Source organism: Panulirus ornatus, chromosome 35 (assembly GCF_036320965.1).
Source record: "Panulirus ornatus isolate Po-2019 chromosome 35, ASM3632096v1, whole genome shotgun sequence".
Taxonomy (NCBI): Eukaryota; Metazoa; Arthropoda; class Malacostraca; order Decapoda; family Palinuridae; genus Panulirus; species Panulirus ornatus.
In genome coordinates this window covers 11852319-11915686 of record NC_092258.1, presented here as the reverse complement: position 1 = coordinate 11915686, position 63368 = coordinate 11852319, and the positions used below count along the sequence as shown (strand labels likewise).

Below are 63368 nucleotides of genomic sequence, written 5' to 3'. Positions count from 1 at the left end.
ATAAAATGTTCTTAGGTTGTCAAAAATAGTTTTCTTTTACAGATGCTTAATTTTGAAGGGTAACTCCTCAGGACAAACCCAACCCCCCTCACCAACGAACACGCTGGTGTTATACACGAAAAATATACCTTACATTAGTACAATTAGGAAATAATTATCTTCATTTTGAAAATAGTTACGATGATCTTAAATAGTAGAGAAAACGACATAAAGCTAGAAGACGAAAAATCTAGAGTAAATGACCGATAATAAGAGGTTTAAAATCGGTTGTACTGTAGACATATAACTAGACTATTTCTGTGATGAGTAATGTCAGATGACAGGAGTAGATCTTCAAGGTCGAGATCTTCACTACAGGTGGTGTGTGTGTGTGTGGTTCCTTTCTATTTGTGGAAAGTTTGAATTGGCTAATTACTTTCAAGGTTCTCACTAAATCTGTCATTCACTTAATGCGTACCTAAGTGAATGGTGTACAACGAATTGTCCTTGAGAATTCACTTCAATTAGGCTATTTCTCTAAACACAGATTACTTTATGTTCTACTTATGTCCATATAGACTAAAAACTCGAGGTCAATGAAACAGTGAAAGAAGAATTTGAAGCCTTAGACATCTAAGGACGAATTCCAAAACCTAGACACACAGAGGAGTCATAAGAGCGGTGGGTAACCCGGTTATAGTCAATATTGCCGAGCGCTTCTAATACAAACATTGCTTTCTCGATCCTTTCCAACCAGTCTCAGAAAACGTCAACTGAAAACCGAAGATAACATAAACTACTGGAGTATTTATTGTACACACATAACCACACGAGGAGTAACCGTGACAATTCCTCTTCCTTTCCACCTACAGCGAAGCTGTGGAATACCCCCCACACACACACACACCCCTAACCTCGACCTTCCTTTATCTTTCCTACTTTCTACAAGAGTCGCAGCGCTATATCTTAACTATGTCTATATTTACATCTATCAATCTATCTACCAATCTATCTATCTATATAGAAAAATAGATAGATAGATAGATAGATAGATAGATTGTTGACTTTTCGTAGCGCTACCTCGCGCATGCGCGGAGGGAGGGGGATGTTATCTCATGTGTGGTGGGGTGGCGACGTGAATGGATGAAGGCAGGAAGTATATGTACATGCGTATGTATGTATATCTCTGTGTATGTATATGTATGTATACGTTGAAATGTATAGGTATGCATATGTGCGTGTGTGGGCGTTTATGTATATGCATGCGCATGTGGGTGGGTTGGGCCATTCTTTCGTCTGTTTCCTTGCGCTACCCCGCTAACGCGGGAGACAGCGACTAAGTCTAATGACATGGCGTATTGGTTATTTTCTATATCTTCGCCGTTTCCCACTATAGCGCTACGGTAATGCCTTGAACAAACCGAGAACGATCTCGTTCGCCCACATCAGCTCTCTCATTGTAATCCAATGAGGGAAAAGTCCCCTATCCCCAATCAGGCACTACAAACCTTCCGTGGTTTTCTTCTGACTACTTAAATACGTCCAGGTTCAGCTCAGTAATAGTATGTCGTCCCCTGTATATCACATTGCTGCAATTCGCTCTTTCCCAATCACGCATCACACCCTACTGCATGTTCATATCCCGATATCTCCAGCACCTCGATTTTCTATCTTTACCAATTCCTTCTACTTCTAACACAATGGTCACATTCTACTCACTCATCACAGCTGCATACTGTTTTTTAAATATGATATCTGCAACACAAACTCTAACTTAACTAAACACCGTGTCTTAAACATATCTTCGCTACACAGTGTCCTAAATATATAATGTATCAAATGAACATACAATATCTTACCTACATACACGCTACATAGTTTATCCTAAATACATGATGTATCTACATGTAATGAGTATATATCTTACCTACATATACGCTACATAGTTTATCCTAAATATATGATGTATCTATATGTAATGAGTGTATAATATCTTAACTACATATACACTACGTAGTTTATCCTAAATATATGATGTATCTATATCTAATGAGTGTATAATATCTTAACTACATATACGCTACGTAGTTTATCCTAAAAATATGATGTATCTATATCTAATGAGTGTATAATATCTTAACTACATATACGCTGCATAGTTTATCCTAAATATATGAAGTATCTATATCTAATGAGTATATAATATCTTAACTATATATACGCTACATAGTTTATCCTAATATATGATGTATCTATATCTAATGAGTGTATAATATCTTAACTACATATACGCTACATAGTTTATCCTAAATATATGATGTATCTATATCTAATGAGTGTATAATATCTTACTACATATACGCTATATAGTTTATCGTAAATATATGACGTATCTATATCTAATGAGTGTATAATATCTTAACTACATATACGCTACATAGTTTATCCTAAATATATGATTTATCTATATCTAATGAGTATGTAATATCTTAACTACATATACGCTACATAGTTTATCCTAAATATATGATGTATCTATATCTAATGAGTGTATAATATCTTAACTACATATACGCTACATAGTTTATCCTAATATATGATGTATCTATATCTAATGAGTGTATAATATCTTAACTACATATACGCTACATAGTTTATCCTAAATATATGATGTATCTATATCTAATGAGCGTATAATATCTTACTACATATACGCTATATAGTTTATCGTAAATATATGACGGATCTATATCTAATGAGTGTATATCTTAACTACATATACGCTACATAGTTTATCCTAAATATATGATGTATCTAATGAACATAAAATATCTTAACTACATATACTTAAACACTTACGAAATCAACCACACAGAATAACATAACTGTATGCTGCATCGTAATTACATAACACAAATGGAGTTTCTATATTGTATCCTAACTCCGTATCATATCATATATAGACCATATCTTAACTACATGCTATATCTTAACAATATCTTTATACTATATACACTCTTACCAAGTATTCTATATTATCACATCTCGGCAGCAGAAGGAAATGACCTCTTCCTGACACCAGTAAATATTAAAGGCTTGAGATAGTGCGCGCAAAATGGAATTGAAAACCATTGTATCATTCTTGGCGGTAACTTTGATGATTGTCGGGTGTTACTTTCAAATGTAGATTCTCACACCCAAGCTGTCGGAGCTTTCTGAAAAAGCCACCAAACTACACAGTCAGCTTGAGGGCCAATGTTTCTGGTTTAACATCATGAGAAAACGTCAGCCACGGTTCATGACAACTTTGGAATACCTCCGCACCCTGTGGGAGGACGTGCCTATTGTGGGTCCTGTGGTTTCCTACATTAAGCTAACCGGCCATCTGAAGGAACTGGAGCAGTCCCGGGAACAGTGCATCACATATAACCAGGTCATTCTCGATCGCCTGTCCTTCGGGATTCGCCTGATGGCATTGTTGCTACTGTTGGTCACAACGGCGTACATGGACTGGCATTTTGAGACACCTAAGAAGGAAATAGAGGTACCTGGGAAGAAGAAGAAGAAAGAAAAGCTTCACGCAGACAAAGTTAATAGTTAGGCAGGGAATGACAAAAGAAAGTAGGACATCACCGAGAAGGAGTCAAAGAAAGGTGTAGATCAAATGTTACGTGAAGAAAGGAAGGAAATCACAAAGAAGGAGTCAAAGAAAGGTGTAGATCAAACCTTGCGTGAAGGAAAGAAGGAAATCACAGAGAAGGAGTCAAAGAAAGGTGTAGATCAAACGTTACGTGAAGGAAATAAGGAAATCACCAAGAAGGAGTCAAAGAAAGGTGTAGATCAAACGTTACGTGAAGAAAGGAAGAAAATCACCATGAAGGAACCAGGGAAATGTGTAGATCAAACGTTACGTCAAGGAAATAAGGAAATCACCAAGAAGGAGTCAAAGAAAGGTGTAGATCAAACGTTACGTGAAGAAAGGAAGAAAATCACCATGAAGGAACCAGGGAAATGTGTAGATCAAACGTTACGTGAAGGAAAGAAGGAAATGACCAAGAAGGAGTCAAAGAAAGGTGTAGATCAAACGTTACGTGAAGAAAGGAAGGAAATCACCAAGAAGGAGTCAAAGAAAGGTGTAGATCAAACGTTACGTGAAGGAATGAAAGACATCACCAAGAAGGAGTCAAAGAAAGGTGTAGATCAAACGTTACGTGAAGAAAGGAAGGAAATCAACATGAAGGAACCAGGGAAATGTGTAGATCAAACGTTACGTGAAGGAAAGAAGGAAATGACCAAGAAGGAGTCAAAGAAAGGTGATCAAATGTTACGTGAAGAAAGGAAAGACATCACCAAGAAGGAACCAAAGAAAGGTGTAGATCAAACGTTACGTGAAGGAAAGAAGGAAATCACCAAGAAGGAGTCAAAGAAAGGTGTAGATCAAATGTTACGTGAAGAAAGGAAGGAAATCACCAAGAAGGAGTCAAAGAAAGGTGTAGATCAAACGTTACGTGAAGAAAGGAAGGAAATCACCAAGAAGGAGTCAAAGAAAGGTGTAGATCAAACGTTACGTGAAGGAATGAAAGACATCACCAAGAAGGAGTCAAAGAAAGGTGTAGATCAAACGTTACGTGAAGAAAGGAAGGAAATCACCAAGAAGGAGTCAAAGAAAGGTGTAGATCAAACGTTACGTGAAGGAATGAAAGACATCACCAAGAAGGAGTCAAAGAAAGGTGTAGATCAAACGTTACGTGAAGAAAGGAAGGAAATCACCAAGAAGGAGTCAAAGAAAGGTGTAGATCAAACGTTACGTGAAGGAATGAAAGACATCACCAAGAAGGAGTCAAAGAAAGGTGTAGATCAAACGTTACGTGAAGAAAGGAAGGAAATCAACATGAAGGAACCAGGGAAATGTGTAGATCAAACGTTACGTGAAGGAAAGAAGGAAATGACCAAGAAGGAGTCAAAGAAAGGTGATCAAATGTTACGTGAAGAAAGGAAAGACATCACCAAGAAGGAACCAAAGAAAGGTGTAGATCAAACGTTACGTGAAGAAAGGAAAGACATCACAAAGAAGGAACCAAAGAAAGGTGTAGATCAAACGTTACGTGGAATGAAAGACATCACCAAGAAGGAGGCAGAAAAAGGTGTAGATCAAACCATACCTGAAAGAAGGAAGGATATCACTAAGAAGGAACCAGGGAAATGTGTAGATCAAACCTTACGTGAAGGAATGAAAGCCATCACCAAGAAGGAGTCAGAGAAAGATGATCAAACCTTGCGTGAAGTAAAGAGGGACATCACTAGGAAGGAACCACAGAGAGCTGTAGATCAAACCTTAGGTGAAAGGAGGAAGGACATCAAGGAGGCAGAGAAAGGTGTGGGTCAACACTTACGTCAATCATCTGTTCCACAATTCAGAAATCCATTTAGGAACCCGCCATACAGCAGGAGGTTCCGCGAACTATACGATAAGAGAGTTCACCTGCCAGTGTGGGGTTTTCGGGACGAATTCTTGAAGCTCCTCAATCATCACCAGACTATAATATTTACCGGCGAGACTGGCTCAGGAAAGACAACGCAAGTGCCATAGTGGTGTGCTGACTTCGTCCGTTCCAGAGGCAATAAGAGAGTGGCCTGCACTCTCCCAAGGCGGATGGCAGCAATATCGGTGGCTAAACGCGTAGCACTGGAAATGGACGTTACAGTCGGATAGGAGGTTGGCTATTCCGTGCGCTTTGAGGATGTCTCCAGTCGTAGGACCGTCCTCAAATTCATGACCGACGGAATCCTGAATAGTGAAGCAACCAGGGATCCCATGCTTTCAAATTACCAGGTGATTTTGCTGGACGAGGCACACGAGCGATCCATAGAAACTGACCTCTTGCTTGGAATACTAAAGGAAATTATGAAGAAAAGGAGCGACCTCAGAGTCATAGTCATGTCCGCAAGTATTAATGCAGAGAAATTCTCAAAGTACTTTCACAACGCCCCTCTCCTCAATGTCCCTGGCCGATCTTATCCTGTAGAAATCCATCATTCTACAAATAAAGTCAAGGATTATCTCGACACCTCCGTCAGCACAGTCCTCAACTTGCACAAGAGTGAACCGGCAGGTGACATTTTGCTCTTCCTCACAGGGTAGGAGGAAATCGAGGAAGCATGTAGTCGCATTACCCAACAGATCGAGACTCTTGGTGACCGTGTGGGAGAACTGCTGTGTATCCCCCTCTACTCCACACTTCCTATGCAACTACAACACCGCGTCTATGAACCCTCACCACCAGATAAACACAATGGCGCCATCGGACGCAAAGTCGTCGTCTCAACTAATATGGCAGAGACATCCCTAACTATTGATGGCATAGTTTACGTTATAGACAGCGGCTTGTGCAAAGTCAAACACTTCGATCCTAACAGCCGCGTCGAGTCCTTGAACGTCTCACCCATCACTAAGGCCTCAGCCACCCAGCGCGCTGGACGTGCTGGCAGGACTAAACCCGGAAAGTGCTATCGTCTCTACACGGAAGAACAGTTCCAGCGAATGGACGAGAATCCCCTTCCTGAAATCCTTAGGGCAAACATTGATGCCATTGTTCTCAAGGTGAAGAAAATGGGTATGGGTGACTTACTGGACGACAGGTTAATGGACCCACCACCTCCTGCAACAGTCGCCAAGTCCCTAGAACTCCTTCGAATCCTTGGAGCAATAGACACCAATGGTGACTTAACCAAACTTGGATACCTCATGACAGAATTGCCGCTTGATCCCCAGCTGGCCAAGATGTTGGTCACATCTCCTGATTTCAAGTGCTCCACTGAGATCTTAACCATCTGTGCCATGCTTTCCGTCCCACAATGTTTTGTGCGACCTAACGTAAAGAAAGAATTGGCAGACCAGATGAAGAGCCAATTTGTTCACAAATATGGAGACCACCTGACCTTACTGAACCTTTACAACGCCTTCATTAAGAACGGCAGGAGAAATAAGTGGTGCTGGGAAAACTTCGTCAACTATAAGTCCCTGAACGAGGCACATAAGATTCGTCGGCAATTGTCAGCCATCATGCGACGTGTAGGGATTCCGCTCATTTCTTCCGATTTCACTGCAAACCCACGACAGGAAGACATAAGGCAAGCCCTAATATCTGGCTTCTTTATGCAAGTCGCTCACTCAGAAGGTTTCGGCAATTACTTTATTCTTCGAGACCTACAAATGGTTAAAATTCACGCCTCAACTGCTCTCGACCGTAAACCCGAATGGCTTATTTACCACGAGTCCGTTCAAACATTTAAGAACTACATACGAACTGTAACCAAAGTCGAACCAGAGTGGCTAATGAGTATAGCTCCAAACTTTTACATGGACAGCTGTCCACCGTGTTATCCTCGCAGTTTATTGAAGAAGGTCATGTTAGAAATGCAAACTGCAGAGCAGAGTAAGTGTCTCCCGGGAACCACAGAAGCAGGTGAGACTACTGACCAAGAGTGGTGATCTGTTAATAATATTCATGTGTGAACGCTCCCACACCAAAGGGATGATACCACAGTAATAAGAAATTCCACCTTTCACAAGTACAACTGACGCGTCTCAAAGTCGGACGGGGAATTGATTGCATGTGAGTGATTAGCTTGTTTCTCTATTTTCTCATTTGTCTACTTTCGCGTAATTCATTATTATCATCTTTCGTAACTTAAATTTATTCATTCCATTTAACTAAAGTTATAATGAACCTTTTACATTGAACGCCACATAGTTTATCCTAAATATATGATGTATCTAATGAACATAAAATATCTTAACCATATATACTTTAAACACTTACGAAATCAACCACACAGAATAACATAACTGTATGCTGCATCGTGATAACATAACACAAATGGAGTTTCTATACTGTATCCTAACTACGTATCGTATCATATATAGACCATATCTTAACTACATGCTATATCTTAACAATATCTTTATACTATATACACTCTTACCAAGTATTCTATATTATCACATCTCGGCAGCAGAGGGAAATGACCTCTTCCTGACACCAGTAAATATTAAAGGCTTGAGATAGTGCGCGCAAAATGGAATTGAAAACCATTGTATCATTCTTGGCGGTAACTTTGATGATTGTCGGGTGTTACTTTCAAATGTAGATTCTCACACCCAAGCTGTCGGAGCTTTCTGAAAAAGCCACCAAACTACACAGTCAGCTTGAGGGCCAATGTTTCTGGTTTAACATCATGAGAAAACGTCAGCCACGGTTCATGACAACTTTGGAATACCTCCGCACCCTGTGGGAGGACGTGCCTATTGTGGGTCCTGTGGTTTCCTACATTAAGCTAACCGGCCATCTGAAGGAACTGGAGCAGTCCCGGGAACAGTGCATCACATATAACCAGGTCATTCTCGATCGCCTGTCCTTCGGGATTCGCCTGATGGCATTGTTGCTACTGTTGGTCACAACGGCGTACATGGACTGGCATTTTGAGACACCTAAGAAGGAAATAGAGGTACCTGGGAAGAAGAAGAAGAAAGAAAAGCTTCACGCAGACAAAGTTAATAGTTAGGCAGGGAATGACAAAAGAAAGTAGGACATCACCGAGAAGGAGTCAAAGAAAGGTGTAGATCAAATGTTACGTGAAGAAAGGAAGGAAATCACAAAGAAGGAGTCAAAGAAAGGTGTAGATCAAACCTTGCGTGAAGGAAAGAAGGAAATCACAGAGAAGGAGTCAAAGAAAGGTGTAGATCAAACGTTACGTGAAGGAAATAAGGAAATCACCAAGAAGGAGTCAAAGAAAGGTGTAGATCAAACGTTACGTGAAGAAAGGAAAGACATCACCAAGAAGGAGTCAAAGAAAGGTGTAGATCAAACGTTACGTGAAGGAAAGAAGGAAATGACCAAGAAGGAGTCAAAGAAAGGTGTAGATCAAACGTTACGTGAAGAAAGGAAGGAAATCACAAAGAAGGAGTCAAAGAAAGGTGTAGATCAAACGTTACGTGAAGAAAGGAAGGAAATCACCAAGAAGGAGTCAAAGAAAGGTGTAGATCAAACGTTACGTGAAGGAATGAAAGACATCACCAAGAAGGAGTCAAAGAAAGGTGTAGATCAAACGTTACGTGAAGAAAGGAAGGAAATCACCAAGAAGGAGTCAAAGAAAGGTGTAGATCAAACGTTACGTGAAGAAAGGAAGGAAATCACCAAGAAGGAGTCAAAGAAAGGTGTAGATCAAACGTTACGTGAAGGAATGAAAGACATCACCAAGAAGGAGTCAAAGAAAGGTGTAGATCAAACGTTACGTGAAGAAAGGAAGGAAATCAACATGAAGGAACCAGGGCAATGTGTAGATCAAACGTTACGTGAAGGAAAGAAGGAAATGACCAAGAAGGAGTCAAAGAAAGGTGATCAAATGTTACGTGAAGAAAGGAAAGACATCACCAAGAAGGAACCAAAGAAAGGTGTAGATCAAACGTTACGTGAAGAAAGGAAAGACATCACCAAGAAGGAGTCAAAGAAAGGTGTAGATCAAACGTTACGTGAAGAAAGGAAGGAAATCACCAAGAAGGAGTCAAAGAAAGGTGTAGATCAAACGTTACGTGAAGAAAGGAAGGAAATCAACATGAAGGAACCAGGGAAATGTGTAGATCAAACGTTACGTGAAGGAATGAAAGACATCACCAAGAAGGAGTCAAAGAAAGGTGTAGATCAAACGTTACGTGAAGAAAGGAAGGAAATCACCAAGAAGGAGTCAAAGAAAGGTGTAGATCAAACGTTACGTGAAGCAATGAAAGACATCACCAAGAAGGAGTCAAAGAAAGGTGTAGATCAAACGTTACGTGAAGAAAGGAAGGAAATCACCAAGAAGGAGTCAAAGAAAGGTGTAGATCAAACGTTACGTGAAGGAATGTTAGACATCACCAAGAAGGAGTCAAAGAAAGGTGTAGATCAAACGTTACGTGAAGAAAGGAAGGAAATCAACATGAAGGAACCAGGGAAATGTGTAGATCAAACGTTACGTGAAGGAAAGAAGGAAATGACCAAGAAGGAGTCAAAGAAAGGTGATCAAATGTTACGTGAAGAAAGGAAAGACATCACCAAGAAGGAACCAAAGAAAGGTGTAGATCAAACGTTACGTGAAGAAAGGAAAGACATCACCAAGAAGGAACCAAAGAAAGGTGTAGATCAAACGTTACGTGAAGGAATGAAAGACATCACCAAGAAGGAGGCAGAAAAAGGTGTAGATCAAACCATACCTGAAAGAAGGAAGGATATCACTAAGAAGGAACCAGGGAAATGTGTAGATCAAACCTTACGTGAAGGAATGAAAGCCATCACCAAGAAGGAGTCAGAGAAAGATGATCAAACCTTGCGTGAAGTAAAGAGGGACATCACTAGGAAGGAACCACAGAGAGCTGTAGATCAAACCTTAGGTGAAAGGAGGAAGGACATCAAGGAGGCAGAGAAAGGTGTGGGTCAACACTTACGTCAATCATCTGTTCCACAATTCAGAAATCCATTTAGGAACCCGCCATACAGCAGGAGGTTCCGCGAACTATACGATAAGAGAGTTCACCTGCCAGTGTGGGGTTTTCGGGACGAATTCTTGAAGCTCCTCAATCATCACCAGACTATAATATTTACCGGCGAGACTGGCTCAGGAAAGACAACGCAAGTGCCATAGTGGTGTGCTGACTTCGTCCGTTCCAGAGGCAATAAGAGAGTGGCCTGCACTCTCCCAAGGCGGATGGCAGCAATATCGGTGGCTAAACGCGTAGCACTGGAAATGGACGTTACAGTCGGATAGGAGGTTGGCTATTCCGTGCGCTTTGAGGATGTCTCCAGTCGTAGGACCGTCCTCAAATTCATGACCGACGGAATCCTGAATAGTGAAGCAACCAGGGATCCCATGCTTTCCAATTACCAGGTGATTTTGCTCGACGAGGCACACGAGCGATCCATAGAAACTGACCTCTTGCTTGGAATACTAAAGGAAATTATGAAGAAAAGGAGCGACCTCAGAGTCATAGTCATGTCCGCAAGTATTAATGCAGAGAAATTCTCAAAGTACTTTCACAACGCCCCTCTCCTCAATGTCCCTGGCCGATCTTATCCTGTAGAAATCCATCATTCTACAAATAAAGTCAAGGATTATCTCGACACCTCCGTCAGCACAGTCCTCAACTTGCACAAGAGTGAACCGGCAGGTGACATTTTGCTCTTCCTCACAGGGCAGGAGGAAATCGAGGAAGCATGTAGTCGCATTACCCACCAGATCGAGACTCTTGGTGACCGTGTGGGAGAACTGCTGTGTATCCCCCTCTACTCCACACTTCCTATGCACCTACAACACCGCGTCTATGAACCCTCACCACCAGATAAACACAATGGCGCCATCGGACGCAAAGTCGTCGTCTCAACTAATATGGCAGAGACATCCCTAACTATTGATGGCATAGTTTACGTTATAGACAGCGGCTTGTGCAAAGTCAAACACTTCGATCCTAACAGCCGCGTCGAGTCCTTGAACGTCTCACCCATCACTAAGGCCTCAGCCACCCAGCGCGCTGGACGTGCTGGCAGGACTAAACCCGGAAAGTGCTATCGTCTCTACACGGAAGAACAGTTCCAGCGAATGGACGAGAATCCCCTTCCTGAAATCCTTAGGGCAAACATTGATGCCATTGTTCTCAAGGTGAAGAAAATGGGTATGGGTGACTTACTGGACGACAGGTTAATGGACCCACCACCTCCTGCAACAGTCGCCAAGTCCCTAGAACTCCTTCGAATCCTTGGAGCAATAGACACCAATGGTGACTTAACCAAACTTGGATACCTCATGACAGAATTGCCGCTTGATCCCCAGCTGGCCAAGATGTTGGTCACATCTCCTGATTTCAAGTGCTCCACTGAGATCTTAACCATCTGTGCCATGCTTTCCGTCCCACAATGTTTTGTGCGACCTAACGTAAAGAAAGAATTGGCAGACCAGATGAAGAGCCAATTTGTTCACAAATATGGAGACCACCTGACCTTACTGAACCTTTACAACGCCTTCATTAAGAACGGCAGGAGAAATAAGTGGTGCTGGGAAAACTTCGTCAACTATAAGTCCCTGAACGAGGCACATAAGATTCGTCGGCAATTGTCAGCCATCATGCGACGTGTAGGGATTCCGCTCATTTCTTCCGATTTCACTGCAAACCCACGACAGGAAGACATAAGGCAAGCCCTAATATCTGGCTTCTTTATGCAAGTCGCTCACTCAGAAGGTTTCGGCAATTACTTTATTCTTCGAGACCTACAAATGGTTAAAATTCACGCCTCAACTGCTCTCGACCGTAAACCCGAATGGCTTATTTACCACGAGTCCGTTCAAACATTTAAGAACTACATACGAACTGTAACCAAAGTCGAACCAGAGTGGCTAATGAGTATAGCTCCAAACTTTTACATGGACAGCTGTCCACCGTGTTATCCTCGCAGTTTATTGAAGAAGGTCATGTTAGAAATGCAAACTGCAGAGCAGAGTAAGTGTCTCCCGGGAACCACAGAAGCAGGTGAGACTACTGACCAAGAGTGGTGATCTGTTAATAATATTCATGTGTGAACGCTCCCACACCAAAGGGATGATACCACAGTAATAAGAAATTCCACCTTTCACAAGTACAACTGACGCGTCTCAAAGTCGGACGGGGAATTGATTGCATGTGAGTGATTAGCTTGTTTCTCTACTTTCTCATTTGTCTACTTTCGCGTAATTCATTATTATCATCTTTCGTATCTTAGATTTATTCATTCCATTTAACTAAAGTTATAATGAACCTTTTACATTGAACGCCACATAGTTTATCCTAAATATATGATGTATCTAATGAACATAAAATATCTTAACCATATATACTTTAAACACTTACGAAATCAACCACACAGAATAACATAACTGTATGCTGCATCGTGATAACATAACACAAATGGAGTTTCTATATTGTATCCTAACTACGTATCATATCATATATAGACCATATCTTAACTACATGCTATATCTTGGAAAGAGGGGCGAGTATGCAGTCTTTCGGGGATGAGAGTGCCTGGGATGTGAATCAGTTGTTGTTCGCCGATGAACAGCACTGTTGGCTGATTCGAATGAGAAACTGCAGAAGTTGGTGACTGAGTTTGGAAAAATGTGTGAACGAAGTTGAGAATAAATGTGAATAAGAGCAAGGTTATTAGGTTCAGCAGGTTGAGGGACAAGTTAACTGGGACGTGAGTTTGAGCAGAGAAAAATTCGAGGAAGTGAAGTGTCTTAGATATCAGGGAGTGGACTTAGCAGCGAATGGAACCATGAAAGTGGAAGTGACTCATAGGGTGTGGGAGGGGATAAAGGTTCTGGTAGCGATGAAGAATGTGTGGATGGAGAGAATGTTATCTCGGAGAGTGTGGTTAAGTGGTGCAAAAGAGGGTAAGACGGTGTGTTGAAATGGTGTGGACATATAGAATGAATGAAAGGTTGACAAAGCGGATATATGTGTCAGAGGTGGAGGGAACTAGGAGAAGCGGGAGACCAAATTGGAGGAGGAAGGATAGTGAAAAAGATTTTGAGCGATCGGGGCCTGAACATGTAGGAGGATGAGAGGCGTGCAATGAACAGAGTGAACTGGAACGATGTGGTATACCAGGATCAAAGGAGTGAACCATGGCATGTGGAACTTCTCGGGTAAACCATTAGAGACAGTATGAACGAATGTGGCCTTTTGTCTGTTTTCCTGGCGCTACCTCGCTGACGCAGGGGGTGGCGGTGCTGTTTCCTGTGAGGCAGGATGGCGCCGGGAATGGATGAAGGCAAGAAAGTATGAATATGTACATGTATGCATTTGTATATCTTTGTGTTTGTGGATGTATATATATATATATATATATATATATATATATATATATATATATATATATATATATATATATATATATATATATATATATATATATATGTATTTGTTGAAAGATCCTACCAGTCTGCCCATGTTTTACAGGAGATGCAATGCTAAGCATACCATTGTTTTGCTCGATCGTGTCCACGCTTTTGAATAACTTCTGCTTCTAGGCACTCTCTCTCTCTCTCTCTCTCTCTCTCTCTCTCTCTCTCTCTCTCTCTCTCTCTCTCTCTCTCTTTGATAACCCGCCTGCTCTTGTTCCAGTCTACGAGACGGTCGTGTGCTGGTCAGGGTGAGTTAACACCTGCCTTGTCTCTGCTTGTCTGATCACCATACATGTCTGTGTGATCACGTCATCTCATAGGTAAGTCCCCAAGGTGTCTCCCCTACGTACACGCTCCTACAAGCACTACTGCAAGGGGAAATGTCCACCGACGACGCTGTTGTCCTTCGTCAGGTGATTTCCCCGGGTGTCGTGCTTGCCTGGCAGACTGACGTTGCTCGCCTTGCATACGCGTTGAGAGAGATGGTGGTGGCCTTGTCCACCAAAGACCCTTAGGGTCTTCGGTGTGTACTGTCGGGGATGTGGCTCTTCTTACACCTTCGCGTGGCTCTTCAGGGCAGCCCAGGATGCTCGTCACCTTCTTAGATATCAAGTTTAAAGATAATCTTTTTTCCTTGTCTCTTGGCCTTTCTTTTTTTTTTTACCACATTAATATCCATGTTTCTGATTTCCTAGATGTAGTTTCGAAGGGTTTGTGGCTGATTGTACTCGTTTATATTTATTTCTGTTCTTGGGTTAGGTTGTTACACATCTGCTGCTGTTGTACGGTCAGGTTGTTACACATCTGCTGCTGTTGTACGGTCAGGTTGTCACACATCTGCTGCTGTTGTAGGGTCAGGTTGTCACACATCTGCTGCTGTTGTTGCTTCAAATGCTACATCAGGGTGTCAGACATCACCTGGGTGTGTGGTACCCCACCTTGGCGAGGTTCCCCTTGCCACCAGGTCCAATCACTGCCTCCCTCCCTCCTCACCCTCCGATACTCTTGGCTTCCGTTCGTCCCTCACGTCTGACACCAGTCGTAACACTGCTCCTCTTCGCCTTGGGATGTGGGAGTCGATATGAACAGCCATACGTCACTAAGGCAACACTGGCTGGCCTTCATCCGCAAGACGGTAGGAGAGAACATCAACAAGAGACAGCAGGAGTGAAAGTAGGATGAGACGGTACGAGACAGCAAGAGAAAACAATGGTGACAGCAGAAGTGACAGCTGGCGGAGACAGCTAAAGGGAACAGCAGTAGGAGACACCAGGAATGACAGAAGAAAGAGACAGTAAGGGCGGAGGAAGTAAGAGACAGCAGGAGGTTGACAGCGAGAAGAGACGGAAGCAGGTTACAGCAGCGGAGGGAGACAGGACTGCTCAAGTAGCTCATATGAATGCAAATCGGGAGCAAAGTAGCGGGAAAGGAACCTTAAAGACCCATGTGAAATATTCCTAAAGCGATTCCTTCACTATGGCTCGACACCTCGATAATAGAGTAAGTTCCGAACTTGATTTTTTTCTTCCTTTACGAGGTGAGCTGGAGGAAAATATTACCATGAGTACTGGGGGATACATCATCACTAGGTCAGCTGGGGGAATACATTGTAGGTGTATTGGGGGATACATTACGAGGTAGGCTGGATGTATACATCACCATGAGACTTAGGGGAATACATTACGAAGCAGGCTAAGGAATACATTATCAGGTAGGCTGGGGGAATACATTACGAAGCAGGCTAGGGAATACATTATCAGGTAGGCTGGGGAATACATTGTGAGGTAGGCTGGGAGAAGCAGGCTAGGGAATACATTATCAGGTAGGCTGGGAGAATACATCACGAGGTAGGCTGGGAGAATACATCACGAGGTAGGCTGGGAGAATACATCACGAAGTAGGCTGGGAGAATACATCACGAGGTAGGCTGGGATAATACATCACGAGGTAGGCTGGGAGAATACATCACGAGGTAGGCTGGGAGAATACATTACGAGGTAGGCTGGGAGAATACATTACAAGGTAGGCTGGGAGAATACATCTCGTCTCTATCAAGTTGTGACGTCTGGAAAACCTTCAACACATCTCTCCACCTTCCTGGCCTTCGTCTTCTGGCTCTGCACTCCAGGAGGAACTTGCAGTCAAAGATTCCCCTCCTCCAGCACTGACGTCTGACGTCGCTACATCTGTGCTGTAGATCATATCATAAAACTTTCATAAGCTCCTCGATGGCTTGACTCCTCCCACATCTGAATGATTTTCATCAACTCCAGTTAGAATCATCTCCCTCTTCCTCCTCCTCTTCCTCCTCCTCCTTCCATCATTTGCATTCCTTGTTTCTGTGATATTTGGTGCCTCTTCCTCCTCCTCCTTCCATCATGTGCATTCCTTGTTTCTGTGATATTTGGTGCCTCTTCCTCCTCCTCCTTCCATCATTTGCATTCCTTGTTACTGTGATATTTGGTGCCTCTTCCTCCTCCTCTTCCTCCTCCTCCTTCCATCATTTGCATTCCTTGTTACTGTAATATTTGGTGCCTCTTCTTCCTCCTCTTCCTCCTCCTCCTTCCATCATTTGCATTCCTTGTTTCTGTGATATTTGGTGCCTCTTCCTCCTCCTCCTTCCATCATTTGCATTCCTTGTTTCTGTAATATTTGGTGCCTCCTCTTCCTCCTCCTCCTTCCATCATTTGCATTCATTGTTACTATGATATTTGGTGAGGTGTTGTCCACAGCTTTCTCAGCCAGTGTGAGGTTCGTCTGGTGTTGGTTCCCTTGTGGTCGCCTCAGACCCATAGATTCAGGCTTTAGCACTTAATCAAGCAAGCAAATAGCGGACTATGAGCCAAGGCAAGGAAATTTAGACCAGCCCTTCAGTTCAGGGTAGACTAAACCTTTCACCACACACACACACACACACACACACACACACACACACACACACATACACGCACGCACACACTGTCAAGCAATGTATTTTTTTTTCATTTGATTTCTAGATCAAATCATCTTCAAAGCGAGAAAGGTACAGTGTTAGCTCACCGGGAAGCTCTCTCCAGAAGACATCATGACAACATCATGTTTATAACCGTTCCCAAGGAACGTCACGTGACAGCCGATGAAGAAGAGGAGGTGGTGTCTGTCTGTGTCCTCGCTGCGCAGCTGTCTGTGTCCTCGCTGCGCAGCTGTCTGTGTCCTCGCTGCGCAGCTGTCTGTGTCCTCGCTGCGCAGCTGTCTGTCTCCTCGCTGCGCAGGCGTCAACTGACCTTCTTGGTCCCGAGGGGCGGATGGGAGGGAGGAGTTTGGGTGGGTGGTTTAAACCCGGTGATAACACCGCCCTGGTCGTGGGCTGCGCTTACGAGAGAGAGAGAGAGAGAGAGAGAGAGAGAGAGAGAGAGAGAGAGAGAGAGAGAGAGAGAGAGAGAGAGAATGACTGTCATTTACACAAGTTTGAATAGTTTGCTGTGGTGAGTCAGGGCAGCGAGAGGTACCTCGAGGCTTCAAAGCAAGCAGACAGAAATGGGCTGAATGTCATCAGGAGACTCTGACTGTGAAAGTGACAGTGGAATAAGGACACAGCGCCACGCACGGCAAGGCTGGGGGTCGTGCAGTTTTATTCTCTCGTGTTGCGCACAGTCCTGATCTCTATGAGGGAGGATCGAGGGAGAGAGAGTTGAATTGCACCCATTAACCACTCCACCCCTCCCACTCTCTCTCTCCTTCCTAGTGTGTGTGTGTGTCTGTGTGTGAGAGAGAGAGAGAGAGAGAGAGAGAGAGAGAGAGAGAGAGAGAGAGAGAGAGTTGCAGGAGAAACAGAAGAAGAACTTGGCTTTTGTTCATAACAAAAGCAGCAAGTATAATGTCTGTTTCAGTAACGATATATATGTATATATATATATATATATATATATATATATATATATATATATATATATATATATATATATATATATATATATATATATATATTCCTATGAGTCCACGGGGAAAATGAAACACGAAAAGTTCCCGTGGACTCATAGAAATATCTTGATCACGCGCAAAATTGTGATCCTTTCCAATATATATATATATATATATATATATATATATATATATACGATATCTTACAGTCTGTTGGTAATGCATGCGTCTTTTGACGATCCATATTGATGTCTGCATTTCAATTGGTCAGTCACAGGATGAGAGGCGGACCCGCAACACACGACCACCACCACCACCTGCACCTCAGCACTCTGGCCTGGAGTGACTTGATACATCCCATGAATAAGTTAAGAGCCAGATGAAGGAAGACACCAGGCCAGCTGGCCACTCCCTGATCACCCGTCTCTCTTGAGGCATGATTATCCCCAGTCATACTCGCCACAGTGAGGATCTGCTATCATACGCTTTTGGAATGAGGTGGTCCGATCATACATGGACGTCTCTGACACACACACACACACACACACACAGATACACACACACACACACACACAGGAATATGAGTGTAACAAAGACTTGGAAATCGAAATCGACCCAAACCTGTTGCCACAGTCCCACATTTGGAATATCATAAAGGAGGCAAACCAACTTCTGATAGATATCACAACTGTATTCAAGTCTATAAATTAAAGGAAGTATTTAAGTCAGCTGTTGTTCATATTCAATACTTTGGCCCTAAACTAGAAATATACGTCTCAGTTCTGCCTGACCACACCTCATCAAACTGGTACACTGGGTCCAGGGGGGAAGGCAGCAGAGATGGCACTTGAATTACGAGGGCTGAGTTACAGGGGAAAGGCAACAGGACTTAAATCTGGCCAACAGAGAAGAGAGGTGTGTCAGGCGCGATTTGATCAAAGGCTTCGAGTTTGTAAACCAGGTTGAAGACGCTGATTGTGAACGGTGGTCGAAATGGCGAATAGTATGAAGAAAAAAAAAAAAAAAAAAATATATATATATATATATATATATATATATATATATATATATATATATATATATATATATATATATATATATATATATATATATAGGGTGACATGATGGGCGTAAGTGGGATAAAGCGAACTGAAACAATGTGGTACACGGGGTATAAAATGCTATCACTGGACTTAACTAAGGTATATGAAGCAGCTAGGGGAAACCACAGTAAGGTCTGTGGGCCTGGTTGTGGATAGGGAGCTGAGGTTTGGTTGCATTGCACATGACAAGCTAGAGGATGACTGGGTTCGAACGAGACCTTTTCTCTATCTGACTCCCTCCCTGACATGCATAATGCACAGAGGCCAAAGCCCATCAGCCACAACCACGCCCCACGGGTCGTTGCGTGGTTTTTTACAAGACCACATCATAAGGCCTGGTTCAGCATGCTGACAGCACGGCGTCCCCCGCTCACCACATGGTTCCAATCTAATCTATCTCATGCACGCCTCTCATTCCCCCCTGCATGTTAAGACCATAATACCTTAGAACCTCTTTCCCTCCTGTCTCTATCCATATACTTCCTCCTTCTTCCCTTTGCTTCCTCCACCTCTGAAGCGAGGGTCCTCTCTCGTCAATCTTTCTTCAATCATCCTCTCCAAATGTCCAAACCATTCAGTAGGCCTTTGGTCACCTCCCTTAACCAGCCTTCATCGAATCATAGACGCCATGAGATAAAGTGTCTTACTTCGGTAGCTTTCAGGTGACAAGTTTGACACACGCAGATACTAGGGTCAGTATGGTCAATATACTGGACACAAATTAGACTTAACTACCTGCTAGCAAAGAGCTCATTGTGGCTTGACACGTTCCATGAAGGTGACACTCCCGGAAACACGAATCCCATTTACCGTAATGATGGTCTTTTGTTTTTGCTCCTTTGTGCGCGTGCGTTCCGAGGTATACGTTAACTGGGACCTGAAGACCTGTCACTAGTCTGCCACAGTGTCAGCCAAAGGTAGCCAGAGTGAATACTAGGAGTGTCAGCAAGGCGTCAGGAATCACCTTCACGGCAGAGAACCAAGTGGGTGCTGACGATCGGTTGATGGCGGCCTTCCCCTGGTCCTGGCGCTGATCCGGAGATCCCGGGTTCGACCCCGAGCACTGCCTACTGTTCCACTAGTGGTGATAAGCCCCACGGGGCATGGTCTTGTGCCACCTGTAGCTCGTCACAGCTCTGTTGGCCACGAAAGGCCACGTTAGACTCTCGGAAGTGATATGAGTGGACCTTGTCTCTCGTTCTTAACACATACATACGACGAGAACCACCACCTGACGGAGGGTCACGTCGAATTACCCGTCATACACACATACACACGACGAGAACCACCACCTGACGGAGGATCACTTCGAACTACCCATCAGACACACATACACACAGTGAGAACCATCACCTGACGGAGGATCACCTCGAACTACCCATTAAACACACATACACACGGTGAGAACCACCACCTGACGGAGGGTCACGTCGAACTACCCATCATACACACATACACACGACGAGAACCACCACCTGACGAAGGATCACCTCGAACTACCCATCAGACACACATTCACATGGTGATAACCACCACCTGACGGAGGGTCACGTCGAACTACCCATCATACACACATACACACGACGAGAACCACCACCTGACGGAGGATCACCTCGAACTACCCATCATACTCGTGTGACCGATTCTGTTCCAGGAAGGATGCGTCGACCAGCACGCACACCCAGCCAGCCAGGCAGCCCAGGGCCTCAGTGCTCTCCCATCCCTGGTCGAGCGAGGGCGTCCGTCCCCAGCCACCCCTGTGGTACTGGTCGTCCTGGCGCTGGTGCTAGTAGGCTCTTGGCGGCTCCTGGACTCTGTCACAAACTCGAACAGGTTCTGAAAAGCCAAATGGAAATCACACATACAAGTGGCCCTGGAACATATACATTCCAGCGAACCCGCAACCACCTTACATACCACGACACACTCCAAGGACATGATGAACATGCCACTGGAGTCCATAGGATCAACGGTGTTTGACTGGATGGAAATGTAACCGTCCAATTCGCCTGAAGGATTAAGACTCATAGTTGCACTAACTTTCGAAGTCGCATTAACTTACGAAGGCCATATGTAAGCAATTATGTACAGTCCTGGAAACTGCTGGGGTTATACAGACAAATGATGAGGGTGGAACCAACATGACAACATAAGTTACCAAGAGCCCCAATGGGGTTCATTCTGTGAGTGATGAGGCAAATGGAACGCGGTAGTTTATTAAGGTAAATGTAATTGTGTTGGGCACAACGTGCACTCGAGTTATCTTGGAGAGATAGCATTTATCTGGAGTTACAGAGATACTGAGAGAAATGGATATTGTGTATTAAGATATCATTACGATACATGATTCACCTGTAGTGATCTGTGTATATTTATGGAGGGGAAATTAAAGGTAATATCTATAGACCAGACACTAGGAGTGTTAGATAAGGGTGGCCAGAGTGAACACTGGAAGTGTCAGCTAAGGGAAGCTAGAGTGAACACTGGGAGTGTCAGCCAAGGGCAGCCAGAGTGAACACTGGGAGTGTCAGCCAAGGGCAGCCAGAGTGAACACTGGGAGTGTCAGACAAGGGAAGCTACAGTGAACATTGGGAGTGTCAGACAAGGGAAGCCAGAGTGAACACTGGGAGTGTCAGACAAGGGAAGCTACAGTGAACATTGGGAGTGTCAGACAAGGGAAGCTAGAGTGAACACTGGGAGTGTCAGACAAGGGAAGCTACAGTGAACACTGGGAGTGTCAGACAAGAGCAGCCTGAGTGAACACTGGAGGTGTCAGCGAGAGGCTTTTGAAATGAACAGCCAAGGGCATTTAGGGTGAACAGTGAGAGTGGCAGCCAGAGTGAACAGTGAGAGTGGCAGCCAGACTGAACTTTGAGAGTGGCAACCAGAGTGAACAGCGAGAGTGTCAGCCAGAGTGAACACTAAGTGTCAGCCATGAGAGCCAGTGTCAGCTGGTATGGTTGCTGTATCCTGCTGATGATGGCGCATGACCCTGGCCAAGGTAAGTACAGCTTCTCTCTCTCTCTCTCTCTCTCTCTCTCTCTCTCTCTCTCTCTCTCTCTCTCTCTCTCTCTCTCTCTCTCTCTCTCTCTCAAAACATCTGAATGTAACGATACTTTTCTGACATTTTTATTTCAACATTACGATCATTTCAACATCTCTATCTATTCAACATTACGATCATTTTCAAAATAAAAATCATTTTAACATTACGATCATTTTTTAACATTAGGACAACTTTAACAATACGATAATTTTTAACATCAGAATCATCCTAACATTACCATAATCTTTAGCATTAGGATAGATTTAACATTACGATCATTTTGAACATCAAAATCATTTTAACATTACGATCATTTTAATATCAAGATCATTTTAACATTACGATCATTTTTAACATCAAAATCATTCTAACATTACCATAATTTTTAACATTAGGATAACTTTAACATTACGATCATTTTGAACATCAAAATCATTTTAACATTACGATCATTTTAATATCAAGATCATTTTAACATTACGATCATTTTTAACATCAAAATCATTCTAACATTACCATAATTTTTAACATTAGGATAACTTTAACATTACGATCATTTTGAACATGAAAATCATTTTAACATTACGATCATTTTGAACATCAAGATCATTTTAACATTACGATCATTTTTAACATCAAAATCATTCTAACATTACCATAATTTTTAACATTAGGATAACTTTAACATTACGATCATTTTGAACATCAAAATCATTTTAACATTACGATCATTTTGAACATCAAGATCATTTTAACATTAGGATCATTCCAACGTTAACATCTTCACTATGTCATAGATGCCTCAAACATATTATTCATTTCAATGATGGTGACCTGTGTATGTGACATGCTGATCAGAGATGTCGGTGGATCGTAGACGAGATATCGCATCTGCTATCTTCTATCTAATACCTGGTATCTTCTATATGATATCTTCTATATGATGTATTACACCTTCTATCTGATATCTTCTACCTTCTGTCTGATATCTTATATTTTCTATATATCTTCTACCTTCTACATGATATCTTCTATCTGATATCTTCTATCTGATATCTTCTATATGATATCTTTTATCTTCTATCTGATATCTTCTATATGATACCTTCTACCATCTATCTGATATCTTCTGCATGATATATTCTATCTTCCACCTGATATCTTCAACTTGATATCTTTTATCTGATATCTTCCTTCTGATGTCTTCTATCTGACAATTTCTATTTATCTTTTATATTACATTTTCTTGCCCATCTGATATCTTCTATATGATATCTTCTACCATCTATCTGATATCTTCTGCATGATATATTCTATCTTCCATCTGATATCTTCTGCATGATATATTCTATCTTCCATCTGATATCTTCAACTTGATATCTTTTATCTGATATCTTCCTTCTGATATCTATCTGACAATTTCTATTTATCTTTTATATTACATTTTCTTGCCCATCTGACATCTTCTATATGATATCTTCTACCATCTATCTGATATCTTCTGCATGATATATTCTATCTTCCACCTGATATCTTTAACTTGATATCTTTTATCTGATATCTTCCTTCTGATGTCTTCTATCTGACAGTTTCTATCTCTTTTATATTACATTTTCTTGCCCATCTGATATCTTCTATATGGTATCTTCTACCATCTACCTGATATCTTCTGTATGATATATTCTATCTTCCATCTGATATCTTCTGCATGATATATTCTATCTTCCATCTGATATCTTCTGCATGATATATTCTATCTTCCATCTGATATCTTCAACTTGATATCTTTTATCTGATATCTTCCTTCCGATATCTTCTATCTGACAGTTTCTATCTATCTTTTATATTACATTTTCTTGCCCATCTGATATCTTCTATATGATATCGACTGTTTTGAAAGATATCTTTCTTCTGACAGATACTCTCGTGTACGTACCGTGCCCACATTACCTCAGAACCTTGGAACATTTTGAAAACACATTCACACTTATGGTGGCTCTTCGGTTTGACTTTATGAATTCTCACTGATACTTACATTTTACACTTACGTCAAAGTAACACATTCACATTATGTTGGCTGTTATGCTTTGACTTTAAATTCTTACTGATACTTATATTTTACACTTACGTCAAAGTAACACATTCACATTTATGTTGACTGTCATGCTTTGACTTTAAGTCGTCACTGATACTTATATTTTACACTTAAGTAAAAGTAACACATATACACTTATGTTGGCTGTTATGCTTTGACTTCAAATTCTTACTGATACTTATATTTTACACTTGAGTCGTAGAAGGCGACTAAAAGGGGAGGGAGCGGAGGGCTGGAAATCCTTCCCTCTCTTTTTTTTTTTTTTTAATTTTCCAAGAGAGGAACAGAGAAGGGGGCCAAGTGAGGATATTCCCTCAAAGGCTCAGTCCTCTGTTCTTAACGCTACCTCGCTAACGCGGGAAATGGCAGAGTGAAAAAAAATTTATATTTACCACTCAAGTAAAAGTAACTTTAACGTGTCTTCCTTCACCGCTGGTCCATGGCGAGCTGATCATCCAGACTGTTTGGGTATGCGAGACGTCCACGTAAATCTGAGCTGACATCTTCTACGATGTCTTCATTATCTCAATGTTTGCCTTCATATCTCTACGACATAAATGGTGCCCATTGTAGCTACTACCTGCCCACGGAAAATCCTTGGGATGGGCAGGTAGCAGAAGACCTGATGGTCTATGATGACCAGGGAAACAGCTGGAGGACAGCGATATTGGCCTACCTTCCTGATCTATATAGATGGGCGAGGGATGATAAACTAGAGGGCTTCTGGCATGCACCTTCCATCAACCTTGTTCGTGTGTTCGTCTTCTATGTCTCACTCGAGTTGTTCATGTCTACTGAAGCCATGTACATTGAGGTTTCGTCATGTCTGTGAAGTCTTCGCGTCATCTGTCTGAAATGTAGGAGTACTCATCTTGCCTCACCAGCAGGAGGAGGAGCGGGCGTCTACCCCCACACACCACAGATCAAGCCTCACTGTTGCACGGGTGCAGCCCAAGTTTTTCCCCTTGAAGTTTCTGAGATCTCACCAAACATAATGTCGCACGACCTTATTTATGAGAGGCTATTACACACCCACGAAATGCAATATTTATCATGTAATTTCACAAGAGAGTCATTTTACCGATTCGCTGAATATATTGACAAAGCTGTCTTGAATATGGAATTCTCCAAGTGTCCATTATTGAGAGGGGGGGAGGGGGTCTTAAAGAAGATGTATCCACAGTTCCAGGCAGTTCCAGGCTCCAGGCTCAGCTGGGGTCAGTTTAAGAGCAAAGTTTGATGGCGTATATGACTTAAGTCTTTCTCAGTCATCACAATACGTCTCTCCTGCCCTCAAGATGATGAATGGAAGCCTTGTAGGTTAAGGGTAATATGAGGGAGATTTACGTTACATTGCCACAGCAATTTGCTCAAATTCAACTTTGCTAAGACGCAATTCCTCCCGAATCAATGTTCAAACCACGGCAGTTCAACCACGGGACGAGGGGCAAACTTGTTGAACACAGCCCATATACTGTACGCTACAGAGCTTGGAAGCTCCACATAAGTACAGTCACACAACCTGCCTCCACATTACTGGGGTGGGGATGTTTGTCTGTGTGAGTGGCTGTGTGCCACTCAGTAGGGTCACACCCGCCCTAGTGTGGCATATCTTAGCGGGCTCTTCCTCACCACTTCTCCCCTTGGTCAGAGTGGCGACAGAAACCTTCCTCCTGCTGTCGCCTCCCTTCACCCACCCACACTTTCCTGAGTGTTGTGACGCTGCTGATGTTCATGTCTAAGCCACTGTTTCAGCGAGACGTCCGCACGTGCCTAAAAGCACCAGGCTGCTGCTTCCCATACTCTCTGTGTGGAGACTAGCCAGGCGAGAGAGAAAGAGAGAGAGATAGAGAGATGGAGACTCTTTGGGTCAGGATTGTTGGTCTTACCCCGTGTCTCATTCAAGTTCAGCCACCGGGCTAGCCATGTCATCACTATACACGCATCATACACCTCTTCATCCCCGCCTCCTCCCTCCTGTAGCTACGTCTCACGGAACTGGAAGTGACAGGGTGAGGGAGGAGGATGGACGCCATGGACGGGGAAGATGGGTGAAATGTTTGCCTCTCAGTTGGACATTCTTCTTCATCATCTCTTCTTCTTCTCCTCCTCCTCCTCTTTCGTCATCATCTTCCTCCTCTTTCGTCATCTTCTCCTTCTACCCCTTTCCTATTTCTTTTCCTCTTTCCTCTCTCTAAAAGGGCCAAGCATCCCCATTCTCCCCCTCATCTTTTTGCCCTGATGTGACGCTCCATTCAAGGCCTGGGCTTCGACGGAGGCTATTCTAAGTGACTCTCGAGGAAAAAAGAAATATACAGAAAGAAATCCAACCTAACCCCTGTTTGTCCCGACCAACTTCCAGCGCTCACATTAAGCAGCGATTATTAGCTAACAAAAGCAACCGCCGAGGTGGACCTGAAAAAAAAAATACCTGATCAAACTTTTTCTATTACTAACTCCAGTTGAAATTACCTCCTGCCTTCTGCTTCCCGTGGCCCGAGCTCCGGGAGGAGGTAGGGAGTGGGGATCTGTGGGGGGTCTCTACATTTCTGGCTCCAGAGGCCCGCTGGAAGGCTCACAGGCTTGGTGGTGAAGTTCAGGGGGGGGGTCTTCTGGTGGAGATGACAGGTCTGGTCGAGCTCAGATACCTCATGGAGCTCACAGGTCTGGTGGGGCCCCACAGGCCCCAGCCAGCCTTGGGGTCCGGTGGAGCTCACAAGCTTAGTGAAGCTTCGGAACTCTATATGCAAGAGGACGATGCAGCTCTGGGGCTCAGTGAAGTTCTGACAGTATAAGAAGCGCAGGGAAGACGCGAGACCTACAGGGCTTAGTGAAGATATAAAGTTATGGAATACCGTAGGATCACAAGCCTGGCTGTCTTTAAGAAACAAGTGGACCTCAATGGAATTTTGACTTCGTAGACTTTGTCGAGCTAAACATTGACGAGGGCTCATGGAACTGGTGGGGCTCATGAGACCAGTAGAGCTCATGGAACTGGTGGGGTTCATGAGACCAGTAGAGCTCATGGAACTGGTGGAGCTCATGAGACCAGTAGAGCTCATGGAACTGGTGGGGCTCATAAGACCAGTAGGGCTCATGGAACTGGTGGGGCTCATGGAACTGGTAGAGCTTTAGGCGCTCAAAGAGGTGGCATAATTCATGGAACTGATGGGGCTCGTGAAACCGATGGAACTGTTGGCGGCCGGCCATATATAACATGAGAATGTCAGAGACGTACAGCAGGGGAAGGGCAGATCAACGTGTGTGTGTGTGTGTGTGTGTGTGTGTGTGTGTGTGTGTGCAGGGACACCTACACAGATCCACCTCTCGGTCCATCTGGCTTGGGGTCGTCCAGCCACCAGATGAGCCGAGGGCACGACGCCCCTCCTATACCACATACGCGCCATGTTCTCAACGTGGCTGATGATCATCATGGTGCCCAGGACGTCTGCGATCGAAGTCCTTGACTTCATCTCTCTCACTCACGTCCAGGTCTTCCGTCATCCAACGCATCAGTTCCCCCTTGATGGTTTCTCTCTTATCTTCTTTCTCTTACAAATTACAACCAAAATTTTATCTATTTTCTGTTAACATGTCGCGTACAAACCTTATTTTCTTCTTCCGTCTTATAGAACAGCAAGCTATCAAGCAACTAGTGAAGCTACCTTAACCTATTTAGCATTACGTGTTTGACATAGAGCCTCCTTATTATTTCTGTTCCATTTTCTGTAAGTGCTCGTTGACGAATTGTCTGGTGTTGTCTGGACGCCGATTGTCCCTTGTGCACTAAAAGCCCAAGAACCAAAGGGGAATCAGAATCCATTAGTTCGATACTGACATCCTAAGCAAAATAATAATACCTTGATTAAATTTTTTTTTCTACGACTTCATATGTTTTTCCGTCACGAAAAACTAGATTTTCTAAACGATATTAATCAAAATTGTTATATTTGTATCATTTCCTGTCCTAACCACATTACCGTCTGAGACGTGGCAATTCATCTCTTAAATTTTCCAACATTCTCTGAATTTATCAATACTATAGTGTATATTTCTCTTTCAAATAAGCATCATCAAAGCAGTGAATGACATTCGTTTTGCCTTATTTCAATAAATCAATGATTTATGACAGTTTCTATTTAAGTCAAAGAATATAGCTAGAGGAAGGGATATTTTCTTGCATAAGAGAAATGAAAAGTTATGGGAAGTACCAATGACACCGAAATAACTGGAGTAACATTGTTCACTTCGAATTCCACCGAAACCGAAGTGATAGATACTATATTTGTTGACTGTACACACCTGGGATTCTGACCCAACGTTCTGGTAATTTACTTAACCTACGCAATGTTACACCTGCAGTTTGATAGAAAAAAAGAAAAAAAATATATGCGTATATATATATATATATATATATATATATATATATATATATATATATATATATATATATATATATATATATATATATATATATATATATATATATATATATATATATATATATTCCTATGAGTCCACGGGGAAAATGAAACACGAAAGTTCCCAAGTGCACTTTCGTGTAATAATCACATCATCAGGGGAGACACAAGAGAAGAAGAAGAAGAAAGGCCACATCCGCTCACACGATGATGCCTCGCTACCCAAGGGACAACCAGATCTACCCTGGGCCAGTGGTGCCTCGCTACCCCAGGGTCAGTATCCTCCAGGGTGTCAGTGCTTTTAAGATCTCTGGCGAGGATGAGCTCAGCGCCCACTCCTCCTGTTGGCCAACTGGCCCCAGCCATCAGCAGGGCCACGAAGCTGGCTGATCCCTTCGCCCTCCACCCTGACCCTTTACCTGAGAGGGGAGGGGAAAGAGGCCTTTGATCTCTCATATATTCCAGGAAGCATTTATTATCGGCACAAAAGATATCAGCTTTCTTGGTAGAGGACTTAACGTTCATGGTGTGGGGACTTAACCTCCCCTGGTGTCGGGCTTAACTTCTGTGGTCCAGGACCTAACTTCCCCAGGTGTGGGGTCTAACTTCCCCTAGTGTGGGGTCTAACTTCCCCTGGTGTGGGGTCTAACCTTTCCTGGTGTGGGGTCTAACCTCCCCTGGTGTGGGGTCTAACTTCCCCTGGTGTGGATTCTAACTTCCCCTGGTGTGGAACTTAACTTCCCCGGGTGTAGGCCCTCCTTCCCCTTGTGCCAGACCCAACTTCTCTGGTGTAGGGACCTAACTTCCCCTTGTGCCAGACCTAACCTCTCTGGTGCAAGACCTAACATCCCCTGGTGCAAACAGCAGGCTGTGCCCACCGGAGGTGACCAGTGGAGCTGTGTCTACAGCTGTGTCAAAGAGATGTCCTGCCAGCAAGTGAACAGTGAGTAATATAGACAGTTTTCTGTGCACACGCGCTCGTGGACGAAATGAAATTCATGAAGACGTGTAAGTGCTAAAGAACAGTTGCATGGGACTGTGAGTTCGTGATGAAGAGCAGGTCGTGGAGGCTCATCTGTTAAGCATGTCTGATGGGTTCTTGGATGAATGAGCCTTTTAACATTGGATGGCTCTTCAGTCCATCACTGTGTGTGGAGTGGGATCAGGGCGGGAGTGAATGAGTATATGAACTAGAACATGGCTGTATGATCAAGTGGCTTTTCCAGTAGGAGTGCATGAGGAGGATTAGATGGTTGTGTGAGCAAAATACATCCATTATAATCCCATGTGTCGTGTGTAACGAGATGGGCTTTAGGTTTGATCCAACTGTACGTAAGGTTTTTATGTAGTGAATATGTGGCTGTGTGAATGGGAGACTTGCTTGTGTTATATGGACATATGTGAGTAGAGAACTCATATGAGGAGGGGGCTCGTAGACCTACATGAGTAGGATACAAGAGCCCTGGTGGACGGTGGTCTTTCTAAACGAGTGATCAACACAAACCCCCATCCACCCCTTCCCCAGGTAGAACTACAGGACCTGCTGATCCCCAGGTCGTGTGACCTTACGTAAGAATCCTCCTGGTAAAAGTGACCTGACCTGACAAGACCTCGAGCGAATGTTGTACCGTATTGAAGACTGTTAAATCATAGACTCTGTTCTTTCCTGCTGCTGTCATTGGACGTGGGAGAAGCATTGGATTCCACTTAGTTCCTAGTGGTGTTGGTATCTGAGGGTGTAGACTCCTGCTGGAGGATGATCTCGCGTCATCTAAAGAGGTTATGGGCAGTGTAGGGGTAGTGACCCCTGCTGGAGGAGGTTCCTCCTTCCTGCTGAAGTAATATGGACCAACAACAGGCGTCTGTCCCACTTCCTTTCCTTCTGCTACGGCTATTGCTCCTGCTTGTTCCACCTTCCTCTCTCTTCCACCTGCCGCTGGTCTATCTCCTGTTCCACTTCCCCACTCCTCCCCTGCTCGCTGCTCCTGCATCTGTTCCACCTCCATCTACTCCCCTACTACTATTCCTTCTTCCGTTCCACCTCTACCTCCTTTCCCCTTGCTCCTGCTTTCTGTTCCACCGTCACCTTCTTTTCCCCCTGCAACGGTTGCTGTCTCTGTTCCACCGTCACCTTCTTTTCCCCTGCAATGGATGCAGTTCGTGCCTCTGTTCCACGTCTATTCATCATCTGTGTCGTCTCCCTCATCAACACCGCTCTGTTCCCCCACCTCCTGACTCACACAACTGTTTTATCGGCCACGGTTCCCGAGTAGTGAGCGAAGCGCCACTCTCACTTAACATGAAACACTCACGGCAGACACGGTGCAAGGGGCGTTACGAAACACCTGTGTTCTTCAGGTATGACTAGAACAACGAGCGTGAACACGCACGACGCACACACCCCTCGTTCTCTTGTTCTTCTACACCTGTGTTCTTCAGGTATAACTAGAACACCGAGTGAGAACACGCACCACACACACACATCCTTCATTCTTTTGTTCTTCTACACCTGTGTTCTTCAGGTATAACTAGAACACCGAGCGAGAACACGCACGACCCACACCCCCTTCGTTCTTTTGTTCGTCAACAGCCATAATCGTGGACGCGTAGAGTCAACCCAAGTGTGTGTTGCCCCACTTGGTCAACCTGATTGTCCCTCATCATCACGCCCCCAAAAGAAGGTGGGTACTGGAGTGACCTTCAGCCCGGCCTCAGCCACCTCCGCCACACACAAAGAATCGATGAGCGACAGTGTCAGCCAGTGTCAGGTCATGCGAGGTCGGACCAGCCCCGGGGAAGTGAGGGGGAAAAAAAAAGAGAGAAGAAAAGAGAGAAATATTCAAGCTAATTCGCTATGCAAAAAAAAGGAGAAAAGAGAGGAATATTTAAGCTAATTCGCAGTGAAAAAAAAAGAGAAGAAAATAGAGGAATATTCAAGCTAATTCGCAGTGAAAAAAAAAGAGAAGAAAAGAGAGGAATATTTAAGCTAATTTGCACTGAAAAAAAAGAGAAAGAGAGGAATATTCACGCTAATTTGCGGGAGCCAGTGTCTCGTATGTCAAGGTGTGTGCCCTTCGCTGCAGCGTATCAAATGTCGCTACACCGACGTCCAAGATCACGAAGAAGATAATGAAGTCAGGCCTCGCGTATTACCGGGAAAACTGGATGGTATGGTAACACAGGACTGGTTGGCGATGGTAAACTCTATACCAGCGGGAATGTATGTATACCCAGTTGCGGGAATGTATGTATACCCAGTCTCCATGACGTGGTGTTGACGCAGGCAGCCATCCCCGCTGTATAACGTGTGGATTAATACAACCAAAGTAATTAAAGTGGTGTATAAACCCCAGAAAGAAAACGAGGAAATTTTTTTTTTTACTTTGGATAAATGATATTAAGTCTCCATTGCACAATAAAGAGAGAGTGACGTAAGGTGAATGTATATATACCCGTGGATTAATACAACCAAAGTAATCAAAGTGGTGTATAAACCCCAGAAAGAAAACGAGGAATTTTTTTTTTTACTTTGGATAAATGATATTAAGTCTCCATTGCACAATAAAGAAATAGTAACTGAAGGTGGTTTAAATGATCTTAGCAATAACGTAATAGGCTTTCTTAGCAAGTGGCTGTGAAGGAAGCAGATGGAGTAGTTCAGTAGAAGACAACTTCTAAACAATTAATTCATGACCCAACGCGAGGTAACAATATTGTTGATCGAGTCTTTACCCCATACAGGGACCTAATTAGCTTTTGAGAAGTTAATGGAAACGTAGGTAAAAGTCATTACAGTAATTCATATGTATACATTACATATCCATCAAGACTGAACCAAAACACGACACGAGGATAAATTTTAGGTTCCCAAACTCCGATGAAATGTGTCCGGGTTTTAAGTCATGTAAAATGGATCTAAGTTATAATCCCACATGCGGTTGAAATGGTGAGAAATAACACTAGAAATGAAATATTATCGAAATAAAGACGATTAACAAATACAAATAGCGTTTTCGACAATTACTTTAATGCTATAAACAAACTGTAAATATTCCTGAGTATGCATGTATATCACCGTCATTTTTCCCCTCCTTTATGCGTCCAAGGTTAGAATTCATCTACTGCCAAAGTCTCCAGCGGTGAGGTTGGGTCAAGATGTGCTTTACATTCACCTCTATTTTCTGTAAGGCTAGTTCATAACAGCGTGTTATCCATAGTACATGGCGTTCCTCTTCAGAGATGGTCGCCCGTTTGATGATACGCCGGAGAAAGTGGTGGTTGGGGTGGTGGCAGAAGGCGTCTGCTACTTTACTGATCTTGTCTCCATCTACAGAGATGAAGAGAATTGCTTCACTCATCTTGTCTCCATCTACATAAGCGAAGAAAACTGATTTCATAATGTTGCCTCCATCTACATAGGTGAAGAAAACTGTTTTCATAATGTTGCCTCCATCTATATAGGTGAAGAAAACTGTTTTCATAATGTTGCCTCCATCTACATAGGTGAAGAAAACTGATTTCATAATCTTGCCTCCATCTACACAGATGAAGAGAACTGCTTTATTCAACTTGTCTCCATCTACAGAGATGAAGAACACAGCTCAACTACCTTGTCTCCACCTGCAGAAATCAAGAACACAGTTGTTCATATCACCGTGCTGTGTAACGGAGGTGGAGCCGTGTGAGCTGGTCTCTCTCTCTCTCTCTCTCTCTCTCTCTCTCTCTCTCTCTCTCTCTCTCTCTCTCTCTCTCTCTCTCTCTCTCTCTCTCTCTCTCTCTCCGGCGTCCCTCATGAGGCGCGGGGATATGACACATTCTTGAGCCGCTCCTCCCACGTTATCACGAAGTCTTGCTGACATTCTCTGCTCTTGAAATCATCCCTCCGAGGTGTTCATAGTCCGATATTAATCTCTGTCTGTCTGTCTCCCTGTCTTACCCAGCGTTACGTCTAAGTCCTGTCATGTTGATCTGTCATTCTTCTTGTCTCTGGCTGTCCAAAAAACTCTCCCATTTCGCTAATGAGCAGCATTGACTGATCTTATGCTCTCGAGCACCTTCCTAAACTTTTTCGTCCATGGAATCATACATTTTCCAAATTGATCCGTTTCTAACAGGGCATATCATTCGTTTTACAGCTTCCGCTCGGTTTCTTGAGTGCCTCGGTGTCAAAGGGCCAAGGGTTCTTGCCCTTAACTGCATCAGTCGTTAAGCTCAGAGTCTGTTGTTGACCAGCCCCAGAAACTCTTCCTCCTTCTCCCGCCCGCTCTCCCAATACAATATTTTCAGTCGTTTCTGGGCTCTGTGCTGTGGGTATTAACAGATGTTCAACGACCCGTCCATCCTTTATGGCTGCGCGCGTGTGTGTGTGTGTGTGTGTGTGTGTGTGTGTGTGGGTGTGTGTGGTGTGTGTTAGATTACATGGAGAGGATCATCATGGTTCAGGTGAGTTACCGAAGGTCACACCAGACTAGGTTTCCCGCGTGGAGTGTGTAATTGTGGCCAGAGTGGTAGAGTGGTTCCTTTAACCGTGTGTCACCCCTGGCTGGCCATACCTACCTCACTGTCCTCGCCTGCAGGGCCTCATCACTGTCCTCGCCTGCAGGGCCTCACTGTCCTCGCCTGCAGGGCCTCACTATCCTCGCCTGCAGGGCTTCACTGTCCTCGACTGCAGGGCCTCACTGTCCTCGACTGCAGGGCCTCACTATCCTCGACTGAAGGGCCTCACTGTCCTCGCCTGCAGGGCCTCACTATCCTCGACTGCAGGGCCTCATCACTGTCCTCGCCTGCAGGGCCTCACTATCCTCGACTGCAGGGCTTCACTGTCCTCGACAGCAGGGCCTCATCACTGTCCTCGCCTGCAGGGCCTCACTATCCTCGCCTGCAGGCCCTCACTATCCTCGCCTGCAGGTCCTCACATCTCACGCACCTCCACCATCTCCTCCTCCTCACCCACCTCCCCTTCTTCCTCCGTTCCAACTCCCTCAATTCATTCCACTCTCGCCTCACTCACTCCACCTTCCCTCGCCGCGGCGTGGAGATGAGTCCCCAGCACCCGCATGCGGCCCGGGGCCCGTGTACTTCCCCCCCCAGCGTCGTTATCCACTTAAGCATAGTCCATAAAATCACAGCCAAACCACTCTTAATTACGGCTTTTACCCCGTCTCTGCACATGATTAAGACATTATTCTAAAACTCTGCCTGCCTGAAATAAGGCAAATTATACTCCTAAATGGACAGCATACGCGACTAATAGCACTACGTTTTTGCCTTCTTTTTTTTTCCAGAAATGTCCATTATTTTCCCGACAACCATCAGCCATAACCCTGTGGTCAAAGGGGAAAAATGCCTCTCATGATGACGATGGAGAAGTTGAAGAGTTTGTATCATGGAATCAGATCGCAAAGTGGACGTCAAAAGATGCTTAAATACAGATTAAGATTCTCTTTCTCACTCTCCCTCCCTCCCTCCCTCTCTCTCTCTCTCTCTCTCTCTCTCTCTCTCTCTCTCTCTCTCTCTCTCTCTCTCTCTCTCTCTCTCTCTCTCCCTGTGGTCGGGGATCTACCTACTACCATCTGGATCCCTCGCCTGCTCTTCGAAGTCCTTGCTCTTGTCGCGTCTCTCTTCCAATACACACCTGGAGCAAGTCGGTCATGATGATGTGGAGCGGGCGTTGTCGACCTGCCTCACCATCGCTGGGCCTCGTCCGCTTCCATTTGGGCAGATGATACCACTCAGATCTTTGTCTTCTGGAGCTCCCTATCATCTTCGGTGTTCCCCCCAGTGTTGGAGAATATGCCTCCCGTCTCTATTGCCTCTGGCGTTTCTTAGATCCCATTTTCTTCCCTCCACTGCCACCCCTGCTCCGGGGGCGAATGTGAGTCTCATTCAGTCTAAGTAACATTGCCGGGGGAGGGTCTGTCTGCATATCTCCTTCTGTTTCAATGGTGTTTGATATCGTGGTCGTTGCTGGACGCCTCCCGCACTCCTTCTATATCCACCTGCAGCTTCGGATCCTCCATGATAGCTTCCAGAAATTCTATCTCAAAAGAAACCATCTTTGCTCTCCCACACTCCTTCCATATCCACCTGCAGCTTCGGATCCTCCATGATAGCTTCTAGAAATTTTATCTCAAAAGAAACCATCTTTGCTCAACACTTTGTATTCCTGTTATCTTTGGTCAACGTTTCCTACACCTTATTTCGGAGGTCATATATACGACCTTGTCCCTCGACAGCTCGCTCTTCCATCCTACAAGCTATTTACAGCCTAAATCTCTTGGCTGATCCATAGCTGGGTCACTGGATCACCTTTGGTACGTTTTTGTGATTAATATCAGATACATTTTCGTCTTTCAGTTTGTTTTTCCTTCTCTTATTTTCCTTTAAGCATTACAAATGTATAATCATTGTTTTGCGTTTTTTGGGTTTTTTTTTTTTTTTGGTTAGTTTTCTCACATCCCACTGATCATAGATTTTACCCCCAGTACATTTCTGATCCATTCTTCCTCCTTCCCCTTGAGCATAGGTTACACTCAGAGCCAGAACATTGTGGTTCCTCTCCCCAGACATACTACCTATAACCTCCCTTCTCATCCACGTAAACATTCTGCATCCCTTTGCAGAAGATGAGTACTCCTCGCTCGGCTCCTTCTTCTGTTCCATCTTATAGTAACTGAAAAGCAAGATAGGGGAAATTCCCCTCCCGCCCCTCCCACTGCTCCTTTCCCTTTCACTTTTACATTATCCTTGAGTAAGAGGACCAATCACCGACCTACTTTGGCGTCTGTGTGTGTGTGTCTGTGTACCAATGAGTTCTTGTCCTCCCAGCAGGCGTGACGCACACGCCGCCCACACCAACCGCCGCCCCCGACCGCTGCCGCAAGTGCCCCTACTTCCTGTCCACGCCCACGCACATCACCACGCCCGTGGGCGCCGCAGCCAACCTGACCTGCGGCGTGAGGACGTTAGGGGACCGCAAGGTGAGGCCATCATCCTTCCAGGTTGTGTTGTGAGGATGGTGTGTGTTGCAATGTGTTAGGATGGTGTGTGTTATGATGGTGTTTGCTGCAATGTGTTATGATGGTGTGTGTTGCAATGTGTTATGATGGTGTGTGTTGTGATGGTGTTTGCTGCAATGTGTTAGGATGGTGTGTGTTGTGAGGATGGTGGGTGTTGCAATGTGTTATGATGGTGTGTGTTGTCAGAGTGTGTTATGATGGTGTGTTATGATGGTGTGTATTGTCAGAGTGTGTTTTATGATGGTGTGTGTTGTCAGAGTGTGTTATGATGGTGTGTTATGATGGTGTGTGTTGCAATGTGTTAGGATGGTGTGTGTTGTCAGAGTGTGTTATGATGGTGTGTTATGGTGTGTGTTATAATGATACGCGTGTGTGTGTGTGTGTGTGTGTGTGTGTGTGTGTGTGTGTGTGTGTGTGTGTGTGTGTGTGTTTCGACAGTATGTTACGATGGTGCGCTTCGGTGATGCGTGTGTTACGATGGTGTATGTTACCATGATATGTGTTATGATGACGCATGTTATGACACTGTGTTATAATGTTTGTGGCCGCGTTTATTACTGTGGGATGTGTATTGTGACGCTTGCAATGCTATATTTCATTACTGTGTTATTTTTCATCCTGGCGTGTGTGTGTGGGAGGGGGGGTACTGTGGGTGTGTGTACTGTAGGTGTGTGTACTGTAGGTGTGTGCACTGTGGGTGTGTGTACTGTGGGATTATGTACTGCGGGTGTGTGAACTGTGGGTGTGTGTACTGTGGGTGTGTATACTGCGGGTTTGTGTAATGTGGGTGTGTGTACTCTGTGTGTGTGTGTGAGTGTGTGTGTGTGTGTGTGTGTGTGTGTGTGTGTGTGTGTGTGTGTGTGTGTACTATGGGTGTGTGTACTGCGGGCGTGTGTACTGTGGGTGTTTGTACAGTAGGTGTGTGTACTGTGGGTGTGTATACTATGTGTGTATGTACCGTGTGTAGATGTACTGTGTGTATGTGTACTGTGGGTGTGTGTACAGTGTGTGTGTGTGTGTGTGTGTGTGTGTGTGTGTGTGTGTGTGTGGGTGTACTGTGGGTGTGTGCACGGTACTGTAGCGAGCGCCTCTCATGATGTGCAGCTGATGTGAAATGTTTTTATAGCTGTATGAGGTTTAGGGTTCTGCTATGACGATAAATCAAAATAGATCGTTATATTGCCCTAACCCCCACCACCTCTTCCCCTCTTCTCTCTCTCTCTCTCTCTCTCTCTCTCTCTCTCTCTCTCTCTCTCTCTCTCTCTCTCTCTCTCTCTCTCTCTCTCTCTCTCTCTCTCTCTCTCTCTCTATTCATCTATCTATCTATCTATCTATTCATCTATCTATCTATCTATTCATCTATCTATCTATCTATCTATTTATCTATCTATCTATCTATCTATCTATCTCTCTATCCATCTATTCCCCGCCCTTCAGTCGCATTGCCTCTCTTTCTCTCTAATCCCTCTTACTCTTCTCTCTTCCTCTTCATACATCCCATTCTCCCCCCTTCATCAGGTTGACACCAGGGAGACTGACGGACATCTGAACAGCTAGGAGGGGATACGGTCGGCCAGTGGAACAGCAGGGTGGGTGAGGGGTGGTGTGTGTGTGGGTGGGAGCGACTGAGGTGATGATGGGAGGCCGGCCAGTGGAACAGCAGGGTGGGTGAGGGGTGGTGTGTGTGTGTGGGTGGGAGCGACTGAGGTGATGATGGGAGGCGAGTGAGTGAGGCGAGCTGTTGTTGTCCAGCGCTGAGGCAAGCAAGTGTCGACGTAATCCCATCGATCACTTGGCGTCCAGGAAAGCGTCAGTTATAAGGATGAGGAAACACAAGGAGCCATCTTGGTCCTATATATATATATATATATATATATATATATATATATATATATATATATATATATATATATATATATATATATATATATATATATATATATATATATATATATATATATATATCCCTGGGGATGGGGGAGAAAGAATACTTCAAACGTATTCCCTGCGTGTCGTAGAAGGCGACTAAAAGGGGAGGGAGCGGCGGGCTGGAAATCCTCTCCTCTCGTTTTTTTTTAATTTTCCAAAAGAAGGAACAGAGAAGGGGGCCAGGTGAGGATATTCCCTCAGAGGCTCAGTCCTCTGTTCTTAACGCTACCTCACTAATGCGGGAGATGGCGAATAGTATGAAAGAAAAAAAGATATATATATATATATATATATATATATATATATATATATATATATATATATATATATATATATATATATATATATACCCAGGAACACGAAAGTCATGGAAGAGGCAGAGATGTATGAGAGAAGAATAATGAGGAAGAAAAATGAGGAGGGAAAATGAGTAAAGCAATAACTTGCAGAAGTGCGTGTATGAAACAGGAAGGTGGAGAAATTAATGAGGTGGCAGATGGTGGAAATATGAGGAAAGGAAAATAGGTAGTAAAAGAAATATGAAGACCGACAATAGGAAGGCATGAGGAGGGGAGACGGGCCAGTGGATCTCCTAGTGCTGAATAATGAGGGAAATGAGGGTGAGAGACGTGTGAGTTGTGAGGTGGTAAGGCCTCAAGCTGACTCACGTTCTTAGGGCCAGAGGTCACACACGGGAGAGGCGGGGGGTTATGGTGTACACGGGTTATAGTGTACACGGGTTATAGTGTACACGGAGTGGGGGTTATAGTGCAAACTGGGTGGGGGTAATAATATACAAAGCTTGGGGGATGATAAGTTCATACGGTAAAGATGTTAAGCACACGCGGTGGAGTCTTGAACACGGGGTGGGGGGTATGAACAAACGGGGTGGGTTTTGAATACACGGAGTGAGTGATGAACACACGGGGAGGGAAGGGGGAAGGGGGGGGGGTCTTAAACACAAGGGGTAAAGTCTGGAATACTCGAGAGAGAAAAAAAGTGGCCAAAGAAATGGAGAGTTAAAGGAGAAAATGATTTGAATTGTCTGTGAGTTTATGAGGTGAAACGACCAGTCTTTTAAAAAGGGTTCAGTTATAGTTGTTACGAAAGATAATGATGAGAGGTTAAAGCATTCTTAAGCTAAGGGTGGTAGCGAAAGAAGCAGACGTCACAACGACTCATCCTCGAGTTACCCAACAGCTCCACAGTAATCATGGGAAGCAGCGGCTTCCTAAGTACTTCCTCCGCTAACGCAAAGCTCCCACTGTCACACTTGCCACCCAACCCAACTGACCCATGTCTCTACAGGAGCCCATGTCCCCTCTGACCCATATTCCCCCACTGACCCCATATCTTCCCCGTGACCCATGACCCCGCCCTGACCCGCTACATCGTCCCACCCCGGCACCAGGCAGCGGGCGGGTGTACCAGGCCACCCAGCACCTCCTCCTCCTCCTCCGGCAACATCTGATATTCATGAAACCATTTTTGGGCGAGGAGGTAATCTCGCTGAAGTACGCAGTCGTTTCTCCACATTACTCGTACTCTTATATCTTTATAAGCGCTGATGGGCTCCAGCGGCGTTATGAGCACTTATGTATGTTCATAAGCGCGCGCCATTAAGCGCAGGAATATCCTCCCCTTGAAGACAGTTGAAGGCCAAGACGACAATTTGCGACGTTGCTGGGGCCACGGGGATGTGGCGGCAGAGGTTGTTTTTCAACTCGCGTTTATAAGTTTATGAAGATAACGTTGCACACACACACACACACACACACACACACACACACACACACACACACACACAGGAATGCTAAATAAGACGTAGCCAGTCGTCTCAAACAGTAATGACCCCAATGTAGTTGTGTGTTTATGTAAATGTAGTTCTGTATTTATGTAAACAGAAATTGGATTTTTCTGTTTTTTTTTTTCATTGCCGACCTGCTTTGAGGTCTCTGTTGCCATGGTGGCTTGAGGTCTCTGTTGCCATTGGTGGCTTGAGGTCTTTGTTGCCATTGGTGGCTTGAGGTCTTTGTTGCCATGGTGGCTTGAGGTCTTTGTTGCCATGGTGGCTTGAGGTCTCTGTTGCCATGGTGGCTTGAGGTCTTTGTTGCCATTGGTGGCTTGAGGTCTTTGTTGCCATGGTGGCTTGAGGTCTTTGTTGCCATGGTGGCTAGAGGTCTTTGTTGCCATTGGTGGCTTGAGGTCTTTGTTGCCATGGTGGCTTGAGGTCTTTGTTGCCATGGTGGCTTGAGGTCTCTGTTGCCATGGTGGCTTGAGGTCTTTGTTGCCATTGGTGGCTTGAGGTCTTTGTTGCCATGGTGGCTTGAGGTCTTTGTTGCCATGGTGGCTAGAGGTCTTTGTTGCCATTGGTGGCTTGAGGTCTTTGTTGCCATGGTGGCTTGAGGTCTTTGTTGCCATGGTGGCTTGAGGTCTTTGTTGCCATGGTGGCTTGAGGTCTTTGTTGCATCCTATTCAACATGAATGAACTAAGACACCATCGACCCAGCACCAGGGTTGTAGAGGCAGTGGGGATGGGCCAGCCACACCAGTAACCCAGCACCAGAGTTGTAGAGGCAGTGGGGATGGGCCAGCCACACCAGTGACCCAGCACCAGGGTTGTAGAGGCAGTGGGGATGGGCCAGCCACACCAATGACCCAGCACCAGGGTTGTAGAGGCAGTGGGGATGGGCCAGCCACACCAGTAACCCAGCACCAGAGTTGTAGAGGCGGTGGGGATGGACCAGCCACACCAGTGACCCCAGCACCAGGGTTGTAGAGGCGGTGGGGATGAACCAGCCACACCAGCGGCCCAGCACCAGGGTTGTAGAGGCAGTGGGGATGGGCCAGCCACACCAGCGACCCAGCACCACGGTTGTAGAGGTGGTGGGGATGGGCCAGCCACACCAGTGACCCAGCATCAGGGTTGTAGAGGTGGTGGGGATGGGCCAGCCACACCAGCGGCCCAGCACCAGGGTTGTAGAGGCAGTGGGGATGGGCCAGCCACACCAGTGACCCAGCACCAGGGTTGTAGAGGTGGTGGGGATGGACCAGCCACACCAGTGACCCAGCACCAGAGTTGTAGAGGTGGTGGGGATGGACCAGCCACACCAGTGACCCAGCACCACGGTTGTAGAGGTGGTGGGGATGGACCAGCCACACCAGTGACCCCAGCACCAGGGTTGTAGAGGTGGTGGGGATGGGCCAGCCACACCAGTGACCCAGCACCAGGGTTGTCGAGGTGGTGGGGATGGGCCAGCCACACCAGTGACCCAGCGCCCCGGGCCAACCAAGTTGATCTCACAACAAACGTTAACTTCCTGAGCAGCACAGGAGTTGGAAATTGGATACTGGTCAGCTGCCTCACACGGTCTAGCTGGTTGTTGGTTAGGAGGGGTAGTTACACAAGACGATCTAATGGGTTATTGGGTAGTAGGGTAGTTACTACCCATGACGGTCTAGCTGGTTGTTGGTTAGGAGGGGTAGTTACCCATGACGGTCTAGCTGGTTGTTGGTTAGGAGGGGTAGTTACCCATGACGGTCTAGCTGGTTGTTGGTTAGGAGGGGTAGTTACTCATGACGGTCTAGCTGGTTGTTGGTTAGGAGGGGTAGTTACTCATGACGGTCTAGTTGGTTGTTGGTTAGGAGGGGTAGTTACTCATGACGGTCTAGCTGGTTGTTGGTTAGAAGGGGTAGTTACCCATGACGGTCTAGAGGGTTATTGGGTAGTAGGGTAGTTACCCATGACGATCTAGTTGGTTGTTGGTTAGGAGGGGTAGTTACCCATGACGGTCTAGCTGGTTGTTGGTTAGGAGGGGTAGTTACCCATGACGGTCTAATGGGTTATTGGGTAGTAGGGTAGTTACCCATGATGGTCGAGTAAGTTGTTGGGTAGTAGGGTAGTTACCCATGACGGTCTAGAGGGTTGTTGGGTAGTAGGGTAGTTACCCATGATGGTCGAGTGGGTTGTCAGGTAGTTACCCATGACAATATTACCTCAGCAGCTTTCCACACCCATGCTCTCTCCTCGTCCCCCACACCACCCATGCTCACCCTTCACCACCTCTGTTCACCCACACCACCCATTGCTCACCCCTGCCACCCATTGCTCACCCCTTGCCACCCACTCCTCACCCTTGCCGCTCATTGCTCACCCCTGCCATCCATTCTTCACCCATGCTCACCCCTGCCATCCATTCTTCACCCATGCTCACCCATGCCAACCATTCTTCACCCATGCTCACCCCTGCCACCCATTCTTCACCCACTGCTCACCCCTGCCATCCATTCTTCACCCATGCTCACCCCTGCCACCCACCCATTCTTCACCCACTGCTCACCCCTGCCATCCATTCTTCACCCATGCTCACCCCTGCCACCCACCCATTCTTCACCCCTGCCACCCATTCTCCACCCATGCTCACCCACACCACCCGTGCACTCTCTCTACGCCTCCCATACCTACACATACTAACACCTGTTCTCTGTGCCCCTGGCTTCACCAGGTGTCGTGGATCCGTCGCCGGGACCTGCACGTCCTGACCACCGACTCCTTCACGTACACCACGGACACCCGCTTCCGAGCCGTGCACGCCAAGTCCTCGCCCTACTGGGTCCTGAGCGTCTCCAGCCCCTCCGTCAGCGACTCCGGCGTGTACGAGTGCCAGGTGTCCGCGCAGCCCAAGATCTTCAAACGCTTCACTCTTGACGTGATAGGTCAGTGGCCCGGGATCAGCCTCAGTCCGGTCCACTGTGTTCCCCAGCTCTCTCTCTCTCTCTCTCTCTCTCTCTCTCTGGGTGCTACCGGACACCCCCCCTCCTGTGAAAAGTCACGCTTAGCGAGGCTGTACCATCGTCAGTTGACGAAACAGAATACAGTCTTGCCGAAGAATTTCTTGCTTCAAATTCGCCCATCCTATCCCTGCTAGTGAGTCCTCGGATAGATAGTTATAGATAGATAGATAGATCGATAGATAGACAGGTGACAGCTTTTTCTCTTCAAGTCCAATCATGGTCTCATCACTCCTGCTATTGATATCCTTTTGGCACCAGGGACAAAGCTTATTGGGCCATGAAACTCCTCCCTTCCCCTGAGCCCTCATCAGCTTTCACTTCTGCATGGAATCACCCAGAAGATCTTCGTAAAGTTCAAACATAACATCAAAAAAGTGTGTTGATTCAACTTCTTATCTACAGACAGATCCTTCTGGTCCCTTAAACCAAATCATCTCCAGCAACGTCTACATTTCAACCTGTTCTTCTGTCCCCTGACCTGACCAATCTATGGTCGACTCACCAACTGACAGAACCGCTCCTTTTGATACCTTAACGTCCTCTTGATATTGATGACTGCGCCATCTAGTCTTCCTATCTAGTCTCCTCCTCCTCCTCCTTCTCCTCCTCCTTAGCCATCTCCTACATTCTCTTCAGGGAGGAGGTGGTCCTCCAAGTGTTTCCTCAGCAAAGGTGGGCAAGGAGTATAGCCTAGATGGCATACATAACCCCCTACCCTTAACCCCTTCTCCCTCGAGTTCCTGTCTTTGCTTCCTTACTTCGTCTCTCGACAACTCCAGACTTGGAAGCATGCCTTGGTGCAGCCCATCCCTACGACTGAAGACCGTTCTGACCCTTGTGACTATCGGGCCCATTGCTGTCACTTCAGTCACCTCCAGGTTCTTTGAAACTTGCCAACTCCAGGATCATGGCTTCTCCAAAATTATGGAGGGACGCGTCCCTCTGTCTGGTGATACTTCCCCTCCAGAGACCATCATTGCCTTCTAGAGTATTGTACTTTTCATCCTTTGCGACAATACCCCTTTGTCGTTGGATAGCCTTATCTTGCCAGCTTCGCACGCTTATATTCACTCCTGGATTCACCACCATCGACCTCCGTCTCTCTCTCTTCCTTCCTCCCCGCAGAGCCAGAGGCCAGGATCCTGGGGTCAGATGCCGTGTATATGAGAGCTGGCAGTGACCTCAACATCACCTGCATCATCTCGGGAGCCACGCCCAAGACCGCCTCCGTCACCTGGTACCACGTCCCCACCGGCTTGGGTGAGTTGGAGAGAGAGAGAGAGAGAGAGAGAGAGAGAGAGAGAGAGAGAGAGAGAGAGAGTGCCTGTGTGTGTGTCGGTAACCTGCCCTCTGGCAACAAACTTCACCAACAGTCATTCAGGTTAAGGTTCGTTTCTGATCTAACTTTTAAAGTAGGATTCGGCCGCTGGCGTCCAAGTTTACCAGCGTACATTAACTTTTCCCTCCCACAAACCAACCAAGGAAGGCATGCGGTTATCTACCCATTTATCCATCATTTTCCTCTTTCGATTCGTAATTGCCCGCCTTCTCACAGCGAGGAAGCATTAGGAACTGAGCCCTTCCAGGAGAAATCCTCTCCTGGTTCCTTTTCCCGGTTTAAATTTCAGAAAATGACAAAATAAATCAGGGGAGGATTTCCAGACTCCCTCACCTCCCGCCACTCTTAGTCGCCTTCTACGACACGCTGGGGGATCCGTGGGTAAGTAATATTTCTCCCCTTATTCCCAAGAATAACATACTTATTCTTATGAGTGATGGTTGTGAGCGATTTGATATCATCCCTCATAAGACTTTGGGTTGATGGCATAGCATCGACCTGGCAGAACTTCTCCCCTTGCCCTACAGGAGTGAGGAGTCTTGCCCAGCCATTGCCATCAAAGACGCACTCTCGTCTGTGTATTTGCTGAGGCAGGACCGAGGCAGACCCTGGTGCAATGTCGTGAGGTCCATGACCTGTCGCAGGCCTGGAGGCCCCTGGCCGGTGTTGCAGGCCTGGAGCCCCCTGGCTAGTGTTGCAGGCCTGGAGGCCCCTGGCCAGTGTTGCAGGACTGGAGACCCCTGGCCAGTGTTGCAGGCCTGGAAGCCCCTGGCCAGTGTTGCAGACCTGGAGACCCCTGGCCAGTGTTGCAGGCCTGGAGGCCTCTGGCCAGTGTTGCAGGCCTGGAGGCCCCTGGCCAGTGTTGCAGGCCTGGAGGCCTCTGGCCAGTGTTGCAGACCTGGAGACCCCTGGCCAGTGTTGCAGGCCTGGAGGCCTCTGGCCAGTGTGGCAGGCCTGGAGGCCCCTGGCCAGTGTTGCAGGCCTGGAGACCCCTGGCCAGTGTTGCAGACCTGGAAGCCTCTGGCCAGTGTTGCAGACCTAGAGGCCCCTGGCTAGTGTTGCAGGCCTGGAGGCCCCTGGCCAGTGTTGCAGGCCTGGAGACCCCTGGCCAGTGTTGCAGGCCTGGAGGCCCCTGGCCAGTGTTGCAGGCTTGGAGACCACCAGCCAGTGACGTCAGAGGAGCTTCCCAATGTGTGTGTGTGTGTGTGTGTGTGTGTGTGTGTGTGTGTGTGTGTGTGTGTGTGTGTGTGTGTGTGGAGAGAGAGGTGGGGGGACCATTGTTATAGCGGCCTGGGTTTGAGGAGGTGGGGAGGAGGGACTATTGTTACGGAGGCCTGGAATTTCATGGGGAGGGAGGAAGGGAGGCGCCACTACCTCAGCAACGGATGTGGGACAAAAGGCATCGAGACTACAATATTCCCTGGTGTATGGAAGGGACGGAAGCCTTCTGAGGGCGGCCTCTTGTTAACAAGATCATGGTCAAGACGAGGGTGCAGGAGTTAGTGACCTCTCCACCCTCTCTGACCCCTTGAGTCCGCGTGACCTCGGGGTCACCATAACCTCTGACGTCTCTATGTTGTTGACCTTGGCTGGATCTGATGTGTCTCTCTTCTCCTCCCTCAGGCATCAGCGGCGGGAGGAGCAGCGTGGTGGAGGAGGTCAACTCCGGAGGTCGCGGGGGCGTCCAGCTGGTGACGGACCGGCGAGCGGGTACCAGCTGGCTCCTGGTGACCCGCGCCACCCGTGGCGACGCTGGTAACTACACGTGCGCCCCGGCACGTGCACGACACGCCTCCGTCGTCGTCCACGTCCTCGAGGGTCAGTCCGCCCTCCTCACCGTTCCTCGTCATGTCTGTCTCTGGCTGTGTCTTCCTGGCTGTTCCCCATCGTGTCTGTGTCTGGCTGTGTCTTCATCACTGCTCTCAGTCGTGCCTGTCTCTGGCTGTGTCTTTATCGCTCTTCTCCGTCATGTCTGTCTCTGCCTGTCTCTTCATCGCTGTTCTCCGTTGTGTCTGTCTCTGGCTGTGTCTTCCTGGCTGTTACCCGTCGTGTCTGTGTCTTGCATGTCTGGCTGTGTCTTCCTGTCTGTACCTCGTCGTGTCTGTGTCTTGCATGTCTGGCTGTGTCTTCCTGTCTGTACCTCGTCGTGTCTGTGTCTTGCATGTCTGGCTGTGTCCTCCTGTCTGTACCTCGTCGTGTCTGTGTCTTGCATGTCTGGCTGTGTCCTCCTGGCTGTACCCCGTCGTGTCTGTGTCTTGCATGTCTGGCTGTGTCCTCCTGTCTGTACCTCGTCATGTCTGTGTCTTGCATGTCTGGCTTTCTGACAGTTCCCCGTCGTGTCTATATACAGTCTGGATCATCCCCACCTTCATCACTTACCTTACACTATTCATCCACAACACAGTTTCCAAAAGGAGTTTACATCATTCTACCCCAAGTGTCTTGCTATGACCACTGCATGTTCCCCCTCCGCATCGGTGAGGAAGCTACCGACCCTCCAAATGGTGAACGTAATCGAGAAACTATGAAGTTGCAATCAACTTCCTCCTCATTGTTTTCCCCTCCACGGTGCGGAAATGTGTAGCCACTTACCTCGACTTGTAACTCAAGTCTGCTATGTCTAGCACCATTCTTCTTGCCCTTCTCTAGACCTTCTCTATTAACTCTGATGTTCCTGTAAATGAGAAGACCAAACATGAGACGCATCTTCTAATTTCAGTTCTGATACAAAATGTAAATAGTTCATAGAATATCGGGAGTGCAACACTGTGCTTCCTTGTCTCTTAGTGTGTAATTTCCTGTTTGTACTGTACGGGTAGGAAGTTCTACACTCGTGTGGCTCCATCTTTTGAACTATATCACTGTGTAGCATTATTTCTGCTTGTGTCTTTGTGTGCTTGTCTTTTTTCTATATACCCAATGGCTTTTCCCGCCTTTGCAAGCTAGCGGAAGCAACAGACATGCAAATACTTTCATTTGCGTGCATTCCATCTGTAGCCGTCATGTATAATATAACAACCTATATCAAAGCCCCACAGATTACTCTAGGTTTTACTTTGATTACTTCATATGTCATGGTTTAACCCATAACAGCACGTCGCTCCCCTCATACCACATCGATCCAATTTATACTATCCAACGACCGTCTCTCACATTCCCGAATGTTCACGTCCCAGTACCCCACAACTACACCGAATTCCTCCTTTCATTTCCCAAGTCTCTATCATCACCTCCCTACCTCTGTTCCCGATACATATGTTCTCCTTATGAGACTATTTTCGCTCATCCTCCCATATATCCAGACCATTTCAGCACCTAACCAATAATCTCACTCAGACATCCCTCCCTATCATACCGTTTTCTGTCCTTTCTTACAGCATCAACACTTTCTATGTCACATACCGTCCTCAGGCATTTCATTTCCAGCACAACCAACCAACCAGCCACTCCCTTTCTTGTGCATTGCGGGCCTACTGCTTACATTCTTACAACACTGTCAGGCAAGAGCGTTTTGTCACCCTCAAACAGCAGCAACCCTTCCACATCCAGTGTACTGAAGACCTACCCTTTCCTGCAAAACCTTATCATTTGCTCTCCTCACCACTCAATGTGTAAATAGCTCAAGCAGCCGTAGCGGGTCATCTGGAACCACTCACCCTCCTCACTTCTTACTCGTAAATATGTCTTACTCTCCTAGTCTTCAGTGAGTTTCTTAGCAACTTTCCCTTTATATGTTTGTAGCGCCTTCCATCGGGCATTTCTATCAACCCCATTGATACGATTTTCTCAGAACCATGAATGTCATAGTGTTACTCCAAACGCATCTCACAGGCATTCTTCGAAGCTAACGACTGGTCCAAACACCGTCTGCATCTTCTGAGGCCGTGCTGCTCCTTCCCAGTTCGATGCTCCGCGCTGCTCCTTCCCAGTTCGATGCTCTGTGCCCGCCAAAATCCAGCCAGTCACCACTGTCCCATACCCCCCTGCCAAAGCATGCTCAACAAACACAAACTCATACTGTCCATGCCACTATAATTCGAACATTTACCTCTGCAAATATATAAAGGAATGCAAACTGCAACAGACCAGTGGGTCCTAACGAAGCTGTGTGTAATGGTGGATGAAACGAGAGAACTCAGGTACTGTAGGTATGGTGAGAGAAGGATGACGCATAGTTAATTCATCCAGACAAACCTGTAAACTTTTCATGTACGTAACTAAGGCGTAGATAACGTCAGTCGTGGATCGGAAGCCAAACGCACATCAAAGTCTCTTCTTAAAGGTATTTATATAGCACTGCTTTCAACCTATCCAGTTGGCAAGTCGTTCCATACGTTTGGAAGCCAAACACACATCAAGTCTCTTCTTAAACGTATCTATATAGCACTGCTTTCAACCTCTCCAGTTGGTCAATGGTTCCATACGTTTGGAAGCCAAACACACATCAAGTCTCTTCTTAAACGTATCTATATAGCACTGCTTTCAACCTCTCCAGTTGGTCAATGGTTCCATACGTTAATAATCCTGTTGGAGAACGAGTTCTTCGCCTCGCTCGAGGTAAAACGTTCGCCCAAGAAATTGTGACGATCACACTGTTTGAAATCAGACGAGTCTATTCTTCAGTAACTTAACGTTAGATTGTGATCATGGAAGCCTTTGAAAAGGCTGTTCTTCTATGATAAAGCTGTTCTTCTCGTATTATCATCTTCTCCTTAAAACAATTTCTTATATACTCTAAAGTGTATCGACACTCCTTCCCCACCTCTCATGTGCTCTCTCTGTATTTTTTTTCTTTTACCTCTTCTAACTCACTCTTGACGACCCGCTGCTCCCTCTTGTATTCTTCCGAATCAGTCATAGTCCTTCCCTTTCCCGTTCCGCTGGCGATTCAACAATCAATTCTCATATCCAGCCTTCAACATACCACGCACTGCATCCACACACTTCAGCAAATGCTTCCCTAAATACTTGCCTTCCACCGCTTTAGTTTCATTTATTATTACCCTGTGCCCGTACACTGTACAACCTCTTATGCAATATCCGCTCACGGGTCACTTTACCAAGTTCCCCTGATTTCATCACTTCCTTTACATATACGTCAATCCTATATTCTTATAAACTCACGACCAAATTCACCCTCACTTCCACCGAGAAACGATCAGACGACATTTTACTTCCCGTCCCTCTCGGCACGTTCACATTCAACAACCTCTCCTTTGTCCTCCTGTCAATTAACACCTGATCCATTTACGCCTGTATACCCTTCAGCCACAGCCACCCCTCACCCGCATAGACGTATGTATACACCTTCTCTCAAACCACATATTTTGATCACCGTTTTCTTTCTAATAAATAACTCGACAAGCTTTCACCAGACTTCATTTAAACTAGGGACCTTACTACGCCCCACAGATTGAATACTCAATTGCCATTTCAACCACCAGTGCATTCAGATCCCCTAACAATATATATATATATATATATATATATATATATATATATATATATATATATATATATATATATATATATATCTTTTTCTTTCTTTTAAACTATTTGCCATTTCCCGCGTTGGCGAGGTAGCGTTAAGAACAGAGGACTGGGCCTTTTTTGGAATATCCTCACCTGGCCCCCTCTGTTCCTTCTTTTGGAAAATTAAAAAAAAAAAAACGAGAGGGGAGGATTTCCAGCCCCGACCGCTCCCTCCCCTTTTAGTCGCCTTCTACGACACGCAGGGAATACGTGGGAAGTATTCTTAATCCCCTATCCCCAGGGATATATATATATATATATATATATATATATATATATATATATATATATATATATATATATATATATATATATATATATATATATTTTTTTTTTTTTTTTTTTTTTTGACTTTGTCGCTGTCTCCCGCGTTTGCGAGGTAGCGCAAGGAAACAGACGAAAGAAATGGCCCAACCCCCACATACACATGTATATACATACACGTCCCCATACGCAAATATACATACCCATACATCTCAATGTACACACATATATACACACACAGACATAAACATATATACACATGCACACAATTCACACTGTCTGCCTTTATTCATATTCCCATATATATATATATATATATATATATATATATATATATATATATATATATATATATATATATAGGGGACAAAGAATACTTCCCACGTATTCCCTGCGTGTCGTAAAAGGCGACTAAAAGGGGAGGGAGCGGGGGGCTGGAAATCCTCCCCTCTCGTTTTTTTTTTTTTTATTTTTAATTTTCCAAAAGAAGGAACAGAGAATTGGGCCAGGTGAGGGTATTCCCTCAAAGGCCCAGTCCTCTGTTCTTAACGCTACCTCGCTAATGCGGGAAATGGCGAACAGTTTGAAAGAAAAGAAAAGAAAAGATATATATATATATATATATATATATATATATATATATATATATATATATATATATATATATATATATATATATAAACTTTAAAATTGATTATCTACTACAGTTATCCCCCCGCAAAAAAATTCTTCCTCGTCTCCGCTTCTGACAAATATAAAGTCCAGCTCACCGATCACCCCAGAGGATTTAGTTGCTTGGGAAGGGATGCAATTTTTCTCGGACGCTGTACTGAGAGGGGAAAAAAAAAAAGGAAAAAAGAAAATGGGTACAACACACCAACCAAAAAAAAAATATCATCATAGAAATAGAGAAATACAGAACGGCCGCCAGGAATTCAGACTTCTGAAACGCGCTGAACATTTCGGCGGGAGAATATGAAATGCGACAGCCATTTAAATTTTAGATATTTTAGAACGCTGGGTTCTCGGCCTGGGAATCTTATACATATATATACCTATATACATACATACATATTTATATACATACAGACAGACAGGCACGTGGCTTAGGCTGTGGTATTTGTGTGTAAGACACAAAAGAGTGAAGATCTGGTATATATATATATATATATATATATATATATATATATATATATATATATATATATATATATATATATATGTGTGTGTGTGTGTGTGTATCTGATGCTGTCCAACAACAAGGATTCGAACCCGGCACCATTTGCGTGGTAGCTGGAAACGCTACCCATACGGCTATGATCCTAATTCGTCTTTCTACCAAAGAATCCTGGGTAACTGCAGCCCAAGGCTCTGCGCTACGTCAAGACGCAGGGAAATGTGAACTCCTCAGGAGTGAGAAGTTCTTAAGACTCCCAATATACGGCCTTGCCGAAGGTGTTACCGGACTCCACCTACATATGGTTGCTTTGCGAAGGAAAGGTCGGTCACCTTTGGCGACTTTTATCATCCTCAATGGACAAAGATGAAGGCACAGGTCTCGTTGTGGCACTTCTCATTCCAAAAGGAGTCCATCACTTCCCCTGCGAATGATTGTAGCGCAGCCTTGAAGACACAGAACCCCAGTAAACCGGATCCAAGGGGATATGTCTAATGATGGTAATTATGATAATAATGATAAAAATAATGATAAGATGTTATTACAATAATAGTGATCACAGAAGGGGGTTAAGTGAGGATATTCCCTCAAAGGCTCAGTACTCTGTTCTTAACGCTACCTCGCTAGCGCGGGAAATGGCGAATATGTATGAAAAAATGTATGAAATAATAAAAATAATAATACTACTACTACTAATAATAATAATGATAATAATAATAATAATAATAATAATGATGATGATGATGATGATAATAATAACATTAATAACATGATTATAAAAATAATGATAATAATAATAATAATAATAATAATAATAATAATAATAATAATAATAATAATAATGATAATAATAACAATAATAATAATAATAATAATAATAATAATAATAATAATAATGATAATAATAATAATAATGATAATAATAATAATGATAATAATAATAATGATAATAATAATAATAATAATAATAATAATAATAATAATAATAATAATAATAATGATAATAATAATAATAATAATAATAATAATAATAATAATAATAATAATAACAATAATAATAATAATAATAATAATAATAATAATAATAATAATAATAATAATAATAATAATAATAATAAGTTGTCCATTTCAGACGAGACCCCAGCAGCTATGCAGCCTCATCGTCAGGCAACGGACGCCCCTCCTCCTGCTGCTCCTCTTGGTTCGTCGTCGTCTTCGTCGTCGTCGTCGGCAGGAGCCCCCAGCAGCGTCGTGTCGTCCACTCGGGCCCTCGTACTTATTTCTCTACTGAGACTATTTTTCAAGATAATATATTTCCCCAGAGACTGTGGTTGGCTGTGTTCCTGCAACCCTCTACCCTGAGGCTCCGTGGAGCCTGTCTGTGTGGGGCCTGTCTGTGTCTGTATGGAGCCTGTCTGTGTCTGTGTGGGGCCTGGTTATGTCTATGTGGGGCCTGGTTGTGTCTGTGTGAAGCCCGTCTGTGTCTGTGTGGAGCCTGTCTGTGTCTATGTGGGGCCTGGTTGTCTGTGTGGGGCCTGGCTGTTTCTGTGTGGGGCCTGGTTGTGTCTTTGTGGGGCCTGTCTGTGTCTGTATGGAGCCTGTCTGTGTCTATGTGGGGCCTGGTTGTCTGTGTGGGGCCTGTCTGTGTCTATGTGGGGCCTGCTTGTCTGTGTGGGGCCTGTCTGTGTCTGTGTGGGGCCTGGTTGTGTCTGTGTGGGGCCTGTCTGTGAGGCGCATGTCCCCATGTGTGTGACTGCAGCGCTTGCGTCTGTATATATGTGTCTGTTAGGTGCGTATCTGTGTGTCTGTGAGACGTGTGTATGTGTCTGTGTCTGAGGCACGTGTCTGTCAATGTGGGGCTGGGAAGCGCGTGTCTGTATGTGACTGTAAGGTGTATGTCTATGTGTGTCTGTGTTTATGATTGTGAGACAAGTGGCTGTGTGTGTGTCTGTGAGACGAAAATGTGTGTGTGTGTGTGTGTGTGTGTGTGTGTGTGTGTGTGTGTGTGTGTGTGTGTTTTACGAAGAGAGGGATTTACACTCGCGTTGCCCAATCCTCTTAATCTTGTATATATGTACCATGTCTTTACTCCTACGTATGAATGTACACACACACACACACACACACACACACACACACACACACACAAGTCTACGCCAGGTACCCCTATCGGAGGATGAACAGCTGGGTGGACTGTAGACCGGATGCGTGTGTGTCTGTGTCTGTCTGTATGACTGTCTGCGTCTGTCTGTCTGAGTCGAGTGGAGCCAGCTCCACACACATGACAATCCACAACTCTGATGTTTAAAGCATACAATAACCTCTGTAAACGTTGTACAATGGTTTCTGTAAACGCTGTACGATAACTTCTGTAAACACTGTACGATAACTTCTGTAAATTACATACGATGACGTCTGTAAATCCCGTACAGTTACCTCTGTGAATGGTGTACAATGATTTCTGTTAACCCTGTACGATAACTTCTATAAATCCTATGGGATGACTTTTGTAAATGCTAAACGATGACGTCTGTAAATCCTATACGAAGACTTTTGTAAATGCTGAACGTTGACTTCTGTAAATCCGTACGAAGACTTTTGTAAATGCTGTACGATAACTTCTGTAAATCCTACAGGATGACTTTTGTAAATGATGAACGATGACTTTTGTAAATCCTGTACAATGACTTTTGTAAATCCTGCATGAAGACTTGTAAATGCTGAACGATGACGTCTGTAAATCCTGTACGATGACTTTGTGAATCCTGTACGAAGACTTTTGTAAATCCTGTACGATGACTTTAGTAAATCCAGTACGAAGACTTTTGTAAATGATGAACGTTGACTTCTGTAAATCCTTTACTATGACTTTTGTAAATCCTGTACGAAGACTTCTGTAAATCCTATAGGATGACTTTTGCAAATGATGTACGATAACTTCTGCTGTAAATTCTATACGATGACTTTTTATAAATGATGTACGATGACGTCTTTAAATCCTGTACGATGACTTTGGTAAATGATGTACGATGACGTCTGTAAATCCTGTACGATGACTTTGGTAAATGATGTACGATGACTTTTGTAAATGATGTACGATGACTTTTGTAAATGATGTACGATGACTTGTGTACCCAGTGTTCCCTTCGCGTCTTCCTGAACACTGTCTTCTGCTAAGTTCTTCAGTGTTCATGTGAGGTGTTCATACGACACACACTACCCAAGTATTCAATACATATAAATTGTTATTTATTACTGATGTAGTTTTATTTCCATTATCATAATGGATAATTTATAGCATTACATTTATACTAAAATATATGCAGCATATACTGACCTACTGCTAAATATATATATATATATATATATATATATATATATATATATATATATATATATATATATATATATATATATATATATATATATATATATATATATATATTCCTATGAGTCCACGGGGAAAATGAAACACGTAAAGTTCCCAAGTGCACTTTCGTGTAATAATCACATCATCAGGGGAGACAATCACATGTTTACCAAATGGCGTCGTAGCTTCGTCTTTCGATGTATATCGACTGACTGTTATATTTCTCTCTTGTGTCTCCCCTGATGATGAGATTATTACACGAAAGTGCACTTGGGAACTTTTCGTGTTTCATTTTCCCCTTGGACTCATAGGAATATCTTGATCACGCGCAAAATTGTGATCCTTTCCAATATATATATATATATATATATATATATATATATATATATATATATATATATATATATATATATATATATATATATATATCATACTTAATCGCTGTTTTCCGAGTCAGTGAGGTAGCGCAAGGAAAAGAGACGAAGAATGGCCCAACCACTCACATACACATATATATACATAAATGCTCATACACGCACATATACATACATATACATTTCAACGTATCCCTACATATACATGCACAGACATATACATATATACACATACATATTCATACTTGCTGCCTTCATCCATTTCTGTCGCCACCCCGCTACACATGAAATATTTATATGCATATATATAGATAGATAGATTGATAGATAGATAGATGGATAGATAGATAGACAGATAGAGAGATAGATAGATGGACAGATAGATAGGGACACTATTCATAATAGAAGGTGAAGAAGGTAAATGACATGAACGTAACGACATGCCTGACTTGTGTCTCTGGTGAGATGAATTCTCACAGCAGTCTGTGCCGCACAGCAGACAGCAGGCTGTGCCGCACAGTAGACAGCAGTCTGTGTCGCACAGCAGACAGCAGTCTGTGTAGCACAGCAGACAGCAGTCTGTGTAGCACAGCAGACAGCTGTCTGTGTCGCACAGCAGACAGCAGTCTGTGTAGCACAGCAGACAGCAGTCTGTGTAGCACAGCAGACAGCTGCCTGTGTAGCAGAGGAAGGGTGTCAATTAGAAAGGACACTCATCATATAGAACTGGTTATGATTTCTGTGCATGGTTGTGAACACAGTGCATGGTTGTGAACACTGTGCATGGTTGTGAACACTGTGCATGGTTGTGAACACTGTGCATGGTTGTGAACACTGTGCATGGCTGTGAACACTGTGCATGTTTGTGAACATTGTGCATGGTTGTGAACACTGTACGTGGTTGTGAACACTGTGCATGGCTGTGAACACTGTGCATGGTTGTGAACACTGTACGTGGTTGTGAACACTGTGCATGGCTGTGAACACTGCATGGTTGTGAACACTGTACGTGGTTGTGAACATTGTGCATGGTTGTGAACACTGTACGTGGTTGTGGACACTGTACGTGGTTGTGAAGACTGTACGTGGTTGTGAAGACTGTACATGGTTGTCAGCATTGTACGAGGTTGTAGCCACTGTACGTGGTTGCCAACATTCTACATGGTTCGGAACGCTGTACATGGTTATGACCACTGTACGTGGTTTTTGACCACTACATGTGACTGTGACCAGTGTAAATGGTTTTTAGTCCCAGTACACGGCTGTAAACACACTACATGGTTGCGAATACTCTAAATGGTTGCGAACAGTGTACATGGTTGCGAACACTCTACATAATCATGAACAGTGTACATGGTTGTGAAGTGTACATGGTTGTGAACACTCTACATAGTTATGAACAGTGTACATGGTTGTGGACAGTGTACATGGTTGTGAACACTTTACAGTTATGAACAGTGTACATGGTTGTGAACACTTTACAGTTATGAACAGTGTACATGGTTGTGAACAGTGTACATGGTTGTGACCACTTGGCAGAATGATGCAGTGGTCATGGACATGAGGAACTGGATTTTAGTCGACACAAAAAAAGAAACTATTGCAATTAAGAGACAAAATATTCACTGCATTTATCAAAGACATCGATTACTTTAATGGTTCAGTCGACCATCATCAAAAGTACAAGAAAGACTTTTAAAGTGTTTACTCCATGTGATGATTTCCAGTACGAAAAGCAATATTCAACAGCGTATGATAAAAGCCAACACAATGTTCGGCTTCATAACTAGAAATAAAAAGAGAATGAAACGAAACAATACGTTACCTCTTTACAACGCACGCACGGGGTCAGGTTTCATTTAGAAAACGCTCTGCCATTTTGGTCGCCAGACTCGATCAAAGACAAACTATTACGAATACAAAGAAGAGCAACAAAGAATTGAATTTTTTCTCCTTTTCGTCATCTACTGATGAATTTCATGGAAAGATTCTGAGACTTAGACAAACTATTATGAATACAAAGAAGAGCAACAAAGAATTGATTTTTTTCTCCTTTTCGTCATCTACTGATGAATTTCATGGAAAGATTCTGAGACTTAGACAAACTATTACGAATACAAAGAAGAGCAACAAAGAATGATTTTTTTCCCTTTTCGTCATCTACTGATGAATTTCATGGAAAGATTCTGAGACTTAGAAATATCTTCTTTAGAATAAACACACAAACTCAAGAGGAATTTCAATAGTTTTTCAAAATGATAAATAACTTCAGCGTCTATATAAAACTCTAGAGAGATTCTCTTCGAATTATATAGAAGTTAGAAGTCAGAGAGAGGAAGAAATATGATCCAAGTATGGTCAAATGTAGAGTTACAGGGTACTGGAATACACAACCACCACACATTTCACGAGTCAAACTGCCTCCAAACCTGGATCACTGTTGGCTGGAGGAACTGGAACCCTACAGCCTAGACGAGACGACGAGAGAGAGAGAGAGAGAGAGAGAGAGAGAGAGAGAGAGAGAGAGAGAGAGAGAGAGAGAGAGAGAGAGAGAGATCCAAGACGATTCTACGCATGGCGGCCAACTGATGGTAGTAGAAAGGGAGATATTCTGAGTCTGAGATTCTCTCTCTCTCTCTCTCTCTCTCTCTCTCTCTCTCTCTCTCTCTCTCTCTCTCTCTCTCTCTCTCTCTCTCTCACCCAGGAACGGCGGGTCATAGCCCCGATCAGCCCTGCTCTCCACGGTTCACAGACATATCAACAGACAATCCCCGGCCGCCCAGACACTCCCTCCCGCGCCATATTGAATCACAAAACCCATTTGCTCTTGTCAGACCGCTGTATGCTTGTATCCCGCCGCACGTCTGTACCTGTGTCTGTATGTCTGTATTTGTGTTGGTGGCCCAGAATGAGGAGGTGGAAGGGTGGGTGGAGGGTGAGGTGGAGGGTGTGGGTGTGGAGGGTGAGGTGGAGGGTGGAGGTTTTACTAACGTAGTGGGTGTGGCGTCTGTACCTGTGTCTGTATGTCTGTATGTGGAGGGTGTGGGTGTGGAGGGTGAGGTGGAGGGTGGAGGTTTTACTAACGTAGTGGGTGTGGCGTATTTCACAAGAGGCTGGAGTCCACAGGGGCCAAGGTACGCGGAGGAGGTTTTCTGCGTATGTCGGGCGCAGGAGGCGTACGCCTTTCATCACACAGGGGTCTAGATATTTCACATGCCACTTTACCGTTAACAAATGACGTTATCCAAACGTAATACACCTGTGTTGGGTGTCTGAGCAACACCTCCAAGAACCCTATGTGTGGTGGACATACTCCGGGCAGACTTCCCCAGCGCTGAGGGAGTGGTTGTCGAAGCAGCGACGCAGGAGAAGGACGGAGGGAGTGGACGAACACCAGGGGAGTCAGACGGGCAGATCCACCCAGCGCTGAGGGAGTGGTTGTCGAAGCAGCGACGCAGAAGGACGGAAGGAGTGGACGAACACCAGGAGAGTCAGACGGGCAGATCCACCCAGCGCTGAGGGAGTGGTTGTCGAAGCAGCGACGCAGAAGGACGGAGGGAGTGGACGAACACCAGGGGAGTCAGACGGGCAGATCCACCCAGCGCTGAGGGAGTGGTTGTCGAAGCAGCGACGCAGGAGAAGGACGGAGGGAGTGGACGAACACCAGGAGAGTCAGGCGGGCAGACTCACCCAGCGCTGAGGGAGTGGTTGTCGAAGCAGCGACGTAGGAGAAGGACGGAGGGAGTGGACGAACACCAGGAGAGTCAGGTGGGCAGACTCCCCCAGCGCTGAGGGAGTGGTTGTCGAAGCAGCGACGTAGGAGAGGACGGAGGGAGTGGACGAACACCAGGAGAGTCAGGTGGGCAGACTCCCCCAGCGCTGAGGGAGTGGTTGTCGAAGCAGCGACGTAGGAGAGGAGGAAGAGAGAGGAGTTGATCACGGATGACACCTTGAGGGAAGGGGGGCGACCGACCGCACTCAGGGGTAGAAGAAGGAAGGACAAAAGAAATTAACGAAGACATTCAGTTTCTGGAATCATTTCGAGAGACGAGACTTGGCAAGTACGACGACCTCCGGAGCTGAAGCGCCAAATAACAATTGTGAAAAAATATGACAACAAAGGTGAAGGAATACTTTACAACGATTACCTTCACGGGAGAGTGTGACAGAGTGGCCAGGTTAACGTAGGCAAAGTGTATCGAAAAATGAAGATCTGCAATGCGAAAAAGACGAAGATCAGAGCTGGCGAAGAGAGGAAAACACCTTCCAAAGGATAGATGATGGTAGATAATGATTAAAGAAATGATATCAAAGGATAGATGATGGTAGATAAGGATTAAAGAAATGATATCAAAGGACAGATGATGGTAGATAATGATTAAAGAAATGATATCAAAGGACAGATGATGGTAGATAATGATTAAAGAAATGATATCAAAGGACAGATGATGGCAGATGATGATTAAAGAAATGATATCAAAGGACAGATGATGGCAGATGATGATTAAAGAAATGATATCAAAGGACAGATGATGGTAGATAATGATTAAAGAAATGATATCAAAGCAAGAGATAAGGGAAGATAAGCCAGCGTGAGACTAGTACTGGGAGATATAGACTTTAAGGAAAGACAGATTAGTAGTAAAAGGACATGTGTGAGGGTTAGAGATCTCGCAAGGGAAACCGAGCCAGGTGCTGCACCCAACCCACGAGACGAGGCTCACCTTGTCTTCAGTCCCTCCCAAACTGGAAGACGACGGTGCCCTTGAACAATACGAAATGAGACAGAGATACGAATAGTTCTGAAAGGACACGATACCCAAGGAAAAAAAGGTCTTGATGAATTTCGATCAGATATATTTTTCCCCCTGATGAAGCCAAGTGACATACCCTCCCCCCTCCTCAACACCCTTACCCCCTACCCAAGAAGGGTACTAAGTCCTCCCCCTGATCAAGCCAAGAACATGAACCCTTCCCCCCGTCCAGCACGGTACTGCTCCCTCCCCCACATCAAGCTATGGAAAAGGTTGTAAGGGCCTCATAGCACGGTTGTAAAATACCATGGGAAGGTTGTAAAAGCCCCATAGCACGGTTGTAAGATACCATGGGAAGGTTGTAAGGGCCCCATAGGACAGTTGTAAGATACCATGGGAAGGTTGTAAGGGCCCCACAGCACGGTTGTAAGATACCACGGAAAGGTTGTAAGGGCCCCATAGGACAGTTGTAAGATACCATGGGAAGGTTGTAAGGGCCCCACAGCACGGTTGTAAAATACCATGGGAAGGTTGTAAGGGCCCCATAGGACAGTTGTAAGATACCATGGGAAGGTTGTAAGGTCCCCACAGCACGGTTGTAAGATACCACGGAAAGGTTGTAAGGGCACCACAGCACGGCTGTAAGATACCGTGGGAAGGTTGTAAGGTCTTCACGGGAGAGGTTGTAAAGGCCTCACGTCATGGGTGTAAGGAGCCCATGGGAAGGTTGTAAGGCTTCACGGGAACGGTCGTGAGGAGCCCTTGGAAAGGTTGTAGGGCTTCACGAAGCCTAGGTTAGGTTAGTTTAAGATATTCAATTCTATAAGGCTGTCAGCCACCTGTTGCTCTGCAGGAGAGCAGGGTGTATGGTTGGTTGATATTAGTCCCTTGAGCAGGACGGTACGACCCCTGAGCACGACGGTACGACCCCCTGAGCACGACGGTACGACCCCCTGAGCACGACGGTACGACCCCCTGAGCACGACGGTACGACCCCCTGAGCACGACGGTACGACCCCCTGAGCACGACGGTACGACCCCCTGAGCACGACGGTACGACCCCCTGAGCACGACGGTACGACCCCCTGAGCACGACGGTACGACCCCCTGAGCACGACGGTACGACCCCCTGAGCACGACGGTACGACCCCCTGAGCACGACGGTACGACCCCCTGAGCACGACGGTACGACCCCCTGAGCACGACGGTACGACCCCCTGAGCACGACGGTACGACCCCCTGAGCACGACGGTACGACCCCCTGAGCACGACGGTACGACCCCCTGAGCACGACGGTACGACCCCCTGAGCACGACGGTACGACCCCCTGAGCACGACGGTACGACCCCCTGAGCACGACGGTACGACCCCCTGAGCACGACGGTACGACCCCCTGAGCACGACGGTACGACCCCCTGAGCACGACGGTACGACCCCCTGAGCACGACGGTACGACCCCCTGAGCACGACGGTACGACCCCCTGAGCACGACGGTACGACCCCCTGAGCACGACGGTACGACCCCCTGAGCACGACGGTACGACCCCCTGAGCACGACGGTACGACCCCCTGAGCACGACGGTACGACCCCCTGAGCACGACGGTACGACCCCCTGAGCACGACGGTACGACCCCCTGAGCACGACGGTACGACCCCCTGAGCACGACGGTACGACCCCCTGAGCACGACGGTACGACCCCCTGAGCACGACGGTACGACCCCCTGAGCACGACGGTACGACCCCCTGAGCACGACGGTACGACCCCCTGAGCACGACGGTACGACCCCCTGAGCACGACGGTACGACCCCCTGAGCACGACGGTACGACCCCCTGAGCACGACGGTACGACCCCCTGAGCACGACGGTACGACCCCCTGAGCACGACGGTACGACCCCCTGAGCACGACGGTACGACCCCCTGAGCACGACGGTACGACCCCCTGAGCACGACGGTACGACCCCCTGAGCACGACGGTACGACCCCCTGAGCACGACGGTACGACCCCCTGAGCACGACGGTACGACCCCCTGAGCACGACGGTACGACCCCCTGAGCACGACGGTACGACCCCCTGAGCACGACGGTACGACCCCCTGAGCACGACGGTACGACCCCCTGAGCACGACGGTACGACCCCCTGAGCACGACGGTACGACCCCCTGAGCACGACGGTACGACCCCCTGAGCACGACGGTACGACCCCCTGAGCACGACGGTACGACCCCCTGAGCACGACGGTACGACCCCCTGAGCACGACGGTACGACCCCCTGAGCACGACGGTACGACCCCCTGAGCACGACGGTACGACCCCCTGAGCACGACGGTACGACCCCCTGAGCACGACGGTACGACCCCCTGAGTATATATATATATATATATATATATATATATATATATATATATATATATATATATATATATATATATATATATATTGATGGCCAGGATCCTGCCACAGTGAGGACCATGTTGGTGGCCAGGATCCTGCCACAGTGAGGACCATGTTGGTGGCCAGGATCCTGCCACAGTGAGGACCATGTTGGTGGCCAGGATCCTGCCACAGTGAGGACCATGTTGGTGGCCAGGATCCTGCCACAGTGAGGACCATGTTGGTGGCCAGGATCCTGCCACAGTGAGGTGCACGGTGAGGACCACTGGCCCATGTCTGTCCCCAAGCCTTGTAGCTTGCGGCAGCCACCACCTCTCCACTGGATTACATTTTCGTTAATGGCAGATTACACAGGAAATGTAATTACGTATCTGCTGATTAGGGATCGTTTGCCCGGTCGTCAACTGTAGCCAGAAGGTTTATCAATGTGTGGAATTCATCATGTACATACATGACTTATTCATGTCCTCTGTAGTAAGTTAATAATAATAATAATAATAATAATAATAATAATAATAATAATAATAATAATAATAATAATAATAATAATAATAAAAATAAAAACAATAATAATGATAATGATTATAATAATAATAATAATAATGATAATAATAATAATAATAATAATAATGATAATAATAATAATAATAATAATAATAACAATAATAATGATAATAACAATAATAATAATGATAATAATAATAATAATATTAATGATAATAATAATAATAATAATAATAATAATAATAATAAAAATAATAATAATAATAGTAACAATAATAATGATAATAACAATAATAATAATGATAATAATAATAATAATATTAATAATAATAATAATAATAATAATAATAATAATAATAATAATAATGTGTTTGAATTTGTTCGTACTTTCTCGCATTAGCGAGTT

At 45.1% G+C, this 63368-nt stretch overlaps 2 protein-coding genes and 2 pseudogenes across 4 annotated transcripts; all 4 read left to right on the top strand.

The window, feature by feature from the left end:
• Positions 1 to 4765: 4765 nt before the first annotated feature.
• LOC139760147 (ATP-dependent RNA helicase DHX15 homolog) lies at positions 4766 to 7641 on the top strand (annotated as a pseudogene).
• Positions 7642 to 9954: 2313 nt separating this feature from the next.
• Positions 9955 to 10656, top strand: LOC139760153 (uncharacterized). Its single transcript, XM_071683052.1, has one exon. It carries the CDS (start codon positions 9955 to 9957, stop codon positions 10654 to 10656), a length of 702 nt encoding a protein of 233 aa, XP_071539153.1.
• LOC139760148 (putative pre-mRNA-splicing factor ATP-dependent RNA helicase PRP1 pseudogene) lies at positions 9980 to 12730 on the top strand (annotated as a pseudogene).
• Positions 12731 to 20654: 7924 nt separating this feature from the next.
• Positions 20655 to 54820, top strand: LOC139760151 (uncharacterized). 3 transcript variants are annotated; one of them, XM_071683046.1, is made up of 6 exons: positions 20658 to 21951; positions 36343 to 36491; positions 42965 to 43175; positions 44379 to 44513; positions 46216 to 46410; positions 52698 to 54820. In XM_071683046.1, exons 1-6 carry the CDS (start codon positions 21885 to 21887, stop codon positions 52925 to 52927), a joined length of 987 nt encoding a protein of 328 aa, XP_071539147.1. In that variant the 5' UTR covers positions 20658 to 21884; the 3' UTR covers positions 52928 to 54820. The 3 variants fall into 3 exon arrangements, with proteins under 3 accessions (XP_071539149.1, XP_071539147.1, XP_071539146.1); XM_071683045.1 differs by having other exon boundaries at positions 36340 to 36491; XM_071683048.1 differs by lacking the exon at positions 46216 to 46410 and having other exon boundaries at positions 20655 to 21951; positions 36340 to 36491.
• Positions 54821 to 63368: the final 8548 nt, after the last annotated feature.

Bases quoted from the DNA above. Each gene is read 5' to 3' on its own strand.
- LOC139760153 (XM_071683052.1), top strand. From the start codon at position 9,955: ATGAAGGAACCAGGGAAATGTGTAGATCAAACGTTACGTGAAGGAAAG.
- LOC139760151 (XM_071683045.1), top strand. From the start codon at position 21,885: ATGAGAGCCAGTGTCAGCTGGTATGGTTGCTGTATCCTGCTGATGATG. The intron at 36,492-42,964 runs GTGAGGCCATCA...TGGCTTCACCAG, and splicing joins GGACGTTAGGGGACCGCAAG to GTGTCGTGGATCCGTCGCCG. The intron at 44,514-46,215 runs GTGAGTTGGAGA...CTCCTCCCTCAG, and splicing joins CCACGTCCCCACCGGCTTGG to GCATCAGCGGCGGGAGGAGC.